Consider the following 72,089-nt stretch of genomic DNA (forward strand, 5'->3'; position numbering starts at 1 on the left):
CGTCCCTTGATCATGATGCTTAGAGCGTATCCTGCTAGATATTCCTGCAAAAATAACACTGCATTAAGCGAAGATGATCGTTAGTATGAGGATCCTATAATGTCCCATGATCCTGATCCTGAAGTCCTGCTGAGGATCACTGTCTGCCAAAGAAACAAGGATCACTGGTTAGGATCACGTGTAAGGATCACCTATAATAAAAATCCAGCCCTAACAATTGCCCCCAAAATATAAGGAGTTTATTGTAAATTGACGAGTTATATTTTGTTTCGATCTTATCTCCAACGGGCGACTCCGAATAACTAGCCGTTACACATGGACTAGCCGTTGCGATCATTACGTCATAGATGTGACAATCCCTGCAGATCATGATTATAAATAGGAGATAGGGTGAGGATCAGTTTGTATTTAAATTCAGGATATACTCCCTTTATATTCTCCACCGAAGATTGATCAGGTATTCTCCTCTTCTCTCTTTCCTTTCTATATTCTCTTTGCTCTGTTTTTTGCTCCGTCTCTGTTTTTTGTTCCGTCACAAGCATGTTGCTCCGGAATTCTCCACACAAGGATTCCAAGAAGAGTAGTCCCCTAAAAAGCCAAGGGATCATCAAGGATTCTCCTACGGAGAGGTGTTGCTTTACTGATGCCCACGTAGACAGGATTCGTCATTGCTTTCCGGCGAATGCTGTTTTCAAATCCTTCACACCTACTGCCTTGAGCGACTTTGTTTCAGACGTTTGGGTGGCCTTTCCTGCTACTCCGTTCACCATAGGGTACTCGTATCCTTTTCCAGCCTTCACCCAATCCTTCTTTTCTTTAACCGGTATATCTTATATCCAAGCTATGCCGATGATCTGGAGGGTCCTGTATACCTTCGAGAGGATCATCGAGCAGAAGGGAATTGATTTGGGGATGGCAGAGTTGGCCGCACTTTATGATCTTACCACGTTCGGTTCTTGCCGATATCTGCTAAAACGGAAAGCTGGGGAGGATCACCCTGTCTTCAAGGTTACTAAGAATGACACAAACTGGAAGCGTCGCTTTTTCTTTGTTAGAAGGAATACCATCCCAGATGGGGAGGATCTGCCCAAGGAATGGGCTACTCATGGTAGGATAGAGGATCCTGGAAGGATCACTATCAGATTTGCCTTATGTGATGAGGATCACTAACGTCTCTTTTCTTTTGTCTTTTGTGCAGCTATTTCCGTTGCTCATCAAAAATTGACCCCTGCTGCAAGAGAAAGAGTCTTAGCTTTTAAAAAGCTTGATCCTGAGGTCAGAAGTTTCCAAGTCACCGTCCAAGACTCACAAGAAGTATCCTCTGCATCTGCCACTATGTCAAGTAAGTATCCTTATAGAAAATAAATTATATGTAAGATTGTTTGATTAATAAGGCAACTTATCTTGATTTTGATTGTGTAGGCGCCGGGAAGTCTGCCAAGTCTGTCAAATCTGCTTCCAAATTTGGGATAAGTGATCTTGCCAACGTCAAGTCTTCGAGGAAGAAGGCTCCTGCTGCTAGTCCTTCAGCTTCAGCTCCTAAGGCACCTATCCGAGGCAAGGGGAAGAAGAGGAAAACTTCTGAAGATCTCCAAGGATTTCCCCTCCTTCGTCAGCAATTCCTTGATTATTTTGACGAAGTTAGGATCACTGCCCCTGTTGATTGTCCTGACAAGTTTAGGGATCACCTATGTCTGATGTTGTTTTCCTGTTTTTCTTGTAGAAATTCACCGAAATGGAGACTTATGTTAACCAGGTTGAAGATCAAGATCGTCAAATTGCTGACCTCCAACAGATGGGTGTGCAGAAGGATCTCAAGATTGCTGATCTTGAGAAGGAGATCCGGGCTGTTAAGGACGAGGCTGTCAAAGCATTGATCAACTTTGATTATGAAAAGCATGACATTACTCAGGATGCTAAAGTCTCTGCCGCGATAGCTATGTACAAGATACAACTGCAGATGGCTATGGAGGCTCAGGATCCTTCCTTCGACAAAAGCTCGTGGGACGTTGAAGGTTGGAAGGCAAGGCTGGCAGACCTGGAGGACGAGGATGAGGCTGAGGATATTCCCATGCTGGAAGGCGGTGATGCTGAAAAGGATCAGGGTGGAGAGGCTGGTGGTGATGGAGCAGCGAAGGAGTAGGCTGCATGATTGGGCGATGATGGATATTGTTGACTAGGCCGGAGCCCAATTTTTTTAGGTTTAGTAATGGTTTTTTGTGGTTGTTGATGGTTTGTGAACAATTATGGTCTGTAATCTTCGAACAATAGTTTTTAGGGTTAAGGATCCTGGATCCTTTGAACAGTAGGTAGGATTGCAAAAGGTGGAGGGATCCTCTGTTTGGGGGATGAAGCCTTTGTGATCCTGTCGCTTTTAATTTCCTGCACAATGCTAAGACCGCATAGACAATGGACACCCGTTGCCAACCCATGTGGACGGGCCACGTTTTGCTGGTAGAAACGTGGGTTGCCAATTTTGACAACTTTTTGCAAGGGTTAAAGATCCTTTTGCTAATAATATAACCTTAATCTTTCTGGCTTATCCTGTGTTGTTATCCTTTGTTTATCTTTTTGGTTTCCAATTGTTTTAGAAATATATTTGTAACAATAATTAAGCAAACCATGTTCAAGAGATATAGGATATGATCCTGGATCAAATATCCTATAATCGAAAATTTTCAAGGAAGTTTATTTTAAGGATCATAGGTTCAGTTGTCAAGGTCTAAAGGTTTTTCAAATGAATAATGAAATTAAAAATAGTTAAAGATCATACCTGAGGATCCAAGTTAGGATCCTAACCTTTAATCGGGATAACGACAAGTAAAACTTTAATGGATGATAAGGATTAAGGATCCTTATTTGTTTAACTTCGAGAACCTGAAAGATGGAACATATCTTGGGACTAAGCCAATGTAAGAGATAAATTAGTAGCTGGGGACATGCCCAAAGGATAACTGAGAATGATCCTGGAGGATCACTGGGGACAAGCCCATAGGATAACTGGGGACAAGCCCAAAGGATAACTGGGGACAAGCCCAAAGGATCGTATGTAAACTGGAGTATGGCCCTTTCTGGCGACTATCCAAACTTAGTGACATGAAAATGTCAAAACCTTAGCTAACGTGAAAACGTTAGAAACCTTAGGAACGGATGTATGGTACGTCTACCATTATACGTAGGATCCTAAATATAGCCAGTACGATGAGGTTGTCAGCCCCGGAAGTGGTACTGGTCCCAAAGACGTGAACTATATCAGGATCATCGTGCGCTGCTGGCGGAAACTGGGGATAATCCCAAGGATAACTGGGGTTGGACCCAAGGATCTGCGGTGCTTTTGAAGATCTTTGACGATATGCTGAAGATACCTGAACTTATCATAACTCAAATGTTTCGTGAGTAGAGGATGAAGGATACATGATCCTTATCCTTAGGTAAAAAGTAAGAAAATGCAATAGTTTCTAGGATAAGCATATTACCAGAGTAAGGATCACTGATATCACCGGGATCCTTTAAGGATACTTCAATGTAAGGATCACGTGCATGGAGGATCATGTTCACATGAAATATTTCTTTAAGTGAACAGCATTTCAGGCTCTTGGCAACAAGTTTCCTTCCATGGTTAGCAACCTGTATGCCCCCTTTCCTGCTTCAGCTTCAATCAAGTAGGGACCTTCCCATTTTGGTGCTAACTTCCCGTCAGCAGGATTGATACTATTTTGAAATGCTTTTCTCAACACCATATCTCCGACTTGGAATTTCCTTAATCTGACATTTTTGTTGTAGGCACCAGCCATTCTTTGTTGGTAGCTTGCCATCCTTATCCTAGCTAGATCCCTGATTTCTTCAATAGTGTCCAAATCCTGAGCCAGGATTGCAGCATTTTCTTCAGGATCACGAGCACTTGTTCTAGCAGTTGGGATCACCATCTCTGTTGGGATCACTGCTTCTGCCCCAAATACTAAAGAAAAAGGTGTTTGACCAGTGGCATTCTTGGGAGTTGTTCTATCATCCCATAGCACATAAGGTAACTCCTCTGCCCATTTTCCCTTCTTGGATCCTAGCTTCTTCTTCAGATTGTTGATGATGATCTTGTTGGATGATTCTGCTTGGCCATTGGCTTGTGGATGAACTGGTGTTGATGTTATCATCTTGATTCCCCAACTGTCACAAAAGTTAGTAGTTCTGCTTCCAATGAATTGGGAACCATTATCACATACAATCTCAGAGGGAATGCCAAATCTAGTTATAATGTTTCTTTTGATGAAGGATATGACTTCCTTTTCTCTGACTTGGGCGAAGGCTTCAGCTTCTATCCACTTAGAAAAATAGTCAGTCATGGCAAGCATAAATACTTTTCCACCAGGTGCTTTAGGAAGCTTGCCCACTATATCCATTCCCCATCTCATGAATGGCCAAGAGGATGGTATAGGGTGTAGCAGTTCAGCTGGTTGATGAAGGATATTGCTGTGTCTTTGACAAGGATCACATTTCCTAGCATATTCTACAGCATCCCTTTTCATGGTTGGCCAGTAGTATCCTGTTCTAAGGATCCTTGAGAATAATGCCCTGCCCCCAGTGTGGTTTCCACAATCTCCTTCATGGAAGTCTCTCAACACTTCTTCAATTTCAGGATCCTCAATACATCTTAAGTATGGTCCTGCAAGGGATCGTTTATATAGCACATTATTTAAGATTGTAAATTGAGATACCTTGATCCGGAAAGCTCTAGGATTTTCTCCCATTGGAATCTCTCCGTTTTGCAAGTATTTCATGATTGGTGAGACCCATGATCCTGAATAAGATTGAGCTTCTTCACTAGGGATTATTGCAGTATCCTCTTCTATTTCCATGGCCACTTGATTTTCAATAGCAGGAGCCAGGATATGGATGATAGGGATACTTATGTCTTCTGGAATTTTTAAGGATGATCCTAAGTTGGCTAATGCATCAGCTTCCGTGTTATCCTCCCTTGGTACCTGTGTTAAGCTGAAAGAAACAAAAGAGAGTGCCAATTTTTTGACTATCTCTAAATATTTGGTTAGTTTTTCACCTTTAACAGCATAGGATCCGTTAAAGTGATTGGTGATCAATAATGAGTCTACATATACTTTAAGATATTTTACCCCCATATCCTTAGCAATTTGCAAGCCAGCAATCAAGGCTTCATACTCAGCCTCATTGTTAGTTGCTTGGAACTCACAGGCTATGGAGTGGGGTATTATGTCCCCCTGTGGCGATTTTAGTAGGATCCCGAGCCCTGTGCCCTTGACATTTGAGGATCCGTCAGTGTGTAATATCCAAGGATCCTTGGTTTCATCCAGCTGCTGGACCTCCAATTCTGCTTCTTTTTGTAGATCACTACTGAAATCAGCCACAAAGTCGGCTAAGGCTTGTGATTTAATGGCTGTTCTTGGTTCATATCTTATATCATGGGCACTAAGCTTCACTGCCCACTTAGCCATTCTCCCTGACATCTCCGGTTTCCTGAGGACATTCTTAATTGGAAAATTAGTTTTAACAACAATAGTATGGGTTTCAAAATAATGCCTTAACTTAGTGGATGCCATGATTAATGCAAGAATAAGTTTTTCGAGGTGTGAGTACCTGGATTCGGCATCAAGTAGACTTTTACTTACATAGTAGACAGGATATTGTGTACCTTCGTGATCCTTGACAAGGACAGCACTTACAGCGGTTGAGGATACCGCCAGGTATAAGGATAACACATCTCCTTTTTCGGGCATTGATAATGCTGGTGCTGAGGACATATATTCTTTAAGGGCTTGTAAAGCATTCTCATGTTTCTTAGTCCATTCAAATTTCTTGTTCTTCCTTAGGATATCGTAAAATTCTTTGCATTTTTCTGAGGATTTTGATATGAACCTGTTCAGAGCTGCTATCCTGCCTGTTAGCCTTTGCACATCCTTAGCATTGGCAGGGGACTTGATGTTTACTAATGCTTTGATTTGCTCCGGACTTGCCTCAATGCCCCTCTGAGTTACCATATATCCTAGGAATTTTCCTGCCTTAACACCAAAGTGGCACTTTGAAGGATTGAGCTTCATGTTATAATTATCAAGGATATCAAATGCTTCCTCCAAATCCCTTAGGTGATCCTCAGCTTTCTTCGATTTGACTACCATATCATCTATGTATACTTCCATAGTTTGTCCAATTTGATCTTTGAACATCATATTCACCAGCCTTTGGTATGTTGCACCTGCATTTCTTAATCCAAAAGGCATGGCAATATAACAATACAAACCTGTTGGGGTCATGAAGGCTGTATCCTCTTGGTCAGATGGTTCCATTTGAATTTGTTGGAATCCAGATGATGCATCCATGAAGGTTAACAGTTCATGCCCCGCTGTTGCATCCACCATGGAGTCAATGTGGGGTAATGGGAAAGGATCCTTGGGACATGCCTTATTTAAATCAGTGAAATCGACACATACCCTCCACTTTCCGTTTTTCTTTTGTACAACAACCACATTGGCTAACCATTTTGGATACTTTACCTCTCTGATCATACCTGCTCGAAGTAGTCTCTCTACTTCTTCCTGGATAATGGCATTCCTTTCTGGTGCAAATTTCCTCCTTTTTTGATGGATTGGTTTGATAGACCTGTCAATGCCAAGTTTGTGAGTAATAATATCCTTAGATATACCTGTCATATCTTCATGTTTCCAAGCAAAGGTAGATTTTCTTCTTTTAAGGAAGGATATTAAGTCTTCTTTCATCTTGCCAAGGATCCCTGATCCGATATAGATTTTTAATTCAGGATCACTAGGATCCAAGAGGATTTCGTCCACATCTTGTTCCTTTGCCTCCAAGACATTCCTCGGAGGGTACTGTAATTGCTATTGCTCCCTTGGCTTCGAGGTTGGCTTCATGGATGAGGTATAACAATCCTTAGCCTCCTGCTGATCACTGTCGATCTTGATTATTCCCCATGGGCTAGGGAGCTTCACACATTGATGGTAGGTAGATGGGACTGCTTTCATATCATGTATCCAAGGCCTGCCAAGGATAACGTTGCAACAAGATAAACAGTCAATAACACAAAATTTTTGGTAATTATGTAATCCTTCCACGTAGATTGGGAGTTTGATGTCCCCCAGAGTTTTCTTCGTTTCCCCACTGAATCCTACAAGCACGGAGGATCTTGGTGTGATGTCTGATTCTGGGATTCCCATCTTCTTCAGGACATCAAGCTGGATAATGTTCACTGAGCTCCCTCCATCAATAAGGATCCTGCGGACAAAATGGTTAGAGATAAAGAGAGTGATAACTAAACTATCATCGTGAGGATCCTGAATGTTAATGCGATCATCCTCATCAAATGTTATCATCTTCCCTTCTGAGACACTTGATGTTCTAATAGGCCTTTCACCATTATCCATTTTTGATTCTTTTGCATGTCTTTTGGCCGCCGAGAAGGATGTACCACAGATGTCTGATCCTCCGGAAATAAAGTTGATCACTTGTGCATTTGCCGGAGGTGCTGGAGCCTTCTCAGGGATCCTTTCAGGATCCTGAGTCCTTTGCTTTTTTCTTCCCAATAATTCTTTTAGGTGCCCCTTGCTTAACAGATATCCAATCTCTTTCCTTAAAGCTATGCATTCTTCAGTTAGATGCCCGAAATCCTCATGGTATGCACACCATTTTGACTTGTCTTTAGTCCCGGATGGTTTATCATTCTTCCTGGGCCATCTAGCTTTTTCACCTAGATTCTGCATTGCAAGGATCAGTTCATGATTATCAACGGAAAAACAATATTCTGAGATTGGAGGATAATCTTCATCATCTTCTTCTTGGTCAACAGCATGCACATTCTTGTTCTCATTTCTATGGTAGGATTTGAATTTGTTGTTCTTGAAGGAGGATCCTTGCTTCTCCTGTTTTGAGGATCCTACTTGTCTCTCCTGGATCCTCTTGTCATCCTCTAGCCGGATGAACCTGAGTGCTCGAGTTCTTACTTCATCTAGATTCCTGCATGGTGTCATAACAAGATCATCATAGAATAATGAATCCTTAAGTAGTCCCATTTTGAAGGCTTCAACAGCCGTAGCCATATCCAAGTTGGGAATGTCCAAGGATTCTTTACTAAATTTAGTTATATAATCCCTTAATGATTCATTATGATTTTGAGTTATCCTGTACAAATCACTAGTTAATTTTTCAAATTTTCTGCTACAAGAGAATTGGTTATTGAATAAATTAACTAAATTAGCAAATGAAGTAATAGAGTAAGGGGGAAGACTTAGCAGCCATTTAAGAGCTGATCCAGTAAGAGTGGATCCAAATCCTTTACATAGGCATGCTTCCTTCAACTTTTCTGGGATAGGGTTGATCTCCATCCTTTCCCTGTATTGTGCTATGTGTTCCTCTGGATCCGTTGTACCATCATACAGCTTCATAGTAGGGATATGGAACCTTTTGGGTACCTCTGCATCACAAATTGGTGGTGCAAAGCGAGATACCTTGTGGCTTCCATCTGCAATCTCTGGGATAGGCTTGACTACCCCTGGAACACTTGAGATCATATCTTTTAGCTTCTGCAACTCCCTGGCCATAGCATGATTGGTACCTGTATCCTGCATGAATCCATGGTTAGTGGTAGGATAATTATTTAAAGTGTTACCTCCCATTGGGTTCAAGTTAGGGAATCCATATTGCTGGGATTCTGGGACAACGGAGGGACCAGTGGAAGCAATGGTCTGCATTGGAATGAAGTCCCCTTGATGGACATCTAGACTTCCTGTTTGCAAACTTTTTAGGGATCCTGGCATCTGGAAGGATCCTGGTGTCTGGGACGATCCTGGAACGAAGGAGGATCCTTGAACCTGGGATGATCCTGGAACAGAGGAGGATCCTTGGCCCTGGAATGATCCTGGAACGAAGCAGGATCCTTGAAACTGCTGTGCCCCTGGATAGGCTCCCGGATTCATGAAGGATCCCAAATGCTGGGGGTAGGATCCTGCCGGCTGGAAGTGTGAGCCTAATGCCTGAGTCATTGCTGTCGATCCGTGGTGCAATCCTCTTGATTCTCCTATGATTTGCACGTCTGGAATTCCTGATGGCTGAGAAGTAATCATTGGAGTATCAAAGCTCAAGGATTTGGGCATCAGTGGAGAATGATCCTCTGCCGTTTTCTTCTGTCTTTTGAGATCTCCAATTTCCCTGAGGATCCTTTCATTAGTTTCATCCTGCCGCTGCATACGATCCTTCATCTGCAAAATCAAAGTAAATACATCACTAGTACTGGGAATATAAGAATTCATAGCAGAAGGAGATGGAGATTTAGAAGTAGTAGGAGTTTGTCTCTTCTCAGCATTCTTCTGGGATCCTGCCGGTGGTGGAGGCAGAATGCTCTGGGACGAGGTGACTGCAGACATTGTCGTAGACATGTTTTTCAATGATGAAGCCATGTAACTCTTCGAAATGATTTCGAACAAAAGATTTTCTTATGAATGAAGCACCAATTGCCCCACGGTGGGCGCCAAACTGTTTTGGTCAAAAATCACACAAGGATAATGTAACCAAACTTTATGTAAACGGGGTATGATGCTTGGTTAATTATGAAAGTAAAGGATCACTTCTGTGATAAAGATGCAAAGACACAATGATTTATACGAGGAAAAAGCCCTTGATCAATATATGATCTCCGGCACAAAAATCCTCGGGTGATGGCAACTACCGATCACCAAACTTCAATATAAGAACAAAATGGTTACAACTTTGGATGATAATGAGCTGAGTACAAGGATCACTATTGCTTCGGGTGTCTAAGTGTGTGAGAGTTGCGTTGTATGTCGTCTGTCCCCTTCCAAATGATGGAGAGTGGTATTTATACAAGTGTAGGTGACCTATTTTAGGTAAAATGACTAATTATCAGCTCATTACCCCTTTAGAAATAAAAGACAATCTAGCCTAAATTGCCGCCCATAAATCAAGCCATGTTTCCATATCCTGTGCAACGTCTATCTCCGATTAAGCTCTTGCCATAATTGTGAAGACGCGTCCCTTGATCATGATGCTTAGAGCGTATCCTGCTAGATATTCCTGCAAAAATAACATTGCATTAAGCGAAGATGATCGTTAGTATGAGGATCCTATAATGTCCCATGATCCTGATCCTGAAGTCCTGCTGAGGATCACTGTCTGCCAAAGAAACAAGGATCACTGGTTAGGATCACGTGTAAGGATCACCTATAATAAAAATCCAGCCCTAACACCTATGGTGAACGGAGTTACAGGGAAAGCCACCCAGGTGTCGGAGATAAAATCACTTAAAGCGGTAGAAGAAAAAGATTTAAAAACGGTATCCGCCGGAAAACAGTGACGGATCCTATCAATGAGAGCATCGGTATAACAGCATCTCTCGGTAGGAGAATCCTTGATGATCCCTTGGCTTTTCAACGGACTACTCTTCTTGGGATCCTTATGAGGAGAATTTCGGAGCAACATATTTGCGGCAAAACAAAAACAGAGCAAGAACAGAAAAAACAAAGCAGAAAAAGGAAGAAAGAAAGGAAGAGAATACCTGATCGATCTTCGGTAGCGATTATAAAGGGAAGATATCTCGAATTTAAATGCAGAGTGATCCTAACCCTATCTCCTATTTGTAATCATGATTTGCAGGGATTGTCACATCTATGACGTAAGGGTTGCAACGGCTAGTTCGATATTAACGGCTAGTTATCCGAGTCATTCGTTGCAGATAAGATCAAAGCAAAATATAACTCATTTATTTACAATAAACTCCTTATATTTTGGGGGCAATTGTTAGGGCTGGATTTTTATCATACGTGATCCTTATACGTGATCCTAACCAGTGATCCTTGTTTCTTTGGCAGACAGTGATCCTCAGCAGGACTTCAGGATCAGGATCATGGACTGTTAAAGGATCCTCATGCTAACAGTTACCTTCATGTAATACAACATTATTTTGCAGGAACATCTAGCAGGATACGCTCTTAGCATCATAATCAAGGGACGCGTCTTCACAATTATAGCACGAGCTTAATCAAAGATAGACGTTGCAAAGGATATGGAAACTTAGCTTGATTTAAGGGCGGCAATTTAGGCTAGATTGTCTTTTATTTCTAAAGGGGTAATGAGCTGATTATTAGTCCTTTTACCTAAAATAGGTCACCTACACTTGTATATAAATCACCCTTCCTCATTCGGAAAAAGACACACGACGACACACAACACAATTCTCACACGCTTAGACACTCGAAACTATAGTGATCCTTGTACTCAGCTCATTATCATCCGAAGTTGTAACTATATTTTTCTTATATTGAAGTTGGTGATCGGTAGTTGCCATCACCCGAGGTTTTTTATGCCGGAGATTATACATTGATCAAGGGCTTTTTCCTCGTATAAATCATTGTGTCTTTGCATATTTCTCACAAAAGTGATCCTTTACTTTTATAATTAACCAAGCATCATACCCCGTTTACATAAAGTTTGGTTACATTATCTTTGTGTGATTTTTGACCAAAACAGGCTATATATCCGTTGAGTTAGTTACAGATAAGATCAGCAAAATATAACTCGTTAATATTATATAATTACTCCTTATATTTTGGGGGCAATTGTTAGGGCAGGATTTTTAATGACCTGTGATCCTTACCTAATATCCTAATAATGATCCTTGTTTCCGTGGCAGATAGTGATCCTCAGAAGAACTTCAAGATCAGGACAATAGATCATCCTAAGGATCCTCATACTAACGATTGTTCTCTTTGAATTTAATGTTGTTTTGCAGGAATTACGAGTTGGACCTGGTCTTGGCAACGTTATTAAGGAATCTTTCACGCTAATTTCGCACATGCATAACCAGAAATAGACGTTGTGGAGAATATGGAAACTTAGCACAAATTACGGGCAATTAGTTAGTCTAAATTTACTTCTGTTTCTAAAGGGGTGACGAGCTAGTAGTTAGGTGACTTACCTAAATTCAACCACACACACTTATATAAAGGGCACTCTCGAGCATTTGGAGAGGACAACACATTTCTTACACGCTCTAGCATACTACACCATAGTGATCCTTGTACTTAGCTCGTTACCATCCGAAGTTGTGAACATTGTTTATTATATTGAAGTTTGGTGATCGGTAGTTTCCATCACCCGAGGTTTTTTATGCCGGAGATCATTCATTGATCAAGGGCTTTTTCCTCGTATAAATCTTTGTGTCACTTGTGCAGTTTACATATAAGTGATCCTTTTCTTTATTCATCATTACAAGCATCATTCCCCGTTAACAGAGAGTTTGGTTGCATTATCCTTGTGTGATTTTTGACCAAAACAGCAGCTGGTCTGTCATTTTTCCTGGGCCATCTAGCTTTATCACCTAAATTCTGCATCGCATGGATTACTTCATTGTTATCAACAGAAAAACAATATTCAGAAATTGGAGGATAATCCTCATCATCCTTTTCTTGTTCAACAGCATGCACATGCTGGTTATCAGATTTGTTGTAGGATCTGAACTTGTTGTTCTTGAATGAGGATCCTTGCTTCTCTTGCTTTGAGGATCCTGCTAACCTCTCCTGGATCCTTTTGTCATCCTCTAGCCGGCTGAACCTAAGTGCCCGGGTTCTTACCTCATCTAGTTTCCTGCATGGTGTCATAACAAGATCATCATAGAATAATGAATCCCTAAGCAACCCCATTTTAAAAGCTTCAACAGCCGTAGCTATATCCAGGTTAGGAATATCCAAGGATTCTTTACTAAATTTAGTGATATAATCCCTTAATGATTCATTATGACCCTGGGTTATCCTATACAGATCACTAGTTAAACGCTCAAATTTTCTACTACAAGAAAACTGGTTATTAAATAGGTTAACTAGATTAGCAAACGAGGTAATGGAATAACGGGGAAGACTTAGCAGCCATTTAAGAGCCGATCCAGTAAGAGTGGATCCAAATCCCTTTCACAGACATGCTTCCTTTAACCTTTTTGGGATGGGATTGATCTCCATTCTTTCCCTGTATTGTGCTATGTGTTCTTCAGGATCTGTTGAACCATCATACAACTTCATGGTTGGCACGTGGAACCTCTTGGGTATCTCAGCATCACAGATGGGTGGTGCAAAACGAGATATCTTATGGCTCCCATCTGCAATCTCCGGGATAGGCTTGACCATTCCTGGGACACTTGATATCATATCCTTTAACTTTTGCAATTCTCTGGCCATGGCATGATTGATACCTGTATCCTGCATAAGGCCATGGTTAGTGGTATAAGAATTATTATAAGTGTTACCTCCCATTGGGTTTAAATTAGGAACACCGGATGTGAATCCATATTGTTGAGACTCTAGAATGATCGAAGGACCAGTAGAAGCAATGGTCTGCATTGGAATAAAATCTCCCTGATGGATATGTGAACTCCCTGATTGCAAACTCCTTAAGGATCCCGGAATCTGGAAGGATCCATGGAACTGAGTGGATCCTTGAACCTGAGAGGATCCTTGAACCTGAGAGGATCCTTAAACCTGGGAGGATCCTTGAACCTGAGAGGATCCTTGAACCTGGGAGGATCCTTGAACCTGGGAGGATCCTTGAACCTGCGAGGATCCTTGAACCTGCGAAGATCCTTGAAACGGCCAGAATCCTTGAATCTGCTGCGCTCCCGAGTATCCTCCTGAGCTAGCGAAGGATCTTATATGCTGAGGATGGGATCCTACTGGTTGGAAGTATGACCCTGAAGCCCGAGTCATTGCTGATGATCTGTAAGGCACTCCTCTTGGTCCTCCCACATATTGAACGTCTGGAACCACTGAAGGCTGAGAAGTTATAACCGGAGTATCGAAATTCAAAGATCTGGGCATCAATGGGGAATGATCCTCTGCTGATCTCTTATGTTTCTTGATGTCCCCAATTTCTCTAAGAATCCTTTCATTGGTCTTATCCTGCTGCTGTATATGCTCCTTCATCTGCAAAATCAGAGTAAACAAGTCACTAGTAGTAGGAGTATAAGAAGCAGAAGTAGTTAGAGGTTTTGAGAAAATGGGAGTTGGTTTCTTCTCGGCATTTTTCTGAGATCCAGAAGGTGGTGGAGGCAAAGGTGGAATGCCCTGAGATGAATTGACTGCAGACATCGCAGTGGAAGTGTTCTTTGATGATGAAGCCATGTGCTTGAATGCAATGAACCAAAATGATCACAAATAGAAGAATTTCTTAGGAATGAAGCACCAATGGCCCCACGGTGGGTGCCAAACTGTTATGGTCAAAAATCAAGCTAAGACAATGTAACCAAACTTTCTGTAGTGAGGAATGATGCTTGAATCGATAAACAACAATGAGGATCACTCAGAAATGAATTGCACAAGTGACACAAAGATTTATACGAGGAAAAAGCCCTTGATCAATGAATGATCTCCGGCATAAAAAACCTCGGGTGATGGAAACTACCGATCACCAACTCAAATTAAATAATGATCGTATTACAACTTCGGATGATAGCGAGCTAAGTACAAGGATCACTATAGTGTATCGTGTAAAAATGTGTGAAAAATGCTAAGTGTTTTGCCGAGAGCTGGTGAGAGTAGTTGTACGAGTGTGTGTAGCCAAAAAATAGCCAAGTGTTCTCTAATTAGCTCGCTACCCCTTTAAAAATAGAAGTTAACTACACTAACTAACACTCTGCAAATCATGCAAGTCTTCCACGACTCCATAACGTCCACTTTCAGCCAAGCACGTGCGGAATAAACGTGGAATATTCTCCAGGAACGTTGCCAAGACTAAGTCCAAGTTGGTACTCCTGCAAAATAATACCGAATTCAAAGTAGACAATCATTAGTATAAGGATCCTTAGGATGATCCATGATCCTGATCCTGAAGCACTTCTGAGGATCACTAATTGTCACAGAAGTAAGGATCACCAAACAGGATAATAATTGAGGATCACAGGTCATTAAGAAATCCTCCCCTAACAAAAACCAATAATGTCATGCTTCGGTTATGGGTGGCAGGATAGAGTTGTGATTTTTAGACAAGTGGGTCTTTCATCAGAATTTCTGATAAGCCACTTCATCTGAAATTCTGGTGAACAAATCATCAGAAAGTTTGATGATCAGAATTTGTCAGAAACTGATGATATTTCATCAGAAATATCATCAGATCCATCAGAAACGACCTTCTCTGATAATCCAAATCAACTCTTTATCAACTTAAGATTCTTTGTAGTAGATACTTTGCTTTTCAGTTGTCCCAACTGATTTTCTGCATCTTGCTGTGTTCTTCAGGACTGTTATCTTCTTCAGAGATCCAGTTGATTGAGATTGTCTTCAATACTTACAAATAAAGTTTCCTAACAGTTTCCCCCTAAGTATTGTAAGAAAATGAACTATCTCTATGTCCAAATGTAAACAAATTTTAACTAATTCTTGAAAAAGAAAGATCAAGTGACTATATCCCACAGACATAAAGCATAAAACGTAAAAGTTAAAGCATAGACCATCCAACCATTGTAAAAGAAACAGAAAAACAAATTCTAAATATTGTTAAAAAAATTAGTACTATCTCATCAATTCATTTAATTGATCTTCACTCCACCTCTGTGTTTGTCTCCTGGTTTCAGCTTTTTCTTGTGATCAATTATCTTTTGAGTTGCCTTGTACATTGATTTGTACCATTCTCTTGCTTCCATCCAATCTTCAATGCAATCTTCAATTTTCTTTCTTAGTTGTTCATTGTTCTTTCCTTTCATCTTGAGTTGCTCTTGTTTCTCATTTATGCAGTTTCTTATATACTTTAAAGTTTGGTTTGAATACCTGCAAATTTCACTGATTCTGAATAGAGCTTTCTCATCATGAGCATCTTTGAAGACTGCACAAATTTCTAGTGTGTCAAAGATTGCACCAGTTCTTGCTAATTTTGAAGGGATTTCAGCTGGAATCATTGTGTTGGGTGGAGGTATTAACACTTTAGTGTTATACTCGAAATTGATACACAGATCAAAGTCTGCTAATGCTGCTCTTTTGTATAATTTCGCTCCTGCACTTTTAACACTATCAAGAGCTCTCCTGATCACTACTGAACCACCTTTCCATTCATCAATGATATTCTTCATCTTGACTATGTCCATTGGATAAATTTTATCAGCCAGGTCTGCATCAGTAACTTTTTGAACATCTTTGTCTTTTCTGACTAGGGTGTACTTGTTTTGACTTTCATTCCCTAGTAAGCCTCCTCCAGTAGTCAAAGTATCAACTCTTTCAATTGATACTATTGGATTGGTCAATTTGTTGTGCAATATACCCAGCTGCCATTTTTCCTTTCTTCATAAATACCTTTACTTATTGGTGAGAGTGGCCTTGTTGGGTTGTCTTCTGGACCTTTCCAGTAGTAGTGCTTCAGATGTTCTTCTGGATACATGATTGTGTGTAGATCACCTTCCAGCACTTCTGATTCTTTGATGTTGCCTTCTGAGTCTACTCTCATTATTTTTCTTAGCCTTTTTGAAGAGGTCACTTCATGTTCCATTCTTCGCTTCTCTTTTGTGTCCATCCTTATGCTAAATTTTGTTTCTCCAGTGATGGTTATAGTTGATGGTTGAGCTGAAGTATATTCTTTATGTTGGATACTTGAAGTGTCTGGCTTTGATATGCTTGGTAGAGGACCCATGGGTAACTTTTGTTTGTCTGGTGGTGGACCCATGGTCTGCTTTTGTTTTTTAACTATTACAGCTTCTGTTTGCTTCATTTGTTCTTGTTGGATGGTTTCTGGTTGATGTTGGGGACTTTCTAACTCTGTTGCTTGTCTTTCTTGTGTAATTGGAGTCTTTAGTTTATGAAGATCAACTTTTGCCAGTGTGGCAACATTGTATTGCAATCTTTTTACTAGCAAGTGAATGTTAGTAAGAGCTTGACTGTTTGTTTCTTCTTGCTTCTTTATCTTCTGAAACTTCTGATTTTCTTTATTTCTTTGTTCACTTAATTCCAGTACCAACTTTTCAAAAGCCTCAGTTAGGCTGCTGTTGTTGGCTCTGAGAAGTTGTATTTCTTCAAGAATCCTTCCTGAACTTGAACTTTCTCCTGCAGTTGCAATCTCTGTCATCTTTTTCTTGATATCATGCAGTTCTTTAAGAGCCTTCTCTATTTCTGAAGAACTTCCTTTGTTTTCTGATGACTTTTGTATTTCTTTGAGAGCTGCATTATTTTCTTCAGTTTGTTTCTGCACAGCTTTGACAGTCTCTGATAGAGCTTTGATTTCTGATTTCTTCCAGTATCAGATAAGGTTTTTCATCCATGACTGTTTTCTCAGTAGCAGCTTTATCTTCAAGTTCTTTATGAAGTTGTTTTGGAGACATAGATGGCTGTTCTTGGAAAATAGGAGAAACAACAGATGTTTCTCTTCTAACACCACCAGAAAACAAATTTTCTGATGTTCTGAGGTTAAGAGGATTGGAAGTATCTAAATTCTCTGTTTCCTCACCAGAAATTTGAAGCAAATTCAAGTCCTGGTTTTCCTCACATCCTTGAACCTTTTTAGGTTCTCCATGAGTTGTTGAGAAACTTTTATTTTTCTCATCCAGGTTTCCTTGATCAGTGAACTGATCTCCACCTGTTGTTACCACATTTTCCTCCTCAGAGTCTGACTCAGAAAATGGGTCTTTTGTTTCACTCATATTTTGTTTTGTAAAAACAGTACTTCTTTGTAATATTTCATATCTTGGTTGAATTAATTCATCAGAATCACTTTCAGAAGTATAAAATATATTGAGTTTAGATTTTGTTGCACTTGTTCTCCCATATGTGAGCCTTCAGCATGATGTTCTTCTGTTGCATGAGTCATATGCACATCTTTATCAGTTGGATGTGGATCAGATTCATCCTGCTGCTCTATTCTTGGTGTGCTTGATTCTTCTGCATCATGCTCCATGGGTGACACCTTTTCAAATCCTTCTTTTGTTTCTGCTTGCCTACTTAACATTCTCATATATTCTGCTCTGTATGATGAATTTTCTGGTACAAGATCCATCATATTTTCTGGCAGAACAGGTACATCAAAGTCTGACTTCCATGACCCTGCAGCACTCCAAGCTCTCATAATTTCTGATTTCCACATATATTTTGATTTTGGAGTTTGTAGATTTCTTTCAGAAAAAGCATCAGAAATTATGATGGATAGAAATCTGGGGAATGGTAGATGTGAATCTATCTTTCCAGTTTTGGTCAGAATTGATCTTTTGATTAGATTAAATATTTCTGTTCCAAAATCAATATTCAACCCAGTTGTAAGGCTGAACATGATTGTTAGAATATTCATATTTATCTGATCCGTACCTCCGATCTTGGATGATAAACACTTATTCAATATTTCCATCAACACTTGCCAGAAGGCAGGCAACTTGTTCCTCTTGAACTCATTGATTTTTGAAATCTTTGCCTTGCATCCAATTACAGCATCAAGTTGTTCAAACATGTCTTCTTTTGGTGGTGCTTCTTCATACTCTTGATTTAAGGGTAGTTCCAAACATTCCCTTACTTTCTCTGGTGTGATTATGATGAAGATATCTTCCCATACATGTGCTGTTAGCTCCATATTTGTACTATGAGCTTCGAGAGTTTTTACAACTTGTTGTAGCAGTCTTTCTGGTACCTCTCTGGTCTTTGTAAGAGCATGAGCTGTTGGGCTTCTGATCAGAAACTCAATGAGAATTTGACACTTCACATCATATTGTTCGATATTGGTGTTCATTGTTTCATTGTTGTTCTTCAAAGGAAGATATTCAGCTTCGGTGATTAAGGGAACAGAGTGTTCAGCTGGAGGTGGACTGTTGTTGGTGGCAGCCATTTAGGATTTGGGTTTTTGCTTTTGAAAAGGGTTTTTAGGGTTTTGAGAATGGAGATTGAAGATGGACGTCTCTGTGTTGGAGGGATATTTATAGTGAGCTGAGACAGAGATTTTTGAGTGTTTTTCGTGGGTTGTTTGTATTCAAGGTGTTTTATGACACCTTAATGATGTTTTAATCTTTTAAAGAAGCAACCGTTTTTGAAAAACCTTTGGTTTATCTCTAATTTAATGTATATCTCATTCAAGACAATTAGAGATTCCAACGATTTTTAAAAGATAAACACTAGTATCCAACTTGCACCTTTTTATGTGGGACCCTTTTTGATTTCAGAATTGGTCCAATCAAAAGCCTTTTCTTCAATTGAGTGCTTTCCCATGTTGTCCTTTTAATGATATATATATTGAAAGATCTCTAAATGTTTCTTAAAGAGTTGAATTTTCTCATATATATATCATCAGAAGACATTTGATTCATTTATAGGAGTCTGAATCAATTTTTTTTTAGATGAGAGGGAATGAGTGGAGTTTGATAAAATTTCTTACCTTGATCTTGTGAACTCCACACCTTTGTTCTGATGTATCAGGAAGTCTCTTTCATATAGCTTGTTCCAGTCCTCAAAAAAAATTAAAAGAAACATATCTAAAAATAATCTAGATTTTTTTTTGAGTTTCTTTGTATCTGATCGACCTTGGTTAAGACTTAAAAATTTTTTTTTAAGCAATCAATCCTTCCTGTTTCGTTAAGAAAAAAAATTACTTTTGATGTTTTGTATCAAATTTTTTTCAGTTTTATCTGGTGAATTTGAATCAAATTCTGATGTTTTAATGAAGTTTCTGATAAATTTTATCAGATTCTGATGATTTATTACATCCTATCAGATTTCATTTGATTCTTACCAGATTTTCCTTGTTGTCATCAGACAAGATTTCTTAGTTCCCCCTGGACCTATTGACGTATATAACTAACATTTAATTACGAAAAACTGAATATATTACTGAACAGAAGTGGGTTAGAACACAAAAAAAAATCTAAACAAGCAAAAACAAACACAGATAGACCTAACTACTCATCATCTTCATCCAACACGTTATACATGCACTTCACATATAACCAGAGACTGGTTATTCTTTCCTGTATGAAAGGTTGATGGAACCAGGGAAGCAACTCTTAAGTTTTCTTGAAGTGCGAGTTCAGCTCTTGTATAACAACTTCTCACACCTCCAAAGTCAAGCTGACTTGTAATTACCTTGGTTACGAAACGAGGGTAGATCAGAAAAGGGTTACGGTCATGGACGTTTCCTTCTAAGTCTCTCATGAGAAACTTAGCATAATTGTAAGGTTTTTCCTGTACAATAGCATGCACCACTTCCATCATCCTGTAAGACAGCTCATTAAAGTGTCCAGTCTTTTTCGAAAAGCAAACACTTAGCTGTGTTACCAAATATTGAAAAGGTGGTATGAACCCAGATTTGCAAATTTGCCTTGACACATTGTTTGAATTGTAGCCCATTTCAGTCAAGGTCCTTTGCACCTCTGCCTTTTCCAATATGCTGATCCTTCGATAATCACCCAATTTGAGGACATCTCTGAGTGTTTCCTCTTTTAGGGTGATTTTCACCCCCATAACCTCACTCTTTATCCACATAGAAGTGCCACTCATAACGACTTGAGCATTCCACCAGAACTCCTGAAGAAGCTCTGGATATATGGTGACATGTGTAGACATGGCAAAGCCCAAGGGACTTCGCATGATCATATTGTATAAAAACCTGCAGTCCTCCCATGCAGGTCCTTCTAAGTTGGATCTTAGTCTGAGATTATGATGTTCATGAAGTATGAGAGGAAATTGGTTGGATTCCATTGATTTTGGGTGATTCATTTGAAATAAGAGGTTTTCTGATAGTAGGCTTTTGAAGAGAAGATTTTGTTGTGAAGAATGTCTTTTTCAGATTGTTAATATTTATAGGTGAAAGTGATAGTTCCATATTAACAAAAAAAATTTCTTCTCTTTATTTAAGACGATATCTATTGCAGTGAATATGACAGTCTACTAAGCCTTTTGTGTGAGTAAGCATTCAATAGGTGGGCAGCTACTTTCATAGCTCCTAATGATATTGGTGCTTACGTGTTTCTGTTAAACTTCTTATAACCGAATGACGTTGCATGTTCAAAAAAAATTTCTTTTTGTGAAAAATCATTTGTGACGATTAAATTCTTTGGATTTAATTTTATCTTCATGCATGTCATCAATGTTTTCCCTTTTAAAAAAAAAACTATAAATTTATACAAATGGAATATGTATGAAGATATGGACTTTTGATGATTACTGATTATTATGTACAATTAAACAAAAGTTCCTGATGTAAATCATAATTTCTGGTAAATCATCACATTTTATTGATGATTTATTAAATCTTCTGATTTTTCATCAGATAGATGAATTTCTGCATCAGAATTTTGTTTAATTGTCCTTTCATTCTCAGTATCTTGGTGATTATCAATTTGGTTTTCATTTTGTTTTGCTTTTATTTCTGAAACATTTTCATCTCTTATGTTGACCATGCCAAGTTTGCTGATCAAAAAATTATGTCTCTTTTCATCAAGAGGTTTTGTAAATATATCAGCAATTTGGTTTTCAGTTGGAACAAAATACATTTCAATGTTACCTTTCTCCACATGATCTTTTATGAAGTGATATCTGACATCTATGTGTTTGGTTCTTGAGTGATGAACTGGATTTTCTGTTATTGCAATTGCACTCTTTGAATCACACAAAATTGGTATTTTTGTCAGATTTACTCCATAATCTTTCAGTTGAATTTGCATCCACAGCACTTGTGAACAACAGCTTGCTGCTGCAACATATTCTGACTCTGCTGTTGATGTGGCAACACAGTTTTGCTTCTTGCTTGCCCAACAAACCAATTTTCCCCCCAAGATTTGACAAGCACCAGATGTGCTTTTTCTGTCAATCTTACACCCTACATAATCTGCATTTGTGTATGCAATTAATTCAAGGTTTGTATCCTTTGGATACCAGAGACCAAGTTCTGAAGTGCCTTTTAGATATTTGAAAACCCTTTTCACAGCTTTTAAATGAGATTCTTTTGATATCTGGCCTGAAAGCATGTAGCAAATATGATGTCTGGTCTACTTGCAGTTAAGTATAACAATGACCCTATCATCTCCCTATAGGTTTTAATATCTACACTTATTCCATCTTTATCAGAATCTAATTTGTTCCCTGTTGCCATGGGAGTTTTTGAAATAGAGCAGTTTTCAAGTGAATATTTTTGTAGAATTGTTTTCACATATTTTGATTGACTCAAAAATATTCCATCAATTCTTTGTTTGACTTGTAACCCTAAGAAAAAGGTTAATTCACCCATCATGCTTATTTCAAAATGGCTGGTCATTAATTTTTGAAACTTTTTGCAAACTTTTTCATTTGTTGATCCAAATATAATGTCATCAACATATATCTGAACCAACAAGGTATGGCTTTTGTGTGTTTTGAGAAAAAGTGTGGTGTCAATAGTACCTTTGGTAAATCCAGAATTGAGTAAGAAGTTTGATAATGTTTCATACCAGGCTCTAGGAGCTTGCTTCAATCCATACAAGGCTTTGTTTAATCTATAAACATCATTTTGAAATTTTGGATCAACAAAGCCTTCAGGTTGTTGCACATAAACTTCTTCTTCAATTTTACCATTTAGGAAAGCTGATTTTACATCCATTTGATAAACTTTGAAATCCTTGGATGCAGCATAAGCAAGAAAAATTCTTACAGCTTCTAATCTAGCTACTGGTGCAAAGGTTTCATCATAATCAATACCTTCTTGTTGACAGTAACCTTTGACTACTAACCTTGCTTTGTTCCTTGTGATTATGCCATTTTCATCAGATTTATTCCTGTATACCCATTTTGAGCCTATGACAAATTTGTCTTTGGGCTTGGGTACCAGATCCCATACCTTGCTCTTTTTGAATTGATCCAGCTCTTCTTGCATAGCTTGTGTCCAATCAGGATCATTTAGAGCTTCTTTGGCAGATTTGGGTTCTATTGTGCTTAAGAACCCAACATATGCACATTCATGTGCAGTTGCAGATCTTGTTCTCACACCATCAGCTGGATTGCCAATAATATCAGAATGAACATGCCCTTTGATCCATCTTAACCTGTTTTGAACAATTGTTGGTTCTGATGGATTTGAAGTTTCCCCCTATTCAGTTACCTCTGTTTCATGTAAAGCACCAGAATTTTGATTTTCTGTTGTGCTATTTACTTGTTCTTCAGGGTTAGTACATGATATTTCTGATGATTTAAATGTACAAGCTTTATCATGTTCTAAAAAATCTTCTGATATCATTTCAAAGAGATGCTCATAATTTTCTTGTTTGTCAGAAAAGTTTATTTCTTTCATGTATTCATCAGAAACTTCAGTCTCTGATGAGTCATCAAATGAGACATATAAACTTTCTCTGATTGTCCTTGTATTAAGAATAAAAATTCTATAAGCTTTTGAGGACAAAGAATATCCAAGAAAAATACCTTTCTCTGCTTTTCTGTCAAATTTTTCAAGGCTTTCAAAATCATTGAAAACAAAACATCTACAACCAAATGTGTGTAAAAAGTTTACACTTGGAATTCTATTATTTATAATGTTGTAGCGTGTTTTGTTTAGCCTTTTGTTGATGAGAGTCCTGTTTTGAGTAAAACATGCATTTGCAATTGCTTCTGCCCAAAAGTGTGAGGGCATTTTGGCATATGCAAGCATTGTTCTGGCAGCTTCTACTAAGGTTCTATTTTTTCTTTCAACTACCCCATTTTGTTGAGGGGTTCTGGGAGCAGAAAAGTCATGAGAGATTCCTTTGTTTACAAGAAAGCTCTCAATTTTTGAATATTTGAATTCTGTCCCATTGTCTGATCTGATCCTTCTTACTGTTAGTTTTAACAGATTTTCAATTTTCTTTATAAAATTAATGATCAAATCAGGTGTTTCACTTTTCTTTCTCAAAAATTCAACCCATGTATATCTGGAAAAATCATCAACTATTACTAGTATATATTTCTTTCCAGAAAAACTTTCTGTACCTGTGGGTCCACACAAATCCATGTGTAAAAGTTCCAAATTTTGTGTAATGGAAGATTCAGAAATTGACTTGTGAGAGCTTCTTTTTGACTTTCCCATCTCACAAGCATCACAAATTTTATCCTTTTTGGAGGATATGAAAGGTAACCCTTTTACCAGACCTTTACTTGCTAATTTGTTTAGGTTTTTGAAATTTAAGTGAGCCAATCTTTTATGCCACAACCAACTACTTCCTTTGTTGATTTTTGAAAATAAACATACTTTAGGATGTTCATTTTCTTCTTTGAAGTCAAAGGAATAGATTGATTGTCTTATCCTTTTCCCACTCAAATATATTTTATTATCATCTATTCCTATTAGCAAGCATTTTTCTGGTAAAAATGTTACCTGAAAACCTTTGTCACAGAATTGACCACAGCTCAGCAAATTATACTTTAAGCCTTCAACATAAGCTACTCTTTCAATGGTCAAACATCCATACCTGATACATCCGTATCCCATTATCCTTCCTTTCACTCCGTTTCCAAAGTTCACCATTTTACCCAGCTTTGAGACAAAGTTGCTGAGTAAGCTCCTATCTCCAGTCATGTGCTTGGAGCTTCCTGAGTCACAGTACCAGATCTGCTGCACATAATGGTCCTGTTGTCCTGAAGTCTCTGGTATGTCATCAGAAAGTGCCATGAGACAGAAGTTGGCCATTTCTTCTTCTTCTTCTTCTTTATCAGAAGAATCATCAGATAGCCATGTATCTGTTCCAGCAATTAAGCTGACTTGCTGTTGTTGCTTCTTAGCTTCCTCAAGCTTCTTTTCATAGTAAGCAACATCTTTCAGCTTCTTGGTCTTACACTCAGATGCATAATGACCTTTTTGCTTGCACTTGTAACACACCACCTCAGCCTTTCCTTTATCCTTAGATCTAACATCTTCTTTAGATCTATCATCCATCCTCCTTCTATCACTCCTCTGGTACCTCTGGCCTCCTCCCCTCAACCTTTGCTCAAATGTTTTGGTGAGCAGTGCTATTGCATCAGCAAAGGCTGAAAAATCTGATGATGAATCAGAAGTTTCAAAGGCCTGGATTTTTGATGGTTGTGGATCATTGGAAGTTGTCTGTTTTTGTGAGTTAGAGATAAGAGCTAAAGATCCCCCTCTTTGAATGGTTTTTTCAAATATTTCTTCCTCTCTGGGGATCAAGATGCTATATAAGTCATGAAGACTCATGTTTCCTAGTTCTAAGGTTGAGGACAAAGTCATTGTAAGACTTCTCCATTCTCTAGGCAAAGCATCAAGAAATTTTATGTTTCTTTCATCATTTGATTTAGTTATTCCAAATTTCTTTAGCTCGTTTAAAATTTTTGTGAACCTTTGATATGTGTCATTTAACTTTTCATTAGGTAAACTTTTAAACCTTTCATAGGATGAGACGTTGTTTGTTCTCTTGTTTCTTTTCATCCTTTCTCCTCCTTCACAAAGATTTTCCAACTGATCCCATATTTCCTTGGCTGATGCACAAGCATCAACTTGTGAAAATATGTCATTGGGGATGGCCATTATTAAGAGTGATTTTGCTCTTTCATCCCCTGCTACCAGTTCCTTGTCTTTCTCACTCCAAAGTATTTAACTTTTGGGAGCTCGGGAGGCAGGGATAGAAGGTAGTTGGTCAGTTGCTGGAATTGCAGATATTTCAGTCATTGGTATATGTGGACCCCTTTCAATGGATCTAAATAGAGCTCGGTCATGACCATTAAGGAAATTGACCATCCTGATTTTCCATTGGGGGTATTCCTCCCTGACCAGAGTCGGAGGTTTTGACATAGAACCAATATTGAAAGCATTATTCCAGGTTTGAAAGCTGGCCATATTTAGAAAAAAGAAGAAGAGCGATTGATCGTTTGAAAGTAATTTATTCAATCTGCTCTGATACCAATTGTTGGACCCAGTATGGCCTTAACAACTTCTTTTTACGTAATATGGCAAGTGATTTCAGTATATGTGAAAAAGATGTGCGGAAATGGAAATCAGACTTTCAAGAAACAAGACCTACAGAATTATCAAGTTTATATCACTTTGAAACAAATTAGTTTTACAAGGTGATTGTAAGATTATTATCTAATACAAATGAATCTTGATTTCTGTGGGTGAGAAGAGCAGTGGAGTTTGAGTGTTTGTATGTGAATGCTAAGCTTCAAACTCAATTATCTTCTGCCTCTCGAGCCTTCTATTTATAGACGGCTGTGGACATGAATAAACAATTGTTTATTCATGCAATAAGTCCTGCATAAAGTAGCAATTTGACATATTCATTGAATCCATCGTTCAAGTTGCATTTGTAATCATGAAAACCAATAATGTCATGCTTCGGTCATGGGTGGCAGGATAGAGTTGTGATTTTTAGACAAGTGGGTCTTTCATCAGAATTTCTGATAAGCCACTTCATCAGAAATTCTGGTGAACAAATCATCAGAAAGTTTAATGATCAGAATTTGTCAGAAACTGATGATATTTCATCAGAAATATCATCAGATCCATCAGAAACGACCTTCTCTGATAATCCGAATCAACTCTTTATCAACTTAAGATTCTTTGTAGTAGATACTTTGCTTTTCAGTTGTCCCAACTGATTTTCTGCATCTTGCTGTGTTCTTCAGGACTGTTATCTTCTTCAGAGATCCAGTTGATTGAGATTTTCTTCAATACTTACAAATAAAGTTTCCTAACAGAGGTCCACTAATATGTATGGTGGTAGTAGTAGTAGTGTTGGTGGTGGAGACCCACCTGACGTCTGGCATCCTCGTGGTGGAGATACTGCTCCTCCGGCTAACCCAACCGCCAATGGCTCGGACTCCGCTTCTGGGGATGGGAGTTGGGGTGGCTCTAACTTGGGCACCAGTTTCCCAACTCCAAAGGAGATCTGTAAAGGCCTTGATAAGTTTGTTATTGGTCAACAAAGAGCTAAAAAGGTTGTTTTTTTCTCATCTTTACAACTTAAACGTGCTGTTTAATTATGTTGTATCATTGCTTATGGAGCACTAATTTCAATTCCTTTCATGTAGGTGCTCTCTGTGGCACTATTGATACTGCACAAAAGTAAGCACATTTGAATAAAGTGATATGCATATTGCATCTGCAATATGGAAATGTTATGTGTTGCATATTGAAATTTAAGTAGTAACAATGTTGTAATGGTGACCGCACCCTAATCCTATAGTATGTTGACCATAGTCGGTAGCTTTATTATTTTTTTTGGTAAAATGCTTCTAACAAATTATATTACAACGCGGAAAGTTAGGTCTTCGGGAGATGACACGGAAAAGGAGGCAGATGGCGATGTTGTAGAGCTTGAGAAAAGTAATATTCTTGTATTTGGCCCAACCGGTTCTGGTAAAAGTTTTGTGAATCTGTTATCCTATTTGTATTTTCACTGCCCCTGTATTTGCTCACACTTGAGTACTTGTGAATTTTTTTATTACAGGGAAGACGCTACTTGCAAAAACATTAGCTCGCTTAGTGAACGTTCCATTTGTTATTACAGATGCTACCACACTTACTCAGGCAACTACTATACATTATTTATCAAATAGGAAGATAAATTGGTTGCTTTATAAATGTGGATAGGTTATGTCTGCGTTTGACCTTTCGTGTTTCAAACATTTTGTGGTTTGCAGGCAGGCTACGTTGGGGAAGATGTGGAATCTATTCTATAAAAGCTTTTGACAGTACTCCAATTGCTGCTATTTTTAAGCTATGATACATAAATTCTATCTTACATATATATTTCATCATAGCCTTTCTCTCAATTCAGGTTGCTGATTATAACGTCGAAGCAGCGCAACAGGGCATTGTGTATATTTGAAGTTGACAGGATTACTACATAAAGATTTTGATTTGAATTTCCACACTTATTGCCCCCCTCAATTCTCAGGTAATCATACTTCATATATAAATTCTTTTTGTTAATTATTGTATCTTGATACCTAAATTTATGTAGTTTATCAGCCATAACTTAAAAAAAGAAGCAAAATAATCATGTACTTTATAAACCCTAAGTTGCATTGGACACACAATTAGATTATGTTTACGTTTATGTAACCCTAGACTGAAGTTTATGCGATTAAAATTCTAAACTGAAACAAGAGTATGTTGGTTTATGTTACAGACAACTGGTGTGATGAACCGGAACCATACCGTCGAAATTGGGGGTTTTGATAATGGAGCCTTGGTACTTTAGTTAAACAGTAGAATGAAGAATATTTTTATGGATCTTCATCGCCTGCAATTTGGTAGTTTACTGTTGTTAGAGATACTTTATTCATCGATTGTTGATTGATTATGTGGTGTTTATTGTGTTGTTTTTCTGTTTTACAGCCCCCATTTCTTCGATTCAGCAACTTTGATTAGCACCCATTTTCAAAAAGCTCAGATTTTTCAACATGGGTTCTTTGATCTTTCAAATGGGTGTCTTTCTTTTCCTTCTTTTATTAACTTTTAGCTGCAATCTTGTGGATTCACAAATTGTAACAAGAAAAGATGTTCTTCAAGGAAATGTTTTCATTGATGGCAAAAGTTCAATTGCAAAAATTGATAGTGACTTTATTTCTGCTACAATGGATTGGTGGCCACCAGAGAAGTGTGATTATGGTACTTGTAGCTGGGGCCAAGCTTCTCTCCTCAATGTGGTATGTTTTTGCTTTCTTTTTTAACTTGTGTGTGTGTGTTTTTTAGGTGTATAGTGTGTGCAGTTGATAATATTATAGATGAATCTATAAGGGATTTGTGTAGATTTTATATTATTTTTAGTTTATTTATTACTACTATTGTCATGTGATTGCAAGAATTCAGGAGATGGATGCTTTGCAGTCAAGTACAAATCACTCATTGCAAGCTGAACTGCGAGAACGCACAGAACAATACAATCAGCTCTGGATTGGTTGCCAGAGACAGGTTTGTTAACATATCAAAGCATTAACTACAGTTCATAATCGGATAATTATAGCTGGCTGATTATTTCACACAAATGTTGGCTATGGTTATTGGCTTATTGCTAAATAATCACTATTAGATAGAGGGGTCAGTTTTGACAAATTTACTTGTATATAGACAGATTTTGCTGTGTTTGTGGGTAGGTGTGGTTTTTAGATTTTTTTTTAAATCTCAAATGGATCACATGCATCAAATATGTTGAAAGTCTTCACAAATTTGTGCATGTATTGTTCATGCCAAATCACGACGACTAAGGTAAACGTGGAAACCCTATTGATTACATGCTTGATAACGTTTTCATGACGATTATGGTTTTGTTGATATTAACTTTTTGTTGGATTTGTTATTTGATTTGTGAAATATACGATTTATAAAGGGTTCCATGGTGATTCCGGTAAGAAGGATCTTCCAGTATGATTTTTGAATCAGCAATTATGGGCCGATTCTCCATTATAAGTAAGTTCTAACCAAGTCCTTAATCGGTCTCCCATGTTCAGATCCGACGGTCTCTCACATATTTACGGCTGTATAGGGGCTGCAAAGACCGTCAACGGCGGAATTGGTAAGCTTTCGCGTGAAACCAAGATTTCTTTCATCCAGGTTGTTGTCTGTTCATTCTTTTCCTAGGGTTTCATTGTTTTAGTCCTTATGTTTATGTTTTGATTTTTTGATTTTGTGCCTATACCCACCCATTCATTAGTTTATGGTTTTTGTTTTTTTCTTTCTTACAGATTGAGTTTGGATGAGTTTTCTTTGGCTGTCATTTTGTCAAACACCTTCCATGCATGCCCAAATTCAGGTTTTTTTTTAATTCCATTTGTTAAATTAATAATGTTAGGGTGAAGGAGGATAAGATTATAGTGGATATAAGTGGTGACGATGGAGATAGTGAGGAGGGAGGGGAACCGGAAGAAGGTGTGATTTATTTGGATGTGGAGGTTGGGCAGGGGTGATGTTGAGAAGTGGATTAATGTGATATTATATGTATTGATAGCCCTGGAAAACGGGTCGGGTCGGGTCGTGTCATGGATGATAATGGGTTCGGGTCCAAACGGGTTCGGGACAAAACGGGTCAATTAAAAAAGGGTTGTTTTGTTTCGGGTCGAAACGGGTTTGGGTCAACACGGGTTCGGGTCGGAATGGGTTGGGTCAGAACGGGTTTCGGGTTGGTTAAAAAAATGTTTTTTCTAAGTGACTGTACATCAAGGGGCCATTTTGTCGGGTTTCGACACGAACCGTATCGTTTGAGATTTTCGATTTGAACAGGTGATTGACGGTTAACATTGTGATAATTTTGAACAGATTCGATAGGTGTTTGATGAGATTTGTTTTGATTTGATTTGATGCACAAGTGATAACAACTATAACAGTTAACAGAAAACAAAATCAGTTGAATGTTTTGAACGTATAAAATAACATTTAGTGATCATATTGTTCAGTGATTTGTCAAACACTTAATACAAAAGTTATGTTCGAATACTGTTAAAAGATTTGAGTTTCGGATTGATTCAGACGAATTTTTGATTTGTGTTAGTGATTTTTTATTGATTTCGAACTGATTCGGTTGATTTAGTTGTGATTACAGTTTGTTTCGGATCATTTCGAAGTTAAAATATTAATGGAAATTGATGAAGGTTAGTTTAATGTGCAGGAAGAATGATGCTGATGGAATTGATGAGAAAAAAGATTATGAATTGCAAAAGGGTTTTGAATAAGAAAAGAAACTATGCACAGTTTCATCTGGATTTGGGTCAGTCTGATTTTATGTTTAGAAATTGTAAGATTTGTGGGATGAAGTTTGTGCCTGGAGATGAAGATGATGAGAGGCTGCATAAGGAGTTTCATAAGAGTTATACTCATGGTATTGGCTTGAAGGTATTTGATTTGTAGCAGCATTATAGTACTACTATGATTAGGTTATTTGACATGTACATTGTTGTGGATCCTCTTTTCTTGATGGATAGTAGTTTAAATTTTTTTTAAACCTTCATGTAACATCATATTTTACATATAGATGTAGACAAAAACTTTTAAATACTGTTAGTAAGATAGACAAGAACAAAAGTAAAAAAATAGCGCGGCAACACGCGCCGGGAATAACTCTAGTTTTCTACAATTTTGTAGTGTTAGTAGTATATTTTATGTAGATTTGTTTTTATTTTTTGTGTTGAATATTTAACAATTACGTGAATTATTCTCTATATAAAAAGGTGTTGAATATTTAATAACTTGGTTAAAACCCCGTGTATTACACAGGTTGAATAAATGTATTTTTATATATTAAATAATAAAAGGTTATATTTTTATGAGGCCCGTATATTGTATGGGTTAAATAAATGTAATTTTATATATCAAATAATAAAAAAAGTTAAATCTGTAAAAATCATGTGTATTACACAGATTAATTAAATATAATTTTGTAAACTAAATGCTAAAAACGTCATACCGTGTATAATCGGGTTGAATAAATCTACCAAATAATAAAAAAAAAATACATGCTTAAAAACCCCGTATGTTACACGTGTTGAATAGATCTAAAAAAGAGTTATATCTTTAAAAACCATGTGTATTACACATTTTAAATAAATGTAATTTTGTATATTAAATACTAAAAACGTCGTATCTTTAAAAGACCTGTGTATAGTCGGGTTGAAAATCTACCAAATAATAAAAAAATATATTCTTAAAAACCACGTGTATTACACGTGTTGAATAATATTTTTCAAAACCCTGCATTTTACACGAGTTGAATAAATATAATTTTGTATAACAAATACTAAAAAAAGTTATATTTTTATATGTGTATACCATTTAATATTAATTCATTATTTATATATTTAATATAAGATAAGTAGGAAAGAGATGTATTTGTTTTAAAAATATACTAAATTAACAATAATTTAGATTTGAGGATAATATTTTATTAAAGTATGATAAGATTTAATATTAATTTATTATTTATTTATTTAGTTAATATAAGATAAGTATAAATTTAAGGATACCTTCAATGAATAACATGTGTTTAAAAATTGGTTTCTTTTATTATAATAGTGAGATTAGATTACGTGAATTATTCGATATATAAAAAAAGGTATAAAATAAGAAATATATCATTTAAATTAGTATAATAAAAGTTTTAGCAATTATCTTCAATCATGTAAAAGTATCTATTTACCTTTATAATCTAAAAATATAAAGCATAATATTAATAAATACCTCCTTACATTCTTTCCTACGAACGACCATTTATAATCTAAAAATATAAAGCATAATATTAATAAACATCTCCTTACATTCTTCCCTACGAACGACCATTGCTTCGGTTCTTTCACTTTTCACTTCTACGGAGACCTAAGAGAGTAGAACAAGGGATGAGGGAGGTTTGGGTAACTTAAAAACAATGTTTCCTTTTACTTTTTACTTATAAGGGGTAAAATAGTAATTTTAAAAGCGTAACGTAAAAAGCAATTTGAATTATATGTGTAATTTCTCAACAATTAAAAAAATAGCTTACCACATAAACCACTCGTCACATTAATCATATGTGTAATTTACTTAAATGAGTCGAACTAATATGGACCGAATAATATCGGTATTGGTATTATCGAGACCGGTATCATTATTCGTTTAATAGTTTCCAATTGATGTAAAACATGTGTTAATATCCATATATTATATATTTTGGGTTACATTAGATAACATTTTGTGTAAGTAAGTATTTTGTAATACATGTAATTTATTACCGAATCGATGCCGCTAAGACAATGTCGGTACCAGTACCGCTATTCATGTTTATACTTAAAAGAAACTAAATATGCTTCAGCATTCTGATATAATTTCTATCATGCGAAGTTGTATTCAAAATAAAGTAATTCTATGTCATAAAATATATCGGGGGGTACTGGTAACAAAACAAACCGAAATCAAATGAATAACATCAGTATCGGTATTATTCAAACCGGTATCGATGTTCGTATCTATGATTATTAACAGATGTAAAACACGTGTTGATATCAATTTAAGCACATCATTATATTATTTTTTTGGACACATGAGACAACATTTATATAGTTAAAACTAAACCAAACCGATATTGCTTGTACAACATTGTTAATGGTAGCAACATTCTTTTTTTATAGTTTTAGGTTACAGGTACATGTACCGATATCAATTTTTATGGATTTTTCAATACGAGTCAGTTACATTATATTTTAGTATTTTTTTACTACTAGTACCGAAGCAGTTAATACTATAACGTAAATTTGTAACTATTCTCTTTAATGTTTAGTGAATATAGTTATTACACATGTAAACATATTTGAAAGTTCTATACATGTCTTTACTGTTTAGTACTTTAGTGTTTATATTGCTGGGCCATATCGATCGGCCCAAGGTGTAGTGGAATTATCACACACAGCATAATGCATAATAGAGGTGTACAAACCAGTTAATTTTAATAAACGGTTCTGTTAAGCAGTTATACTAGTTAATTTGACTTTTTGACTTTAATTGGTTAATGATTATTTTAAATTTAAATTATACTTTTAAATAACTTAAATCTTTTAATGTAAAATAGTGGAAGTATATGATTTTTAAGCTTGCTATGTTAGAATTGCAGTTAGATGTTTATAATCCTAGAATTATATGTTAGATTAGTGGTCTACATGTGATATTCATGCATATTAGACTGTCATTGTCTAAAAAAGTTATAATTCTACTTTCTATCTTATTGCTCCTTGGTTTGACACATGCATTTTTTGTTCATATTTTAAGTTTTCTTGCACTACTAATTTGTTTGTCTGTTGTAATAGTGTCATATGATGTCCTTTGCAGTTACATCTCAAAATAAGCCAATTGATGCAGTCAAATACTTATATTATTCTATTGTTGTTTCTACAGGTTCATTCTATGAGGGAATTTCTCATTTTAGTAGGACCTTTCCAAATAAATTGTTGGTGCAGTTGTCTGTCGACTACATCTTAGTTCGAGTCTTAGGTTAGGGCTGATTGTATTATGCACGGAAATTGAGAAATCATGTGTTAGAAAAGGTTTCGCTTGTAGTGACATAGATAGAAGTTCCGCTTATATGTCATCATATAGTTTCGCTTGAATGTCACTTGGAGGTTTCGCTTGTATGACATGTATACTGAAGCGAAACCCCAACCCTATATAAGGGTACACATAAGCGAAACCACAGTAGTCAGAGAAGTTGTGTTGTGTAACGGCGAAGCCCTGCCAGTTTGTCTCCAGAGCTTGTAAACGTTAGCAGATCAATAAAAGAGACATTAAATAGTGAAATCAAGCTAAACAAAACTGAATCAATGAATTCCGCCTCTGATTCAGTCTGAGCACTCTTCTGATCGACTCGTCAGGTCGTCTAACGATCCTACATGTGGTATCAGAGCTCAGGAGGAAGAGTTCTTATCGTTTAGTTCGTTTTCGCTCAAAAATTCTGATTTCTACACCTTCTTTCATCAGTTCAGGAAGTTTTACTGGTCAAAATTGGATCAAAATTTCACAGATTGTGTGTTATTGGACATAAACAAACCCTGGAAAGTTTTGGACCTAAATACGGACTAAAAATGGATCAAATCAGCTTCGGACTTGGTTTCGCTTATTCGAACACCTGATAGTTTTGCTTATTTGACCATATAGTTTCGCTTTTGTATCACGATATTGAGAGGTTTCACTCCAAATGTCAAGTGGTTCCGCTTGAAAGGTTCGCTTCAAGTGACAAGTTGGTGTTTCGCTTATAAGGTTTCGCTTGAAAGGTTCGCTTCAAGTAACAGGTTGAAGTTCCGCTTGTAGAGTTTCGCTTGAAAGGTTCCGCCTCAAGTGCCATTTTCAGTGATTTCGCTTGTGGAGTTCCGCTTATAGTGACATTTCAGAAGGTTTCGCTTCAAAGGACTCGCTGAGGTTTCGCTTGTTGGTGCAAACACTGGTTCCGCTTGTTTGTACTTTGTGATTTCACTTCAGTGAACAATCTCATTAGTTCCGCTTCTAGTGCACATCAGCAGTTTTCGCTCATTTGGACAGTAATTGGTTTTGCTTATTTGGACAATTACTTGTTTCGCTTTTGTGACAGTTTGAGAGAAAAGTGTCGGGATTATTTGAAATATGGCAGAAATGTTTGATGAAAAGGAGAATTATTTTCAGGCTAATGAAGAAACAGTCTCAGCAAAAGAAGTAGTTGAAAAAGTTCCGGTTTTTGATCACTCGTCTGATAAAGAAAGTGACAATTATGAAGAGGAAATCCGGAAACTTGAATATCTTAAACAACAACTTCCATCTGATCAACGTTGTGGAAAGTTATTTTATGCCGATAGAATTAAAAAATTGAAAGAAAAGATCAGAGCTGAGAAAGAAGTAAAAGCAGCAACAACAGAAAAGCAAATCAAACCTAGTGTGAAAAGGAAGGTTGAAGAATCTGTGAAGTGTGAAACTTCAAGTTCTGAAACAGTGTGCTTCAAATGTGACAACGTTAAGACTGAAAATGACAAACTCTTGAAAGAGGTTGAGAGTTTGTCATTAGAAAAAGAAAATTTTAAAAAATCAGAAAATGTTTTGAAAATTCAAATACACAAATTGGAAAATGAAAAAGTAAAAATTGAGAAAGATTTTCAAGGTCAAATAAAAATTTTAGAAGATGAGAGAGATTTGTTTGGTAAAAACAATCTTGAAAAACAAATTGTAATCAATTCTCATCTTGAAAAGATTATTCAACTTGAAAAGGAAGCAGAGTGTGCTCAAAAGAAAATCAAGGAATGGTTAGAAAAGTTGAAGGTGTTTGTGAATACTTCAACCATTTCTTGTCCAAAACCTATTCCTTGTCCAAAACCTATTAATTCAGTTCCAATAAGTGACGATGTCACAAACTTTGACAATGTCAAAGTTGAAGATTGCGATGAGAAATCTGATGATGAAAAAGAAAAATTTCAGAAAACTGTTTTACAATCGACTGAAAAGGGAGAATGCTCTAAGCAAAAACCTTTGAAGAAGAGAGTGGAACAGAAACAAAAAATTAAAAATGAGAAAAATGTTCAAAAAGATAATAAACGCTCATCAGATCGATCATCCAATCGCATAGAAAAATTACACAAAGTAAAAAATGAAAACTCAAAAATTGTTGGCAATAACTGGTGCAGGTCGGACCACAGTGCTCAAAAGCCAAATCTAGCAAACATGAGAAAGGAATATCACCAAGCCAAACAATGCTTTGATCTGAGTATTTGGGCTGAAAATGGTGATTGGTACGATAACAGAGTGTGTTACCGATGCGGTTATCAAGGACACATTGCTGTTAACTGCCAAAGTTGGAATTATGAGACGAGAAGGTGCTTTAACTGCAACATCAAAGGTCATATTGCCAGAGATTGCCCAAGGAGATCGAATGACAGATTGAGGGCTAAGTCTCAAAAATTGGCAAAGATTCCAGTCAATGTTAAGCCCAATGAACAGAAGGTTCTAAACCCTAAAGTTCAAGAACAGACAATTTAAGAAAAGAAAGTTAAACTTTCATAGGGGCAGAAAGACAGACTGAGGAAGAAGAGAAAGAAGGCGAGAGAGTATCTCGAGAAGATTTTGTCCTCGGGTTCATCTGTTGGTAAAAATAAGAGTTCTGATGAATTGACTTCCTCGAATGCAAAGTCAAGCCAGGCAAATTCATCAGATACAAATCTGAGGACGAAAGAGGAAAAGAAGAAGAAGAAAGATGTCGGCGATGAATCTGTCTCATCTAAGTCAGACAAGCCACATTCAGGCAATGATTCTGGTTTGTCAAAACCAGAGGAGCCATTGGTTGAGGTAAAAATGGAGAATTCAGGTTAACAATGGATGATGTAAACTTTCCACCATTGTTGAACAAGAATTCGAAATCACCCAAGGATCGTCAGGCTTGGGTGAATCTGTTTAAATAGAAAAACCTGACTTCCCGGAGATCCCAAGTTGGTAATCGTGGATCATGAATCGGCATCATTCTTTATCATGTTTGTATAATATGTTTGAAAAGGTTTTTGCAGGACTTGCTGGAACTCCCAGGTTTGTAAGCGAGGAGTAGGAATCGGCACCTTGAGAATTCAACCAACAAATGGCAATTGGTTGAAAAACAGGTTTGAAGTTTGGCTTGTGCATATCTGCATATGGTATTTCAAGGACATTAATTTGTACTTGAATTTTTCCTACAAGTGGTTGAAAGTCAATGTGATGATTTAATCCCCATAACCTACAAGTGGTTGATAAACGAACTTATTTTCCGGAAAAACCATTCTGATTAAAATAAACTTAAGTGTTTTGAAATCATTATGGGAAAATAGTTTGTTGTGAGGGGGAGTTCTGATTGTTTAAGCCAAACGGATGGAGAATTAAGGCGAATTGATATCAGTTGTCATGTTCTGTACAGTTTGTTTTTAATTTTCATTAGATGTATTTGAATTTTAGGGGGAGTAAGAAATTTTAGAAAATCCAAAAACATCAGAAAATTTTAAAAAGTCAAAAACATGATAAAACTGAAAAATGAGTTTTGTTGCATAAAAGAGGAAATGATAGTACATCAGTGAGCTATCATGACACGCTAAAGAAATGTAAAATCAAAATGTTATAAACAATCTTACTGTGGATGTGTCAGTAGGTTTTCGCACATTTAGTAAACTGTAAAGAGATATAAACCTAAAATCAAACTTGCTTATTCTGTGGGTTAACAAAACTGCTTGGATATATAGGTAACCCCTGAAATCTTGTTTGAAAGGTCCCTTATTCTGAGATACTAGGTTTTTATACTCAGTGATATCTGGGGTATTATCCCGGGACTTCTGCTGTATGGAAGTACTGACCTAATCCCCGGACTGAATATTGGGATCTGGATACGGGAGTATATTCAAGTAGTGGGACACACGGATAAGTTTAAGTATCTAAGACACTAATTGCGTATCTCAAAACAGTTGAAATCTGTGTGAAAATTTAAGAGGACAAACATACTGACAATCTAGGTAAATTGTTTAGAGCTTAAAATGAAATCAAGCTTAACGGTGTTGATGATATGTCTCAGAAACTGATATGATCCTCTTGCACGAACTCACAAAAATTTGTTTGTTCATATTTCATTTCTGCATATAATTTTTGCATTTATATTTTGAAAATCCAAAAAGATTTTCGACAACTGATGTTGGAGAGCTGATATTCAAGATCTCAAAGGCTAAACATGATGAACAGATGGTTTGGTTAAATTGGTTTGAAATGGTTAATTAGATTTTGGAAAGTTGAATAGGTTTTAAATGAGAGAAATTCTTGAATATACTTAAATGATTAGTTGATTCATTAAGTTGAATCACAATTTTGTTTGATTGTGATAGAGTGTTTGAGTTGTGCAGGTTTCTGATCCCGTTGCTACGAAAAGCCAGGAGATACATCAGAACCTGAGAAGAGTTTAAGTTGATAAAGCCAGGAGTTGATTTCAATGGTGATAACGAATTCCAGACGGCAATCCCAGCATGATGATAGGGGAGTCTGATGAAAGTTAGAGCCAGAGAAAGATCCTGATATATGATTCCAGGAAGAGTTCCTGAAGAAGACCGATCAAGATTGAAGAGCTGTCATGATTGAAGACTCTCACTGAAGATTCCGTCAACATTCAAGGGGGAGTCTGTTGGTGCAGTTGTCTGTCGACTACATCTTAGTTCGAGTCTTAGGTTAGGGCTGATTCTATTATGCACGGAAATTGAGAAATCATGTGTTAGCAAAGGTTTCGCTTGTAGTGACATAGATAGAGGTTCCGCTTATATGTCATCACATAGTTCCGCTTGAATGTCACTTGGAGGTTTCGCTTGTATGACATGTATACTGAAGCGAAACCCCAACCCTATATAAGGGTACACATAAGCGAAACCACAGTAGTCAGAGCAGTTGTGTTGTGTAACGGCGAAGCCCTGCCAGTTTGTCTCCAGAGCTTGTAAACGTTAGCAGATCAATAAAAGAGACATTAAATAGTGAAATCAAGCTAAACAAAGACTGAATCAATGAATTCCGCCTCTGATTCAGTCTGAGCACTCTTCTGATCGACTCGTCAGGTCGTCTAACGATCCTACATAAATAGCTTAGTAGCCACATTGGTAGCGGTTGGGATGATTTTAGCCACAACATTTCACGTGTCTCGGCCCTAGCTTTATGATTAGTTCGTCATAAGAAGAATTTGATCTGTTTTAGTATACAGATCAACTTGCATCACCTCAGGCGAGCAGCCACTCACGTATATAATTGTTATAGGGCATTATTATATTGGTTGCCGAACGTGGTGCCGCATCACTACGAGACCGAAAAAGACAGTGCACTACGGCACCCGGTTCCCAAAGTTTAAAAAAACCACGAACCGAATACGTCGATTCCATTTGGCCATATTATAACTATAATCTTTGGGGTTCTTTTCCTGTTTGCTATAGTGAGCGCACCGTAGTGCGATACCAATCGAGTCTTCGTCCGGTACCCGCCGAAACGTGCGGGCAAAAATACCTAGTTCCTTTTTAAAAATAATTAGTCGCATACACTATATGTTAAAACACAACAAAACAAACATATCTTCTTGTGGCTGTTAAAAAAAATACACTATATGTTAGTAAGTTAGAATCGTAGAAGCCAAACAAGCCTTAAAAGGGTTGCTTTAAACTATTCTAAACATTGAAAGATCTTAGACAATGTCCATAGGTTCCTCTTTACTCCAGAAGACTCATAGTCATATACGATGGTCTCTGATTTAGGGTCTCTAAGTTAGTTTATTTATTACTACTATTGTCATGTGATTGCAAGAGTTCAGGAGATGGATGCTTTGCAGTCAAATACAAATCACTCATTGCAAGCTGAACTGCGAGAACGCACAGAACAATACAATCAGCTCTGGATTGGTTGCCAGAGACAGGTTTGTTAACATATCAAAGCATTAACTATAGTTCATAATCGGATAATTATAGCTGGTTGATTATTTCACACAAATGTTGGCTATGGTTATTGGCTTATTGCTAAATAATCACTATTAGATAGAGGGGTCAGTTTTGACAAATTTACTTGTATATAGACAGATTTTGCTGTGTTTGTGGGTAGGTGTGGTTTTTAGATTTTTTTTTAAATCTCAAATGGATCACATGCATCAAATATGTTGAAAGTCTTCAAATTTGTGCATGTATTGTTCATGCAAAATCACGACGACTAAGGTAAACCTGGAAACCCTATTGATTACATGCTTGATAACGTTTTCATGACAATTACGGTTTGGTTGATATTAACTTTTGTTGGATTTGTTATTTGATTTGTGAAATATACGATTTATAAAGGGTTCCATGGTGATTCCGGTAAGAAGGATCTCCCGGTATGATTTTTGAATCAGCAATTACGGGCCGATTCTCCATTATAAGTAAGTTCTAACCATGTCCTTAATCGGTCTCCCATGTTCAGATCCGACGGTTTCTCACATATTTACGGCTGTATAGGGGCTGCAAAGACCGTCAGCGGCGGAATTGGTGAGCTTTCGCGTGAAACCAAGATTTCTTTCATCCAGGTTGTTGTCTGTTCCTTCTTTTCCTAGGGTTTCATTGTTTTAGTCCTTATGTTTATGTTTTGATTTTTTGATTTTGTGCCTATACCCACCCACTCATTAGTTTATGGTTTTTGTTTTTTTCTTTCTTACAGATTGAGTATGGATGAGTTTTCTTTGGCTGTCATTTTGTTGAACACCTTCCATGCATGCCCAAATTCAGGTTTTTTTTAATTCCATTTGTTAAATCAAATATTAATAATGTTAGGTGAAGGAGGATAAGATTATAGTGGATATAAGTGGTGACGATGGAGATAGTGAGGAGGAAGGGGAACCGGAAGAAGGTGTGAATTATTTGGATGTGGAGGTTGGTGGTAAACAAGAAGGGGCAAGGGTGATGTTGAGATGTGGATTAATGTGATATTATATGTATTGATAGCCCTGGAAAACGGGTCGAGTCGGGTCGTGTCATGGGTGAAAATGGGTTCGGGTCCAAACGGGTTCGGGACAAAACCGGTCAATTAAAAAAGGGTTGTTTTGTTTTGGGTCGAAATGGGTTTAGGTCAACACGGGTTCGGGTCGGAATGGGTTTGGGTCAGAACGGGTTTCGGGTTGGTTAAAAAAATGTTTTTTCTAAGTGGCTGTACATCACGGGGCCATTTTGCCGGGTTTCGACACGAACCGTATCGTTTGAGATTTTCGATTTGACCAGGTGATTGACGGTTAACATTGTGATAATTTTGAACAGATTCGATAGGTGTTTGATGAGATTTGTTTTGATTTGATTTGATGCACAAGTGATAACAACTATAACAGTTAACAGAAAACAAAATCAGTTGAATGTTTTGAACGTATAAAATGACATTTAGTGATCATATTGTTCAGTGATTTGTCAAACAGTTAATACAAAAGTTCTGTTCGAATACTGTTAAAAGATTTGAGTTTCGGATTGATTCAGACGAATTTTTGATTTGTGTCAGTGATTTTTTATTGATTTCGAACTGATTCGGTTGATTTAGTTGTGATTACAGTTTGTTTCGGATCATTTCGAAGTTAAAATATTAATGGAAATTGATGAAGGTTAGTTTAATGTGCAGGAAGAATGATGCTGATGGAATTGATGAGAAACAAGATTATGAATTTAAAGGGTTTTGAATAAGAAAAGAAACTATGCACAGTTTCATCTGGATTTGGGTCAGTCTGATTTTATGTTTAGAAATTGTAAGATTTGTGGGATGAAGTTTGTGCCTGGAGATGAAGATGACGAGAGGCTGCATAAAGAGTTTCATAAGAGTTATACTCATGGTATTGGCTTGAAGGTATTTGATTTGTAGCAGCATTATAGTACTACTATGATTAGGTTATTTGGCATGTACATTGTTGTGGATCCTCTTTTCTTGATGGATAGTAGTTTAAATTTTTTTAAACCTTCATGTAACATCATATTTTACATATAGATGTAGATAAAAACTTTTAAATACTGTTAGTAAGATAGACAAGAACAAAAGTAAAAAAATAGCGCGGCAACACGCGCCGGGAATAACTCTAGTTTTCTACAATTTTGTAGTGTTAGTAGTATATTTTATGTAGATCTGTTTTTATTTTTTGTGTTGAATATTTAACAATTACGTGAATTATTCTCTATATAAAAAAGGTGCTAAATATTTAATAACTAGGTTAAAACCACGTGTATTACACGGGTTGAATAAATGTATTTTTATATATTAAAAAATAAAAAGTTATATTTTTATGAGGCCCGTATATTGTATGGGTTAAATAAATGTAATTTTATATATCAAATAATAAAAAATGTTATATCTTTAAAAATCATGTGTATTACACAGATTAATTAAATATAATTTTGTAAACTAAATGCTAAAAACGTCATACCGTGTATAATCGGGTTGAATAAATCTACCAAATAATAAAAAAAATTACATGCTTAAAAACCCCGTATGTTACACGTGTTGAATAGATCTAAAAAAGAGTTATATCTTTAAAAACCATGTGTATTACACATTTTAAATAAATGTAATTTTGTATATTAAATACTAAAAACGTCGTATCTTTAAAAGACCTGTGTATAGTCGGGTTGAAAATCTACCAAATAATAAAAAAATTATATTCTTAAAAACCACGTGTATTACACGTGTTGAATAATATTTTTCAAAACCCCGCATTTTACACGAGTTGAGTAAATATAATTTTGTATAACAAATACTAAAAAAAGTTATATTTTTATATGTGTATACCATTTAATATTAATTCATTATTTATATATTTAATATAAGATAAGTAGGAAAGAGATATATTTGTTTTAAAAATATACTAAATTAAAAATAATTTAGATTTGAGGATAATATTTTATTAAAGTATGATAAGATTTAATATTAATTTATTATTTATTTATTTAGTTAATATAAGATAAGTATAAATTTAAGGATACCTTCAATGAATGACATGTGTCTAAAAATTGGTTTCTTTTATTATAATAGTTAGATCAGATTACGTGAATTATTCGATATATAAAAAGGTATAAAATAAGAAATATATCATTTAAATTAGTATAATAAAAGTTTTAGCAATTATCTTCAATCATGTAAAAGTATCTATTTACCTTTATAATCTAAAAATATAAAGCATAATATTAATAAATACCTCCTTACATTCTTTCCTACAAACGACCATTTATAATCTAAAAAAAATATTAAGCATAATATTAATAAACATCTCCTTACATTCTTCCCTACCAACGACCATTTCTTCGGTTCTTTCACTTTTCACTTCTACGGAGACCTAAGAGAGTAGAACAAGGGATGAGGGAGGTTTGGGTAACTTAAAAACAATGTTTCCTTTTTACTTATAAGGGGTAAAATAGTAATTTTAAAAAGCGTAACGTAAAAAGCAATTTGAATCATATGTGTAATTTCTCAACAATTAAAAAAATAGCTTACCACATAAACCACTCGTCACACTAATCATATGTGTAATTTACTTAAATGAGTCGAATTAATATGGACCGAATAATATCGGTATTGGTATTATCGAGACCGGTATCATTATTCGTTTAATAGTTTCCGATTGATGTAAAACATGTGTTAATATCCATATATTATACATTTTGGGTTACATTAGATAACATTTTGGGTAAGTAAGTATTTTATAATACATGTAATTTATTACCGAATCGATGCCGCTAAGACAATGTCGGTACCAGTACCGCTATTCATGTTTATACTTAAAAGAAACTAAATATGCTTCAGCATTCCTATATAATTTCTATCATGCGAAGTTGTATTCAAAATAAAGTAATTATGTGTCATAAAATATATCGGGTACTGGTAACAAAACAAACCGAAATCAAATGAATAACATCGGTATCAGTATTATTCAAACCGGTATCGATGTTCGTATCTATGATTATTGACAGATGTAAAACACGTGTTGATATCATTTTAAGCACATCATTATATTACTTTTTTGGACACACGAGACAACATTTATATAGTTAAAACTAAACCGAACTGATATTGCTTGTACAACATTGTTAATGGTAGCGACATTCTTTTTTTATTGTTTTAGGTTATAGGTACATGTACGGATATCAATTTTTATGGATTTTTCAATACGAGTCAGTTACATTATATTTTAGTATTTTTTTTACTACTAGTACCGAAGCAGTTAATACTATAGCGTAAATTTGTAACTATTCTCTTTAATGTTTAGTGAATATAGTTATTACACATGTAAACATGTTTGAAAGTTCTATACATGTCTTTATTGTTTAGTACTTTAGTGTTTATATTGCTGGGCCATATCGATCGGCCCAAGGTGTAGTGGAATTATCACACACAGCATAATGCATAATAGAGGTGTACAAACCGGTTAATTTTAATAAACGGTTCTGTTAACCAGTTATACCAGTTAATTTGACCTTTTGACTTTAATTGGTTAATGATTATTTTAAATTTAAATTATACATTTAAATAACTTAAATCTTTTAATGTAAATTAGTGGAAGTATATGATTTTCAGGTTTGCTATGTTAGAATTGCAGTTAGATGTTTATAATCCTAGAATTATATGTTAGATTAGTGGTTTATATGTGATATTCATGCATATTAGACTGTCATTGTTTGAAAAAACTATAATTCTACTTTCTATCTTATTGCTCCTTGGTTTGACACATGCATTTTTTGTTCATATTTTAAGTTTTCTTGCACTTCTAATTTGTTTGTCTGTTGTAATACTGTCATATGATATCCTTTGCAGTTACATCTCAAAATAAGCCAATTGATGCAGTCAAATACTTATATTATTCTATTGTTGTTTTTACAGGTTCATTCTATCAGGGAATTTCTCATTTTGGTAGGATCTTTCCAAATAAATAGCTTAGTAGCCACATTGGTAGCGGTTGGGATGATTTTAGCCACAACGTTTCACGTGTCTCGTGTGACAACCCTCACTAAATCAGGTATCCGTACGACTTAATTAATACTTAATTACTGCTTAATTACTGTGCTTGATTGAAATTGTGGATAAACTGCTACCTGAATACTGATACATGTACATACTTGCATCATACTTTCTTTGCTGTCACTCTATTATTACATACAGAACTCTAGTGACAACCTTGATGCACAAAAGCACAGTAGCACTATGAACGGATAACCCATCAAACATGCTGATATAGCCAGCATCAGGCAGACACTGCCTCTAAGGCCTGTATGAGCCCGAGATAGTTTACTACACTAGTAGAGAGTGTAGGGATAAGAGGGTTGTAGAACTGCGTCACTAGGTATAAGTTATAGTGACCGGGTGTGCCTAAAACGTACTTTAAGTACAAAATTCAGCACTTTAATTAAAAATTCAGCATTAAGCTAACTAATAAAGTGCCAAAACATGAGAAAAATATTACTAGACACTTTCCAAAGTGTCGGGAATAAGTTGTGTCACTAAAAATAGTAATAACGACACTTTAAAGCTTTGTTAAGCACTTTAACGGATCCCTATCCAACCGAACAACTGGACTTTACCCGGAACATAAAAATATTTCCATTTACACTGTTTTTCTTTTTCTGAGCCAGTTAGGGTCCCCGAATACCCTAACACCCGCTAAAATGCATAACATGCTAGAAATGATTAACCGCCTAACTAAGTAACCTACATACTTACCATCTAGTTGGAAACTAACCGAATAACCCCCCCCCCCCAACCGAGTTCGGTCACTATGTGACCCCCCCCCCCCTTGTCCTTTGTTGATTATTTAAATCAACTATGTCTAATATCAAGTGGACATGAAATCCAATGGTTAAACTTGAAGGGATTTGTCTATAAGTAACAACACAAGTCCATTAATCACTTCATAACACACATTACACAACACATCTTTCTCTCCCTCTCTTACTAACTTTCGGCCAAAACCCCCAAGCCCCATCCAAACATTTTTCGATCTTGATCAAGCTATTCCAAGCACACACAAGGGTTAAGGATCTCATACAAGGAAGCTCGGTGCATTCGGATTGTGAAGGACCTCACCTCATTGCTTTTATCCACGCGATTTCCGACTAGTTTCTTCCCTAGCCTCGAGCTAGTAGTAAGTGACTATAAACGCCCTCTTGATCTATTCTAAGGTGGTTAAAATGAACTTTGTCGGATAAAATTTATGAACTTACAAGATGACATACTAAAAGTTTACAAGAATGTTAAATGTGTTGGATAAAAGCTATGAAGCTGTGTAAGACTTGTGAGACTTGTTTTATTGTGATTATTTAGTCTTGATCTATGATAGTAGTAGCTCGGATCATCATCTAACCCGGATTAGTCATGTTCATAAATCATGGCTAGAGTATGTAAAGTATGAAAAGGGTTAAATGATGAAACACTACTACACATTAGACATGAATTTGTGTAAAATCAATTTTTCTTTTGAAATAGTGTTCTAAACTAGTAGATCTACGGATCTACAAGTGGTATTTTCAAAGAACCAAGCGTCAAAAGAAATCATGTTTTCTAAACCCGGTTCTACATAAACAAAAGTGATTTTTGTAAGCACACAAGTGTGTAAACACTTGTGTAACACAAGGTTTTGACAAAAGAACTATTTTTGTAAATGTTGACAAGAGGTTGTAAAGATGTAACTTCTTTAAAAAACGAGACTTTCGAGAAACCGGATTGATTTATACAAAGATCCACTAAAATAATGGGAAGTCACTACGTATTTTGGACAAACCACAAGTTCATGTATTTTTGCGATTTGTAACTATTTTGACTAGTTTGATGGTTTGGATATTGTTATTGTTGAATGAGAAAAATTGTTGATTTGAATTTTAAAAGAAAATGATACGCTTGAAAGCGTGGCCACCTCCAGTTACAGGGGAAACTCTGGCGAAATTTTTCTAAAAACCTAACACTTGAAAATATTTTCACCACAAGTGTTATAAATGTATTTTTAACTTGTTTTCAAAATATAAATTTCGCCACGATTTTTATTACAAAATTACTAAGTGTCGGAGGTGGGATTTTCACAAAATAAAAACGTGATAAATATATATTTAGTATATATATTTCATAACAACACTTGTGAGATTTTTATGATTATTTTGTGAACTATACAAATATTATTTTTAGGGTAAAAATAATATTACCGAATATTAACGATTCCAAAATAAAACGAACGCCTTCACAATAAATATTAAGTTACAACGGTATAATAAATACCACCCGATCTTTAAACGTAACTTACGCATTTTCGGGAAAATACTAATAAACGCGAGAGTATTATTTTTGGAAAATTATATGTAATAAAATATAATATTTTTGGGAAAAATAATTATATTTTGGAGTAAGAATTAAAATATATTTTAAGTGAGACTTAATAAAATATTCCGAAGATACAGAAACGCGCATGTATTAAAACCCCCATCCTTGTGAAGGAATTTATTTACCAAATATTTGTAAAGTGTAAACACGAAATAGTTGTCTAACTATTTCCCAAAAAACTTAAACCTTAAGCTAAGGCACGGCCGTCCGTCTAATAGAAGTTAGTACGTGTAGGTCGTCGCACAGCTGATTGATCAGGAGATTTACTCGATAGAGACGCACCACTGTGAGTTCATGTCCCCTTTTCTCTTAACTGTTTTCAGTTTTCTAAACTGCGGGGGTGAAATACATGTTACTTTGATTACGAATACTCTTTTACATAGTATGGTTAGCGTAAGGAGGGTTACTACTTAGATCATGTGAGTGGGTAGGCGCAACTTGAGGCCATTAATCCTCATTGTAGGACCGAGGGACAGTAGCGGTAGATCTATCTGGGTGTAGCGAGCCCAGCCCCAGGCCCAGCATAACGGACCTCGGGGTGACTTTATACCCAACGCATAAATCCGCTAGGTTTGAGTCTTCCTACTTGCACTTCACACATATCAATGGCCTTGCAAACCATTGGTGATCTCTTTTTCCTTACTTGCTACATACCAGGATTTTATACATACAAAGGTTTTTATTACTCACTTACACATGAACTCGCTCAACATTATTGTTGATTTTTCCAACTTACATGTATTTCAGGGAACTAAAGATCTGGCGCGGTATGTTACGTTTTCCCGCTGCACATGAGTTACGAGGTCATCCAAGTTTAATGGATGTGACTTTTTCCAGGACGAGTCACAGTTCTTAAACTGTGTTTATTTCATGTTGATGTCTGTGTCTTCTGAACAATGTTTTATGTTATCAGGTTGTAGATTCCGTTGCATGAGTCAATGACTTAAAACAATGTTATGTTACTTATGTTTTTAAACTTAAATCGATGGATGATCTTGCATGGTTTTTATTTCATATAGCTTTGTTATGATTAAGCTATGGTATTAAGGAGTCACACCAAATTAACCACGCTTCCGCAAAGCCAGGGTGTGACATCTCGGCCCTAGCTTTATGATTAGTTCGTCATAAGAAGAATCTGATCTGTTTTAGTATACAGATCAACCTGCATCACCTCAGGCGAGGAGCCACTCACGTATATAATTGTTATAGGGCATTATTATATTGCTTGCCGAACGTGGTGCCGCATCACTACAGACCGAAAAAGACAATGCACTACGGTACCCAGTTCCCATCTAGGATGTCCGAGAAGTATGAGTTAACACTACTGAACCTAAAGGCTCAGTAGAATCAATCATTCCAACATGCTACACTGCTCATTGAGTCATTGAGTCATTCTAGAGTGCAAGGGACGTGTATGAGAAGTATGCTTGATACATGTCGAACCAAAGTTTAAAAAAAACCACGAACCGAATACGTCGATTCCATTTGGCCATATTATAACTATAATCTTTGGGGTTCTTTTCCTGTTTGCTATAGTGAGCGCACCGTAGTGCGATACCAATCGAGTCTTCGTCCGGTACCCGCCGCAACGTGTGGGCAAAAATACCTAGTTCCTTTTTAAAAATAATTAATCGCATACACTATATGTTAAAACACAACAAAACATACATATCTTCCTTGTGGCTGTTAAAAAAAATACACTATATGTTAGTAAGTTAGAATCGTTGAAGCCAAACAAGCCTTAAAATGGTTGCTTTAAACTATTCTAAACATTGAAAGATCTTTGACAATGTCCAGAGGTTCCACTTTACTCCAGAAGTCTCATAGTCATATACGATGGTCTCTGATTTAGGGTCTCTGAGTTAGTTTATTTATTACTACTATTGTCATGTGATTGCAAGAGTTCAGGAGATGGATGCTTTGCAGTCAAGTACAAATCACTCATTGCAAGCTGAACTGCGAGAACGCACAGAACAATACAATCAGCTCTGGATTGGTTGCCAGAGACAGGTTTGTTAACATATCAAAGCATTAACTACAGTTCATAATTGGATAATTATAGCTGGTTGATTATTTCACACAAATGTTGGCTATGGTTATTGGCTTATTGCTAAATAATCACTATTAGATAGAGGGGTCAGTTTTGACAAATTTACTTGTATATAGACAGATTTTGCTGTGTTTGTGGGTAGGTGTGGTTTTTAGATTTTTTTTAAATCTCAAATGGATCACATGCATCAAATATGTTGAAAGTCTTCACAAATTTGTGCATGTATTGTTCATGCCAAATCACGACGACTAAGGTAAACCTAGAAACCCTATTGATTATATGCTTGATAACGTTTTCACGACGATTACAGTTTTGTTGATATTAACTTTTTGTTGGATTTGTTATTTGATTTGTGAAATATACGATTTATAAAGGGTTCCATGGTGATTCCGGTAAGAAGGATCTTCCGGTATGATTTTTGAATCAGCAATTACAGGCCGATTCTCCATTATAAGTAAGTTCTAACCATGTCCTTAATCGGTCTCCCATGTTCAGATCCGACGGTTTCTCACATATTTACGGCTGTATAGGGGCTGCAAAGACCGTCAGCGGCGGAATTGGTGAGCTTTCGCGTGAAACCAAGATTTCTTTCATCCAGGTTGTTGTCTGTTCATTCTTTTCCTAGGGTTTCATTGTTTTAGTCCTTATGTTTATGTTTTGATTTTTGATTTTGTGCCTATACCCACCCACTCATTAGTTTATGGTTTTTGTTTTTTTCTTTCTTACAGATTGAGTATGGATGAGTTTTCTTTGGCTGTCATTTTGTCGAACACCTTCCATGCATGCCCAATTTCAGGTTTTTTTTTTAATTCCATTTGTTAAATCAAATATTACTAATGTTAGGGTGAAGGAGGATAAGGTTATAGTGGATATAAGTGGTGACGATGGAGATAGTGAGGAGGAAGGGGAACCGGAAGAAGGTGTGATTTATTTGGATGTGGAGGTTGTTGGTAAACAAGAAGGGGCAGGGGTGATGTTGAGAAGTGGATTAATGTGATATTATATGTATTGATAGCCCTGGAAAACGGGTCGGGTCGGGTCGTGTCATGGGTGAAAATGGGTTCAGGACAAAACCGGTCAATTAAAAAAGGGTTGTTTTGTTTCGGGTCGAAATGGGTTTGGGTCAACACGGGTTCGGGTCGGAATGGGTTCGGGTCAGAACGGGTTTCGGGTTGGTTAAAAAAATGTTTTTTCTAAGTGACTGTACATCAAGGGGCCATTTTGTCGGGTTTCGACACGAACCGTATCGTTTGAGATTTTCGATTTGAACAGGTGATTGACGGTTAACATTGTGATAATTTTGAACAGATTCGATAGGTGTTTGATGAGATTTGTTTTGATTTGATTTGATGCACAAGTGATAACAACTATAACAGTTAACAGAAAACAAAATCAGTTGAATATTTTGAACGTATAAAATGACATTTAGTGATCATATTGTTCAGTGATTTGTCAAACACTTAATACAAAGGTTCTGTTCGAATACTGTTAAAAGATTTGAGTTTCGGATTGATTCAGACGAATTTTTGATTTGTGTCAGTGATTTTTTATTGATTTCGAACTGATTCGGTTGATTTAGTTGTGATTACAGTTTGTTTCGGATCAATTCGAAGTTAAAATATTAATGGAAATTGATGAAGGTTAGTTTCATGTGCAAGAAGAATGATGCTGATGGAATTGATGAGAAAAAATTTATGAATTGCAAAAGGGTTTTGAATAAGAAAAGAAACTATGCACAGTTTCATCTGGATTTGGGTCAGTCTGATTTTATGTTTAGAAATTGTAAGATTTGTGGATGAAGTTTGTGCCTGGAGATGAAGATGATGAGAGGCTACATAAAGAGTTTCATAAGAGTTATACTCATGGTATTGGCTTGAAGGTATTTGATTTGTAGCAGCATTATAGTACTACTATGATTAGGTTATTTGACATGTACATTGTTGTGGATCCTCTTTTCTTGATGGATAGTAGTTTAAATTTTTTTAAACCTTCATGTAACATCATATTTTACATATAGATGTAGACAAAAACTTTTAAATACTGTTAGTAAGATATACAAGAACAAAAGTAAAAAAATAGCGCGGCAACACGCGCCGGGAATAACTCTAGTTTTCTACAATTTTGTAGTGTTAGTAGTATATTTTATGTAGATTTGTTTTTATTTTTTGTGTTGAATATTTAACAATTACGTGAATTATTCTCTATATAAAAAGGTGTTGAATATTTAATAACTAGGTTAAAATCCCGTGTATTACACAGGTTGAATAAATGTATTTTTATATATTAAATAATAAAAATTTATATTTTTATGAGGCCCGTATATTGTATGGGTTAAATAAATGTAATTTTATATATCAAATAATAAAAAAAGTTATATCTTTAAAAATCATGTGTATTACACAGATTAATTAAATATAATTTTGTAAACTAAATGCTAAAAACGTCATACCGTGTATAATCGGGTTGAATAAATCTACCAAATAACAAAAAAATTACATGCTTAAAAACCTCGTATGTTACACGTGTTGAATAGATCTAAAAAAGAGTTATATCTTTAAAAACCATGTGTATTACACATTTTAAATAAATGTAATTTTGTATATTAAATACTAAAAACGTCGTATCTTTAAAAGACCTGTGTATAGTCGGGTTGAAAATCTACCAAATAATAAAAAAAACTATATTCTTAAAAACCATGTGTATTACACGTGTTGAATAATATTTTTTAAAACCCCGCATTTTACATGAGTTGAATAAATATAATTTTGTATAACAAATACTAAAAAAAAGTTATATTTTTAGATGTGTATACCATTTAATATTAATTCATTATTTATATATTTAATATAAGATAAGTAGGAAAGAGATGTATTTGTTTTAAAAATATACTAAATTAACAATAATTTAGATTTGAAGATAATATTTTATTAAAGTATGATAAGATTTAATATTAATTTATTATTTATTTATTTAGTTAATATAAGATAAGTATAAATTTAAGGATACCTTAAATGAATGACATGTGTCTAAAAATTGGTTTCTTTTATTATAATAGTTAGATTAGATTACGTGAATTATTCGATATATAAAAAAGGTATAAAATAAGAAATATATCATTTAAATTAGTATAATAAAAGTTTTAGCAATTATCTTCAATCGTGTAAAAGTATCTATTTACCTTTATAATCTAAAAATATAAAGCATAATATTAATAAATACCTCCTTACATTTCTTTCCTACGAACGACCATTTATAATCTAAAAATAGAACGCATAATATTAATAAACATCTCCTTACATTCTTCCCTACGAACGACCATTGCTTCGGTTCTTTCACTTTTCACTTATACGGAGACCTAAGAGAGTAGCACAAGGGATGTGGGAGGTTTGGGTAACTTAAAAACAATGTTTCCTTTTACTTTTTACGTATAAGGGGTAAAATAGTAATTTTAAAAAGCGTAACGTAAAAAGCAATTTGAATCATATGTGTAATTTCTCAACAATTAAAAAAATAGCTTACCACATAAACCACTCGTCACATTAATCATATGTGTAATTTACTTAAATGAGTCGAACTAATATGGACCGAATAATATCGGTATTGGTATTATCGAGACCGGTATCATTATTCGTTTAATAGTTTCTGATTGATGTAAAACATGTCTTAATATCCATATATTATACATTTTGGGTTACATTAGATAACATTTTGTGTAAGTAAGTATTTTGTAACACATGTAATTTATTACCGAATCGATGCCGCTAAGACAATGTCGGTACCAGTACCGCTATTCATGTTTATACTTAAAAGAAACTAAATATGCTTCAGCATTCCGATATAATTTCTATCATCCGAAGTTGTATTCAAAATAAAGTAATTCTGTGTCATAAAATATATCGGGTACTGGTAACAAAACAAACCGAAATCAAATGAATAACATCGGTATCGGTATTACTCAAACCGGTATCGATGTTCGTATCTATGATTATTGACAGATGTAAAACACGTGTTGATATCATTTTAAGCACATCATTATATTATTTTTTTGGACACATGAGACAACATTTATATAGTTAAAACTAAACCGAACCGATATTGCTTGTACAACATTGTTAATGGTAGCGACATTCTTTTTTTATAGTTTTAGGTTATAGGTACATGTACCGATATCAATTTTTATGGATTTTTCAATACGAGTCAGTTACATTATATTTTAGTATTTTTTTTACTACTAGTACCAAAGCAGTTAATACTATAGCGTAAATTTGTAACTATTCTCTTTAATGTTTAGTGAATATAGTTATTACACATGTAAACATATTTGAAAGTTCTATACATGTCTTTACTGTTTAGTACTTTAGTGTTTATATTGCTGGGCCATATCGATCGGCCCAAGGTGTAGTGGAATTATCACACACAGCATAATGCATAATAGAGGTGTACAAACCGGTTAATTTTAATAAACGGTTCTGTTAACCAGTTATACCAGTTAATTTGACTTTTTGACTTTAATTGGTTAATGATTATTTTAAATTTAAATTATACTTTTAAATAACTTAAATCTTTTAATGTAAATTAGTGGAAGTATATGATTTTTAGGTTTGCTATGTTAGAATTGCAGTTAGATGTTTATAATCCAAGAATTATATGTAGATTAGTGGTCTATATGTGATATTCATGCATATTAGACTGTCATTGTCTGAAAAAAGTATAATTCTACTTTCTATCTTATTGCTCCTTGGTTTGACACATGCATTTTTTGTTCATATTTTAAGTTTTCTTGCACTTCTAATTTGTTTGTCTGTTGTAATAGTGTCATATGATGTCCTTTGCAGTTACATCTCAAAATAAGCCAATTGATGCAGTCAAATACTTATATTATTCTATTGTTGTTTCTACAGGTTCATTCTATCAGGGCATTTCTCATTTTAGTAGGATCTTTCCAAATAAATAGCTTAGTAGCCACATTGGTAGCGGTTGGGATGATTTTAGCCACAACATTTCACGTGTCTCGGCCCTAGCTTTATGATTAGTTCGTCATAAGAAGAATCTGATCTGTTTTAGTATACAGATCAACCTGCATCACCTCATGCGAGGAGCCACTCACGTATATAATTGTTATAGGGCATTATTATATTGCTTGCCGAACGTGGTGCCGCATCACTACGAGACCGAAAAAGACAGTGCACTACGGCACCCGGTTTCCATCTAGGATGCCCGAGAAGTATGAGTTAACACTACTGAACCTAAAGGCTCAGTAGAATCAATCATTCCAACATGCTACACTGCTCATTGAGTCATTGAGTCATTCTAGAGTACAAGGGACGTGTATGAGAAGTATGCTTGATACATGTCGAACCAAAGTTTAAAAAAAACCACGAACCGAATACGTCGATTCCATTTGGCCATATTATAACTATAATCTTTGGGGTTCTTTTCCTGTTTGCTATAGTGAGCGCACCGTAGTGCGATACCAATCGAGTCTTCGTCCGGTACCCGCCGCAACGTGCGGGCAAAAATACCTAGTTCCTTTTTAAAAATAATTAATCGCATACACTATATGTTAAAACACAACAAAACAAACATATCTTCTTGTGGCTGTTAAAAAAATACACTATATGTTAGTAAGTTAGAATCGTAGAAGCCAAACAAGCCTTAAAATGGTTGCTTTAAACTATTCTAAACATTGAAAGATCTTTGACAATGTCCATAGGTTCCTCTTTACTCCAGAAGACTCATAGTCATATACGATGGTCTCTGATTCAGAGGCTGTTTGTTTACCTCTTAATGAGTCTCTTAATGGTTCATACCTCTTACTGGTTCAGCACTTAATGGTTCAGACTGTTTGTTTCACAAGTAGATGTCTGAATGGTTCAGACATTTGCCTCTGAATGGTTAAGATTTATACAGAGTCTGAATGGTTAAGATCTCTAATCTGAATTGGTCAGACATTTGCCTCTAAACGGTTAAGCATTATACAGGCTATTAATGATTCAGACCTCTTACTGGTTAAGCACTTAATGGTTCAGACCTTTTACTGGTTCAGCACTTAACCATTCAGATGTTGCCAAACAGCCCCTTAGTGAATTACTACTTCTAATCCATGACACGTGAAATTAAAATCGTTAGCGATGACTTAAGTAGTAAATGTTTTTTTATCCATATTTTCTATAATTGGTTAAGAACACAAATAATCATAATCTTGTTAATTGAAGGAAATTTGCTCACCCAATTGGTAAGATTTTACCAGATTTATGATTCTAGGTCGTAGTTGTAATATACTAACTTTTAAGGAGATCACTTCAACTCAAAATATAAAACGTTACACACTTTGGGCTAGCTATCGCATTAAGCAACATTTTGGTATTTTATTACACACATCATTTAGAAATATATTCTAACTATATTATCAAACTCGTATGAATTTGGTCCTTGTATAGTATGGACCAAACCATAGAACTTTGGATAATATATAGGCGCATCTTTATCGTCTAACCAAGATCAGGGACGGTGAAGTGTTCATCATCGTCTTCTTCGATATATGGCATTTCATACTTTGGTTTCTTGTTATGGGGGGCGTATTGCTTGGTTTGCCGATATGAGGCAGTGTTGATTGGTTGCGATGTCGGAAGTTGAGGAACTTCGGCAGCTTCGTCGCAAAACACACCATAGTCCGTTAACCACTCAAGTTCCCCAAATTCGAGTTGTTCTTTCTACACACCAATGGAATATGTTAGACACGAAAACTTCAACTCATTTATTTATAAACGAGTCGATTTAAATTAACTTCTATAGAATGAAATAAGAAAAAAAAATCGAGGTCAAAAGTATATATATGATGATTAGACAATATAGTTTATATAATATTTAATGCATTAATATTGACGAAATAAGAAACATTTTTGAAGTAATTTGGTATATGGAAATTGTAAATTTAAAGCATTACTATGTGAAAATAATAAATATAAAAATAACAAATTTAGTTAAATGTGTCGTGTTTGTGTTAACCTGCCAATATTTGTTTCATGTTTGGCTTCATATTTAAAGTTTCGGTAATAATTGTTTGGATTTTCAGGGTTGTGTCAGTTTCTTGGGTTCATATTGGGTAGGGCTCGCCAACCCACAAATACGACCCATTTAGCACTCCTATATTGATGGCATCATTACCTTGTCAGACGAATCAAAATCGGAAAGCTGCAGGAGGTCATCGACAGCCCACGATGGCGAAGTGTATCCAGGAATTTGATGTGCCGGTGCTTTCACGGGAACAACCTCGGGTACAACTGCAGTCATGGTGGACGGTGGCGGTGGTTCTTGGAGGCTCTTCTCGGCCCCTTTAGCAGCACTGGAACTAAGAGCCACCCGGATTCCAGTGGCTAAGAAACGTTGGTGGTTGGCAGCAAGGCTTCCAGCCGAATGAACTGGTTCGTCACAGTCCCGACAAAACAATGCCCGGTCCTCTACACAGAAGATAAACGCCGCTTTTTCCTACAAATCATCATCAACTGGTTAATCATAAAGATCGATGAGACGGATCCAACACTTTAGGACGGGTGCTAGGCCCTCTATAAACCAAGAAAAAATAACTTTGCTATGTACAAGCCATGTTATATTCTTTGGTAGATTATTTGTTTACGTTATTAAAGTTGTTTCTACTTTTTTATTTCCAACTTTATACCTACTTAAATTAAAAAGTTTAAGCGACTCTAGTGAAACATAATAAACTTTAGAAAACTATGGACTTTATTTATATTTTATTTTATATTTTTCTCTTGTGTCTAAATTCTAAAAACAATAACAATTATTAGATAACGATTCTTTTTTTTTTTTGAACGTTATTTAGATAACGATTCTGAATCAAAGATTTACTTAAGTTATAAAATAATAATAAAAAAATGTTTATTGTTTGTGTTTTCTTATGAATATATTAGGTAATTAATTATCCGAAATAATTTATATGTTGTTACGTTGTGACGGCCCTAATTTTAATGAATTAAATTTTCACCGACATCAAAAGTTTTTGGATCCGTCACTGCTGATTCATCGGTAACTAAAATAAAATAAATATATGAAAAAGTAGAGAAATTACTTGACAAATATCACATGGAGGAAGCTTATTTGAGAGCGTTTGCAACATCAACCTCTGATGCTTGCTAGCAAGCTTATTAGCTGCATGAACTTCAACATCACATCTTGCACACAAAGCCGCTTCATCCGCGCAACAGATCAGTGTAGCCGGAGCTTTCTCACACACGTCGCACTGAATCTTCATCGTACGCAACAACAAACAGATCAAATCCTGGGACTGGTAACCTCAGAACAACAAGTTGGATCTAATGCAAAGAAATCTAGTTGTTGTTGTTAGGTGTAAAACCCTAGAGTTTAGGAGAGAGATTGAGTGGATGAGAGATGAAGATAAGGAGAACAAATGCAAGATAGAAATGAAGACACCGGTGTGAATTTGCATGGTTAGGAATGAGTTTGATTGTATGTAGGTGGTCATCAATTATTTCGGTCACTTGTGTTTATTTTTATTTTTATTTGTGGATATAACTTAAAAACAATTTCCGTACATGCATTTGGCAGATATTTAATGGTTTAGAAGGATGATATTGACTTAAATACTTGATTTCATGAATGCTACAAATACAATGAATTGTTTTAATAAAGTAGTTTACATTGTATATATATATATATATATTTTATCTAATAAATTAAAGGAGTAGTTTTAAAAAGTAGTTGAAAAGTACAAATGCGTTAAAAAGTAAATTTTACGCAAGATTTTGGTCTAGCTTTTGTAGCTACTAAGAGAGATGCGTTTAGGAATTCTTCTACAAGGGCGTGTCCGTGAGGGGAGTGAGAAGGAGTATCGTCGCTTGTGGGACTGGAAGGGGAGAGATGCTATCAGTCGACCTAGTGATAGATAGGGCGTGTAAAGATGAGAGTGATGGAGATGGTCTAATGTTTTAATTAAAAATAGTCTTAAGCTCTCGCGTTGCAGGACGGGGCGTAAAACCGTGCTACAAGTGTGGGTCGAGGAGGACGTAAAACTGTGCTAACCGAACGACGACGAGAACTGGGGAAAACATAAAACAAATAAACGAATTTATAACACCAAGTGATCAATTGAAGACATATATAAAAATAAGGACGAAAACATATTATATTTGACCTGACGGAACTCAGGAAAAATCTACTTCGAAACGTAAACCAATTTGTATTTATATTGACGCGTATATAAAAGAAATCATGTAAAACTCCAGAGAGTAAATATGAAATTTTACAAAGTTTTTAAAATGTTGAGAAGCTATATGTGTGAACGTTAAAAGTTAAGGTAAAAATAACAAAACCTAAAAAAAAAAAATCTAAAAATTAAAAAAATAATAATAAAAGACAAAATAAACACTATTCATCAGGATGGGATGGGATGTTATAAATTTTAATATATATAATAATCAATAAGATAATATTAATATTTTAAAATAATAAAATTTAGTATTTGTTATGTATTAAATAAGAAAAAAAAACAAAAAACAAAAAATAGAAAACCATAGGCTATCAATACGACATACACAACCAATTTGTTTTGAAAAAAAAAAATCATTTTGAATATTATCCTAGCCATTTTACCCGTTAATTTTCTAATGCCCAATATTTGTTATAACCATTTAAAATATTCCAACTTTAAAGTATCGGACATGGGACTTTATTTGAAATTTACCAACGTGAAACAAGTTGTACTATGATGTTAACGTCACTAAAAATTTAAACATAAAGTGGGTCGGGTTTACTTGGAGAAACCTTAGTTTCTCTACGTAGACTTCTTGACAATAATGCAATTCCAAGTGAGACTATAAACCTAAATCTTAAACACGGTGAGACTATAAACCTAAATCTTGAACACGTAGATTGGTGAGCAATTGCTGCATTTTTTCTGATTTTTGAAAAAGAAATAACCTAGTTAATCAGCGTTGTGCAACACCAAAGAGGAAGGCTAGTGAGTGGAGGAGAACGACAATCAGCTCGATAAATAAAAAAAAAGTAAAATGATTGCTTGAACACATCTTTTTGACATATATTATTATGACAAACAAAAAATGTTACGTTGTTACAAAAGGTTGTGAAAAAAAATCTCACATTTAAGAAACTTCATGACTTGTTTAAAGATTTAGTAGCATCAACCTCAACCTCAACCTCACAACCTTTATAATCTATTTACAAATGTCATCCATTGATATATCTTTACTTTGAAAATATCTTAGATTTTTCTCTTCTCATATAAAGATTAAAATTGTAGCCCCAATGTGAAGTTTTTGGATTATACTACAAACAAAATTATTGATATATCGGGATATTTTAAAAATAAGACAATGACTAGGAGCATGGTAAATCCTAGGGCTTTGGTTTACATTAAACCTAAAAGGATATGATCAAATATCCATAATCATCTGTGTATTTTTTTTTTTATTTTTTTTTTTTGTAAAAAAACATACTTCAAGTCAATTTGCTCCTTTCATCTTCCAACTTGTCATAGGTCTTTAAGATAAACTCATTTTGTATATTATCCTTGCCATTTTACCGGTTAATTTTCTAACACCTAATATGAAACGCCCATAAACTGAGGGTTTTGTTTGTTGGGTTTAAACATTGCAACATAGTTCTTAAACCGGATAAATTATGTAGTCGCGCAATGGAAACATTCCATACATGCTATAATGTTTCAAACATTACAATAAATAGTCTTAGCAAACATAACAAGTGTCTTGATAACAAAGCTTCACGCAGTGGAAACATTCCAAACATTTATAATCGTTTCAAACATTACAATAAATAGTCTTAGCAAAACATAACAAATTTCTTGATAACAAAGCTTATTTATAAAAGATGTCAGCCCTCGCCAAGTGTTTTCAACTCATGCCATCCCATACCTCCATCATACGTAAACTTAATATGATATGCATACTAAAAGCCAGCTACACTAAGTGGCTTTTAGTTTTCATAATCAACAATAAACCAATATATATAACATATCTTAGCGTAACATAACATAACGTAACACATGCTACTTACCATAACATCACGTATTGTAACATATCATAACATATCGGTATTTCATTCCACAAGTCCCATAAAACCCTTCACATTCCACTTGTCTCGTAGGAGTCATTCCATACATCCCATAGGATGACACTCTTTTCACTCCATGAGTTACGTAAAACGAGTAATCATCATTACTCCATTTCGCATGTCCTGTAGGACCCATTTCCTGCCATACATAACATATGTAGTACGTACTCATACAATTAGTTGTAACTAACCCCCAACCATTTACATAACCATTACATTAACTTATTATTACATTTACATTAATCGGTTTGGCATTCATTAAATCATTTTGATCATGAGCAAACATTCTCATTAATCATCTAAACTCCTATTTTAATCACGAAACCGGCCACACTTTATTGTACGCCTTATATCTATCATTTAAACTCCTAACTGAATAGGCACATCACCTCAAAACAGTTAGAAATGGGATCTAGAAACTCCTAACTGAAGCTCATGTTCCACTTGTTTTGTAAGACTCCTTTTTTACATTCCACTTGTCTCTTAGGAATCATTCCATAAGTCCCATAGAATAATGACAGTCGTCTTTTCACTCCATAAGTTTCGTAAAACGATTGATCATCATTACTCCATTTCACATGTCTTATAGGACCCATTCCTACCAAACATAACATATATAGTACATACTCATAACGTTAGTTGTAACTAACCCCCAATCATTTACAAGACCATTACATTAATTTATTATTACGTTTACATTGATCATGCATAAACATTCCTATTAATCATCGTGGCTTGAACTTTGAAGCCAAAATATTATTTTTAATCATGCAACCACACTTTACTGTAAGCCTTATATCTCTCATTTCAACTCCTAATTAAATACGCACATCGTCTCAAAACAGTTAGAAATGGGATCTAAAAGCTCACCTAAAAGAGAAAAGAAAACTATGTAAATTGTGACCTTGTTGTCTTGACCCTCAAAGGACACTTGATCACCCTAGTTTATTGTTCATGTTTCACATGCAAAATGGGTCAACTTTCATACAAAACTATCAAGCAAAAAGTAGGCTTTTCACATGGCGTTTTCATGTGAAATGTTTCTTTTCGCATGGGCAGAAACATTTCGCTAAACTATTCGTGTATATACTATGGAACGAAATGCATGCTGTTTGTGTGGAAAGTCATACTGAGCGAAAAGCAGGGTTTCATCAAATGCCTTGCAAAAACCTAATCCAGACGGAATCTATACAAAGCAAGGTTCCGCCGCCACCGCCACCCTCGCCACCACTACTAAATACAATACAAAAATAAATATATTAAAACCTAATTAAGACAACATTATTATTTTATTTGTTTGGGAAAATAGAGCAATAAGAAGTTTGGCATCGGGGCACCACACGACACACATCCACTCCACCGTCCACTAGGGACACCTCGGTCTTAATTGTATTTTTCTTCTAGTTTTCTGTTAATTTATATGTTGTTTTTGTATATTTTGTTTGGTTAATTATTTTTTTTCTTTCTGATTTTAGTTTTGTTTAATTAATTATTCAAGTTTTATTAGTTATTTCTTATTTAGTTTTGTTTCATGATAGTTTAATTTTGTTCAACTAACTACAAGTGTTTTTGAATTATTAAGGTGGCTTGTATGTTTATCTTACCTATTTATTTGGTATTAATTTTATACTATAGGCTATTGATTTTATACTATATTCCATGTTATAATGTAGAGTAAAGTATAATTTCAGTCCCTGGGGTTTACACCTAATCACACCTTCAGCTCTCATTTGTAAAAACATAACAGTTCAATCCTTGTGGTTGTCAATTGCAATCAATCAAGTCCCTGATGCAAACGCATGTTACTTCAATGTTACTGAATTGGTTAAATGACTATAATACCCTCCAGGGACCAAAAGTACAAGTTCGAAAGTTCATCTTCTCTACAACACACAACCAGATTCATCACCATCCCTATTCCCCCAAATCATTATCATCATCATCAACCACAAACCCATTACCCCATGTATGTATCTGTTAAAATATGGGCTTATTTCAATTCAATATTGTCCACTATTTTTACCTTGTTTAAGCCTTTCCTTTTTTATTCTTGTTTATGTTACTGCTCTTGGGCCTGCATGAGGTTTTGGGCTGCTGTGTCTGGACCATGTTTCTCTAGGGCTAAAGATGTGTACGTCAATAAAAGGGGAGCTGCCTTGGGATTAAACACACAACAGTAGCAGCTATATCATTACATCAAAGCTGTCTTTTTCTCTCTGGCTCTCTAGAACTTTCTGTGAGGGTTTCTCCTTTGTTTGTTCGAGAGGTTTAGAGGTCTTGTGATTTACATTTTGGTTGTAACAGATCTGTTACTGATCTGCTTGTCCTTGTCTGTTCCCAACCGGCAATCTTGTGCCGGAACTACACTATTTTGAGTTGAATAATCTGTGCTGACTATTTGATAATAAAGCTTGTGACTCTCTTGATACCTTGTTCTTGACATGGTATCAGAGCTTCATAGCTCTTGGTGAGTAATCGGTGAGTATTGGTCTGATCTTTGTTCCGCTGTGACTGTCTGTCCGTTCGCTGTTCGAACCCTTTGCTTTGTTGCTGCCGTTCCAGATCTTGAAGATCTGTTCACTTGGAGTTGCGCCGCTTAAAAGTTTGAAACCCTAGATCTAGGGTTTGGTGGTTGATCAAAGTCTTGGTGGACTATCTGTTTGCCGACGTTGTTCTCGTACTGTGGACATCTTCAACAGAAGTTGTTTTAGAAGCTGCCGCTCCGGTTAAGGTTCAATCCTTGAAGATTGTAAAATCTTTACCGGATTTGGAGAAACCCTGACTTGGGTTATGCATCTGGGTGAGATCGTTCCTTGCTGTTTATTTTTTTCTGTTCTTGCATTTAGGCATTCTTGTTTGCCGGACTAGTCGGGCCGGTATTGATTGGGACACAGGAAGGGTTCATCCTGTTGCATTTTATGTGATCTTTGTTGGTTACTTGTTATCTGTCTGTGATTCTGTTTGGTACTTGTTTTTTTTTTGTTCTAGCTGCTAATTGTTTCCTTTCCTTGTGTTTATTGTTGCTGCTGGTTTAGATTGGCTCCCTTGACACAGTCTGCAGAGGCACCTTTTGAGTGACGAACCTCTGATCTTACTCCCTGTCTTGGCTTCGCCGTAGTTGTTATTTTGTTTTACTTTCTTGTTTGCCTGCTATCATGCCTGATAAAGAAAGTGATTCCCTTAGTAGCACTCTGGTTAGTAAAATTGATGTCGGTGACCCACTTTATCTTCACCCTAGTGACTCGGCTAACCTGACCATTGTCAATATAAAACTGAAAGGCACCGATAATTACAATGTTGGGCTAATGCTATGAATCTGGCTTTACAAGTTAAAAATAAGTTAGGTTTTATTGATGGATCCTGTACTAGATCCACTACTGATGAAGTGTTAGGGAAACAGTGGGATCGGTGCAACTCTATTGTTCTTACATGGATCTTGAATTCAGTTTCTGAAGAGTTATACTTGGGTCATGTTTATTCTAAGCTTGCTTCTGTTGTGTGGAAAGAACTAAAAGAAACTTATGACAAGGTTGATGGGTCAGTGGTCTTTAATTTGTATCAAAAGATTAATCTTTTTTCTCAAAATGGCTTACCTGTCTCTGAGTATTATTATAAACTTAACTGCATGTGGAAACAACTAGACCAAATTCTTTCTCTACCTACTTGCACTTGTGATGCTTCAAAACAGTTTAATGATTTCAATCACATGATCAAATTAATGCAGTTCCTAATGGGTCTTGACAGTGTCTATCAGTCTGTAAGAACCTCTCTGTTAACCAGGGAAGTTCTCCCTTCTGTGAAAGAAGCCTTATCTGTTGTCTCCAGAGAGGAATCTCACAGAAACTCTAACAATTTTTCAGAAAAAAAACATCTAGTAATCCTGTTGGTTTTGCTGTTAAAACTGGTCACTCCTTTGATTCAAAAAAGAAAATGGCTAGACCCCCTAACCCGAATCTTAAATGCTCTCATTGTAACAAGACTGGACACACTGTTGAGAGATGTAATGAACTAGTCGGTTACCCCTCTTGGATGAAATCTAAATCTAGTGGTAATAAGGGAAGCAGGGTTAGTAATAATGTGGTTATTGATGCTTCTGAAACTGCTTCTTCGTCTACTGTGAATGGTTTAACCAATGAACAGATTTCTCAACTTCTTAGCCTGTTAAACGACAAGCCCAGGAGTGAAACTCAAGGCAACAACTTTGCTGGTAGGTCTAATTATGTATGCTTTAACAGTTATGTTGACAATGTTAAACCTACATGTGATTTTAAACCTGCTTACTGTTTTTCAAACTTTAGAAACAAAGGGGAAAAGGCTGGGTGGATAATTGATTCAGGGGCGAATCAACACATGATTACAGATGACTCTAACCTCATAAATGAAATAAATGTTACAGAATATAACATCAAAGTTAAACATCCCAATGGGACAAGTGCCTTAGTTACTAAAATTGGTGATGTTAAACTAAGTAATAAGGTGATCTTATATGATGTGTTTGTTATTCCTGATTACTGTGTCAATCTTGTGTCCGTTCATAAACTTGCTAAAGATTGCAATCTGACTGTTTCCTTTGATGAACATAATTGCTATATTCAGGATTCTCAAACAAAGAAAGTCCTGGTGACTGGTAGACAACTTGATGGTCTATATTTCTGTGGTAGCTCTTCTTTGTCTGACAAGGTGTGTAATGCTAGTGTTGATATTAACCTTTGGCATGCTAGGTTAGGTCACCCTGCCGAACCCGTTCTGCACGTTTTAAAAGACAAACTAGATATTAAAAAGGATATCAAACTTGAACCTTGTGAAACCTGTCATAGGGCTAAACAACATAGGGAATAATTTCCGTTAAGTGATCATAAGTCTAAATCTTTAGGAGACCTTGTACATCTTGATGTATGGGGTTCGTATAAGGTTCAAAGTAGGGATGGTTCTAGATACTTCCTCACAGTGGTTGATGATTACACACGAGCAGTTTGGGTATATCTTATGAAAAACAAAGATGAGGTTTTTTACAATATAAAAGGGTTCTTCAATTTACTTAAAACTCAATTCGGTAAACACATTAAAGTGTTCAGAAGCGATAATGGAACCGAGTTTATAAATAAACAAATGAAAGAGTTTTGCTATGACAATGGTATCATACATCAAACCTCGTGTGTTCATACCCCTCAACAAAATGGGATAGTTGAGAGGAAACATAGGCACCTTTTAAATGTTGCTAGAGCCTTACTGTTCCAAGCTAGTTTCCTTCTTAAATTCTGGTCTGAATGTATCCTAACTGCTACATATTTGATTAACAGGACTCCGTCGTCTGTCTTAAATGGTAGGTCCCCTTATGAGCTTGTGTATGGTTTTGCTCCTATGTTGAGTCAGCTGAGGAGTGTTGGGTGTCTCTGTTTTAGCACTGTTTTAAACAATTCTGACAAGTTTAATAGTCATGCAGAAAAATGTGTTCTAGTTGGATATTCTAATGAGAAAAAAGGGTATAAACTATGGAGTCTAGACCAAAGAGTTATGTTCTATTCTAGGGATGTCAGATTTTATGAATCTGTCTTTCCGTTTAAAGAAAAGAAAAACTCTCTTGATCCTGATTCTGAGGTTAACACTGTGAATTTTTTCGACTTATTTGATCAAAATGACACCTAAAACTCCAAATCTGACTCCACTCCCAATGATGATAGCACAAGCACAAATCCTACAGCCCTAAATCAGTCTCAGCAACCTGTGAATGACTCTAACAATACTTTAGGAACGGCTGATGAGCAGCAACCAAGTAATGTGGAGTTAGAAACTGGTAGGGCAAAGCCGGATGTAGAAGTTGAGGAAAACACTAGCAATTCTGAGGGAGCGAATATAGGGCAACCTAGCAACGTCTTAAGAAAATCGTCTAGAAATTTAAAATTTCCTTCTAAGCTTAATGACTTTGTTGTTGATGGTAAGGTCAAATATGGTCTTGAAAAAGTTTTAAATTATGCAAATCTTGATTTTGAAAGTATGTGCTCCGCGTCTATGCTTAATAAGAGTTGTGAACCAAAAAACTATTTTGAAGCTAAAACAGACAACAATTGGGTTACTGCCATGAATGATGAATTAGAAGCCTTACACAGAAATGATACTTGGGAAATAGTTGATTTGCCTCCAAATAGGAAAGCCATAGGCTGCAAATGGATCTATAAAATCAAATATAAAGCCTCAGGCGAAATAGAAAGGTACAAGGCTAGACTTGTAGCTAAGGGGTTTAGTCAAAAGGAAGGAATAGACTTCTTTGAAACCTTTTCACCTGTTGTGAAAATGGTTACTGTCCGATGCGTCCTAACCATTGCCATTAATAATGATTGGGATATTCATCAACTTGACGTAAATAACGCGTTCCTATATGGCAACTTAAATGAAGAAGTCTATATGACCCTTCCTGATGGTTATAATTCGAGCCATATTAATAAAGTTTGCAAACTTAAAAAATCCCTCTATGGTCTTAAACAGGCTCCTCGAATGTGGAATGAGAAACTTGTTGATGTCTTAGTTGATCTTGGCTTTGAACAAAGTAAAAGTGACCACTCCATGTTTGTCAAAACGAGTAAAACCGTGTTCATTGTTTTGCTTGTTTATGTTGATGATATTGTCCTAACTGGAAACTGTTCCACTGAAATTTCAAAAATTAAATCGCTCCTTAAATCCAAATTTTTGATTAAAGATTTAGGTCTATTAAAATACTTCCTTGGGATTGAGGTTTTAAAAACCAAAGAGGGTTTATGTTTATCTCAAAGGAAATATTGTCTTGACTTACTTGCTGAATTTGGCCTGACTGGATGTAAACCTGTTAACAGTCCTATTGAACCTAATCATATTCTAACACATTTGTGTGAAAAGGAAAATACTCCTTTACCTGATGTCTCTGTTTATCAAAATTAGTGGGAAAATTAATATATCTCTCTCATACCAGACCTGACATTGCTTACTCTGTACAATATTTAAGTCAATATATGCACAGTCCCACTAATGCTTAAAATCGCTCTAAGGCTTTTAAGATATCTCAAGGGATCTCCTGGGAAAGGGTTATTGTTTAAAAAGGGGGATTCCTTAGAGCTTAAAGCTTTTGCTGACTCTGACTGGGGAAAATGTGTCAACTCTAGGAAATCTATCACAGGTTTCTGCATCTTCTTAGGTAGCTCTCTTATTTCGTGGAAAAGCAAAAAGTAGTCTACCATTTCTAGATCTTCTGCTGAGGCAGAATATCGTGCTATCTGTGCTGCGACAAGTGAAGTCATGTTGTTTCTTAACATTTTAAATGAACTTAAAGTTGATACCAAACTTCCGGTTTCTCTTTCCTGTGATAATACAGCTGCTATTTCAATAGCTGCCAATCCTGTTTTTTCACGATCATATAAAGCACTTTGAAATTGATCTTTTTTCTTAAGGGAAAAAATTTCAAAAGGTGTTATCAATACCATTGGTGTAGCTTCAGAAAATCAAACAGCAGATGTGTTCACTAAGGGGCTGCTTGTTCAAGCTCACAACAAGGTATGTGATAAACTTGGCCTGTTTAACTGTTTTGCATATTGAATTGAGGGGGGGGGGTGTTAAAATATGGGCTTATTTCAATTCAATATTGTCCACTATTTTTACCTTGTTTAACCCTTTCCTTTTTTATTCTTGTTTCCGTTACTGCTCTTGGGCCTGCGTGAGGTTTTGGGCTGCTGTGTCTGGACCATGTTTCTCTAGGGCTAAAGATGTGTACGTCAATAAAAGGGGAGCTGCCTTGGGATTAAACACACAACAGTAGCAGCTATATCATTACATCAAAGCTGTTTTTTCTCTCTGGTTCTCTAGAACTTTCTGTGAGGGTTTCTCCTTTGTTTGTTCGAGAGGTTTAGAGGTCTTGTGATTTACATTTTGGTTGTAACAGATCTGTTACTGATCTGCTTGTCCTTGTCTGTTCCCAACCGGCAATCTTGTGCCGGAACTACACTATTTCGAGTTGATTAATCTGTGCCGACTATTTGATAATAAAGCTTGTGACTCTCTTGATACCTTGTTCTTGACAGTATCTGAAGCAATTAGTGTTTTGCCATGAGTGGATGTATCGGAAGCAGTTAGTGTTTTGCAGAACATTTGCGGTGTCGATCTTGTTGGTGTAACCCCATCCCTATCTTCTTCCTTTTCTGGCAACTTTCCCTGCAAATTATCAAAGATCCAAAGTTGCATATTTAAATTTAAAGATTAATTAACAAAGAACCAAAAGGGTTTTTTTTTTACCACAAAGGAAGATAGACACCCACAATATTTTACAATGATAAAAACACACCCTAATTGACAAAAACATAAAAAGGGAAATCTTGAAGTCAACTCAAAGTTAGAAAAAAAATTTTTTCTCACTTTACCTATGGTAGAGGTAAAGAGTGAGCTTTGTGTAGACATCATCATTCTCCTTGTTAGCATGCTTCAAAAAAATTAGGGAAAACACAAAAGGATTTAGCAAAAAGTAAACTTGAGTGAAGAAAACAGTACCCTATAGAGAAAAGTGGAAACTTTAGAACTACTTACAAGCAATTCAACATCAACAATCTTGCAAAAGATCTGAGGAGAAAGCCCCAAAGAAGGAACCTCAATGGGTGAAAAGTGAGTGGATGAGTGTGAAGCAATTTGTTCCAAATGACCTTGAGGAAAGTAAACAACATTTCCTATATATGGAAGAGTGGTAAAAGGACCAACACAAGCATATCAATGTTCAAAAGAGGAGTTTCTGCATGCTGGTCACTCATTGCATCATTCAAATCAATCTCCATCACAAAATCCAACTACCCTTTATACCAGTTTTGGGTATATGAGATAACAACAATCAAAGGAGTCTTGATCTTGAATGGTGCAAGAAAATTGAGGATGAAGATGATATGAAGATGAAGATGAGAAGAATACATGTTTGGGAGATTTGGTTTAAAGATGAAGATAGATCTAATAATAATAATAATAATAATAATAATAATAATAATAATAATAATAATAATAATAATGGAAAAGACACATTTGCCCTTCAAACTATAAGTAAAAAGACATACATACCCTGGTCAACTAACTGTTGACTAACGACACATTCACTCAGGGACTTGATAGATTGCAATCGACAAACAGGGACTGGACTGTTCGGGTTTTTTCAAATGAAGGCTGAAAGTGTGATTGGGTGTAAACCCAAGGGACTAAAATTGTACTTTACTCTATAATGTAATTATTTTAAAACTATCAACATTTTTCCCCTCAATAACAAAAGCTTCTGGATTTGCTACTCATGTCTGGCATGTGACCTGTCACACCCCGACCGCGTGTAACATGCAACCGCGGCGGAAAACGTCGGGGAGTGTTGTGGACAGAATTAATTGTTTCATAACCATGGCATACAAGTTGTATTTTATTTATAAACAAGAGTGTTACATCGTTCCAAAACAAGAAATACAAAGTTCATAACATATTTAAACTAGCCTATCTTCATTTTTAGGCTCTAAGGCACAGGTCCGCCCTAGTATCGTGATCAACATCTTATGGAACAGCTCCTGAAAACACATGTGAAAGTAGGTACGTCAGCATAAAAATGCCTGTGAGATACATAGGTTTTGTGAAAATGGGATTCATGACTTGAGTTTAAAGAATGTTTAATAACAGTCAGTCATGAACCTTGTAATTTGTCTTGCTTTGTAAACCATTTGAAAAACGATAACATCAGATGATATGCATAGATAAGTGCAAGGTTAAACGAGTAACCAAGTAAAATGAGTTGAATATAATAAGTTGTTTTGTAAGGCAATGTTTTATGAAAAGTATGTTATTTGTATAAAATGTTATATGTCTAAACTGAAATGATTTAGATAACGCTAAGATATGTAATATTATACAAACATTTATATATAGGAAGTACCAGCGGCGTATCCACCATGTTTGCATCATATTACATACTCCACGTTACTCAAACCATTTACCCAAACCAATCCACCATGTAAATTGTTCATGTATAAACCAAATGTCAAGTGTTATTGTGTAAACCATGTCAAATGTTTATGTTCAATGTAAATCATGTAATGTGCATCCCAAATGTATCATGTATGGTAAGCGAAATGTATCAACTTAAACCATATGTAAAATGCACAAAACAAGTCGTTGAAGTAAAACGTGGTTTAAATCAACGTTATGTTCTGTGGAAAAATGCATGCTCTAGTGATACTAACATTTATGCGGTATTGTAAACTATGCATACATCCAAGCCTTGAGACTGCGGCGATAAACCCTTAAACAAATTAAAGGTTTATCTAAGTTATGTATATCGAATTCGGTCATTCCTTCCAATCCTATCAAACCCAGGATTTCAGGAACGGGAGTTGTCAATTCCTATGGTACCACTACCTACTAACGAACGGCGTAGCTAATGTTAATGAATGTATTGTCCCATGTTAAACAAACCAAATGTCATAACAAAATGAAGGCATGTGATGTAAACAATTGTACTAAGTATGCTAAGTAAACATACGAAGCAGAAATGTTCATGTAAATCAATGTGTCCATATGCTGAGTAAACATATGCAACAGAAATGTTCGTGTAAATCAATGTGTCCATATGCTGAGTAAACATATGCAACAGAAATGTTTATGTAAATCAATGTGTCCATATGTTGAGTAAACATATGCAACAGAAATGTTCGTGTAAATCAATGTGTCCATATGCTGAGTAAACATATGCAACAGAAATGTTCATGTAAATCAATGTGTCCATATGCTGAGTAAACATATGCAACAGAAATGTAATGTAAATCAATGTGCTAAGTACGCACACAATGGGCATACATAGCATGAAATGTAATGAAATCATGTACTATAATGTACTAACAACATAGCAGGCATATGATGTGAAAACATGGAAAGCATGAAAGTAACAGATAGGCACATGTGTTTCACCCCAAAACAGTTTGGAAAACAGTAAAAGATGGGGTTCTATGTACTCACCTGAGATTGCTTTGGAGTTCTTGTGTAATAACCAAACAATGCTAGGTCACGGAATATCAAACGGCACCTAATAGGTAGCTATGTTAATATACCGGACCTAAAATCGGAGGAACGGATAGTATGCGGGTTCGTAAACCAAACGAGTATGGGGGCTCGTCTAATATGGTTTAACAAAGCCTACATACTAAAATGAAACTTAACCTAGGTGCTTGCGACCCATCACGACCCGTTTAGGTAGCTTATGCTACCTTACGCGTCGTTCGCGTAGAACGCGTCTGGAACGCCTAACATCGTGACCACAAGGTATAACCTCGGAAGGTTATAGCTACGGTCACCTAATGTGTTTGGTCGGATCCTAATGATCGACCAAATGGGCCGGGTTCGAAAGTATAAGCGATGGTTTAGATCGCTTACCTTACGACCCTATATAAGCACTAAACTAAAAGTGACGAGCTAAGCATGTTAGAACATGCTTAACTAAGTTTGAAAACAGGTTTGACATCAAAACAAACGGCTTTGATGCCCACGAGTAGTTTGGTTACAAAATATGCAAGAATGCACATTTTTGTCGAAACTACGACTCGTCACTGAGCCTAGATAACGTGGTGATCAGTAGGTATAGTCACTACGGACTATAACCATCGTGATCACGCTCACGTTATGAAGTTCCATGAACTTCGCATTGACCATAAGC

The 72,089-nt window shown here is 35.8% G+C and overlaps 3 protein-coding genes across 11 annotated transcripts; 2 read left to right on the forward strand and 1 right to left on the reverse strand.

The window, feature by feature from the left end:
* The first annotated feature begins 26,641 nt into the window (after positions 1 to 26,641).
* LOC110888604 (CLP protease regulatory subunit CLPX1, mitochondrial-like) lies at positions 26,642 to 27,017 on the forward strand. Its single transcript, XM_035980128.1, has 2 exons — positions 26,642 to 26,876; positions 26,970 to 27,017. Exons 1-2 carry the CDS (start codon positions 26,649 to 26,651, stop codon positions 27,015 to 27,017), a joined length of 276 nt encoding a protein of 91 aa, XP_035836021.1. The 5' UTR covers positions 26,642 to 26,648.
* Positions 27,018 to 27,604: 587 nt separating this feature from the next.
* LOC118483700 lies at positions 27,605 to 40,515 on the forward strand. 9 transcript variants are annotated; one of them, XR_004871103.1, is made up of 7 exons: positions 27,605 to 27,632; positions 27,719 to 27,838; positions 28,073 to 28,196; positions 28,282 to 28,592; positions 28,756 to 29,151; positions 40,212 to 40,291; positions 40,368 to 40,491. XR_004871103.1 is itself a non-coding variant. In XM_035979192.1 (3 exons), exons 1-3 carry the CDS (start codon positions 28,347 to 28,349, stop codon positions 29,148 to 29,150), a joined length of 459 nt encoding a protein of 152 aa, XP_035835085.1. In that variant the 5' UTR covers positions 27,719 to 28,346; the 3' UTR covers positions 29,151 to 29,340. The 9 variants fall into 9 exon arrangements, 1 of the variants encoding a protein (XP_035835085.1); XR_004871109.1 differs by lacking the exon at positions 28,073 to 28,196 and having other exon boundaries at positions 28,540 to 28,592; positions 40,368 to 40,515; XR_004871102.1 differs by having other exon boundaries at positions 28,073 to 28,592.
* A 15,035-nt stretch (positions 40,516 to 55,550) lies between these two features.
* Positions 55,551 to 57,841, reverse strand: LOC110890800 (B-box zinc finger protein 24). The gene is made up of 3 exons (XM_022138445.2): positions 57,372 to 57,841; positions 56,450 to 56,770; positions 55,551 to 55,995 (listed from the first exon to the last, which is right to left on the reverse strand). The coding sequence occupies exons 1-3, from the start codon at positions 57,552 to 57,554 to the stop codon at positions 55,774 to 55,776; spliced, it is 726 nt and encodes a 241-aa protein (XP_021994137.1). The 5' UTR covers positions 57,555 to 57,841; the 3' UTR covers positions 55,551 to 55,773.
* Positions 57,842 to 72,089: the final 14,248 nt, after the last annotated feature.

This window comes from Helianthus annuus, chromosome 11, assembly GCF_002127325.2.
Source record: "Helianthus annuus cultivar XRQ/B chromosome 11, HanXRQr2.0-SUNRISE, whole genome shotgun sequence".
Lineage (NCBI taxonomy): Eukaryota > Viridiplantae > Streptophyta > Magnoliopsida > Asterales > Asteraceae > Helianthus > Helianthus annuus.

What these genes read in the sequence shown, in the direction of transcription:
- LOC110888604 (XM_035980128.1), top strand. Translation starts at nt 26,649, where the DNA reads ATGTATGGTGGTAGTAGTAGTAGTGTTGGTGGTGGAGACCCACCTGAC. An exon ending in GTCAACAAAGAGCTAAAAAG is followed by an intron (nt 26,877 to 26,969) that starts GTTGTTTTTTTC and finishes CCTTTCATGTAG; the next exon opens with GTGCTCTCTGTGGCACTATT.
- LOC118483700 (XM_035979192.1), top strand. Translation starts at nt 28,347, where the DNA reads ATGGGTTCTTTGATCTTTCAAATGGGTGTCTTTCTTTTCCTTCTTTTA. An exon ending in AAGCTTCTCTCCTCAATGTG is followed by an intron (nt 28,593 to 28,755) that starts GTATGTTTTTGC and finishes GCAAGAATTCAG; the next exon opens with GAGATGGATGCTTTGCAGTC. An exon ending in GGATTGGTTGCCAGAGACAG is followed by an intron (nt 28,858 to 29,039) that starts GTTTGTTAACAT and finishes GTTTGTGGGTAG; the next exon opens with GTGTGGTTTTTAGATTTTTT.
- LOC110890800 (XM_022138445.2), bottom strand. Translation starts at nt 57,554, where the DNA reads ATGAAGATTCAGTGCGACGTGTGTGAGAAAGCTCCGGCTACACTGATC. An exon ending in CTCCATGTGATATTTGTCAA is followed by an intron (nt 56,771 to 57,371) that starts GTAATTTCTCTA and finishes GATGATTTGTAG; the next exon opens with GAAAAAGCGGCGTTTATCTT. An exon ending in ATTTTGATTCGTCTGACAAG is followed by an intron (nt 55,996 to 56,449) that starts GTAATGATGCCA and finishes ATTGGTGTGTAG; the next exon opens with AAAGAACAACTCGAATTTGG.